Source organism: Salvia splendens, chromosome 1 (genome assembly GCF_004379255.2).
Source record: "Salvia splendens isolate huo1 chromosome 1, SspV2, whole genome shotgun sequence".
In the NCBI taxonomy this organism is placed as follows: domain Eukaryota; kingdom Viridiplantae; phylum Streptophyta; class Magnoliopsida; order Lamiales; family Lamiaceae; genus Salvia; species Salvia splendens.
This window is the reverse complement of record NC_056032.1, coordinates 25,835,255-25,906,766: the sequence shown is the minus strand read 5'-3', so window position 1 is coordinate 25,906,766 and position 71,512 is coordinate 25,835,255. Positions and strand designations below refer to the sequence as shown.

General features: G+C 38.6%; 5 protein-coding genes and 1 long non-coding RNA gene across 9 annotated transcripts; 3 read left to right on the top strand and 3 right to left on the bottom strand.

Annotated features, from left to right (window-relative positions):
• Positions 1-21,012: 21,012 nt before the first annotated feature.
• LOC121745808 (pumilio homolog 2-like) lies at positions 21,013-27,563 on the bottom strand. 3 transcript variants are annotated; one of them, XM_042139760.1, is made up of 10 exons: positions 27,415-27,563; positions 26,393-27,050; positions 24,202-25,712; positions 23,985-24,126; positions 23,771-23,878; positions 23,338-23,550; positions 23,134-23,244; positions 22,424-22,618; positions 21,673-21,847; positions 21,013-21,470 (listed from the first exon to the last, which is right to left on the bottom strand). In XM_042139760.1, the coding sequence occupies exons 2-10, from the start codon at positions 26,987-26,989 to the stop codon at positions 21,421-21,423; spliced, it is 3,102 nt and encodes a 1,033-aa protein (XP_041995694.1). In that variant the 5' UTR covers positions 26,990-27,050; positions 27,415-27,563; the 3' UTR covers positions 21,013-21,420. The 3 variants fall into 3 exon arrangements, with proteins under 3 accessions (XP_041995694.1, XP_041995697.1, XP_041995701.1); XM_042139763.1 differs by having other exon boundaries at positions 27,289-27,426; XM_042139767.1 differs by lacking the exons at positions 21,013-21,470; positions 21,673-21,847 and having other exon boundaries at positions 22,435-22,618; positions 23,066-23,244.
• Positions 27,564-29,076: 1,513 nt separating this feature from the next.
• LOC121759874 lies at positions 29,077-30,130 on the top strand. The gene is made up of 2 exons (XM_042155486.1): positions 29,077-29,269; positions 29,418-30,130. The coding sequence occupies exons 1-2, from the start codon at positions 29,077-29,079 to the stop codon at positions 30,128-30,130; spliced, it is 906 nt and encodes a 301-aa protein (XP_042011420.1).
• A 9,506-nt stretch (positions 30,131-39,636) lies between these two features.
• On the top strand, positions 39,637-44,150 carry LOC121745796 (U-box domain-containing protein 33-like). 2 transcript variants are annotated; one of them, XM_042139751.1, is made up of 8 exons: positions 39,637-39,954; positions 40,051-40,169; positions 40,846-40,952; positions 41,562-41,772; positions 41,851-42,111; positions 42,341-42,892; positions 42,994-43,713; positions 43,808-44,150. In XM_042139751.1, the coding sequence occupies exons 1-8, from the start codon at positions 39,744-39,746 to the stop codon at positions 44,003-44,005; spliced, it is 2,379 nt and encodes a 792-aa protein (XP_041995685.1). In that variant the 5' UTR covers positions 39,637-39,743; the 3' UTR covers positions 44,006-44,150. The 2 variants fall into 2 exon arrangements, with proteins under 2 accessions (XP_041995685.1, XP_041995690.1); XM_042139756.1 differs by having other exon boundaries at positions 42,994-43,654; positions 43,808-43,943.
• A 7,013-nt stretch (positions 44,151-51,163) lies between these two features.
• LOC121745786 (heterogeneous nuclear ribonucleoprotein 1-like) lies at positions 51,164-53,344 on the top strand. The gene is made up of 6 exons (XM_042139742.1): positions 51,164-51,345; positions 51,428-51,468; positions 51,546-51,709; positions 51,946-52,045; positions 52,151-52,320; positions 52,587-53,344. Exons 1-6 carry the CDS (start codon positions 51,302-51,304, stop codon positions 53,097-53,099), a joined length of 1,032 nt encoding a protein of 343 aa, XP_041995676.1. The 5' UTR covers positions 51,164-51,301; the 3' UTR covers positions 53,100-53,344.
• An 8,778-nt stretch (positions 53,345-62,122) lies between these two features.
• LOC121797541 (pentatricopeptide repeat-containing protein At1g07590, mitochondrial-like) lies at positions 62,123-64,203 on the bottom strand. The gene is made up of 2 exons (XM_042196249.1): positions 63,844-64,203; positions 62,123-63,472 (listed from the first exon to the last, which is right to left on the bottom strand). Exons 1-2 carry the CDS (start codon positions 64,156-64,158, stop codon positions 62,222-62,224), a joined length of 1,566 nt encoding a protein of 521 aa, XP_042052183.1. The 5' UTR covers positions 64,159-64,203; the 3' UTR covers positions 62,123-62,221.
• A 5,286-nt stretch (positions 64,204-69,489) lies between these two features.
• Positions 69,490-70,326, bottom strand: LOC121803604. The gene is made up of 2 exons (XR_006051083.1): positions 69,855-70,326; positions 69,490-69,615 (listed from the first exon to the last, which is right to left on the bottom strand). It is a non-coding gene; the product is annotated as an uncharacterized LOC121803604 (long non-coding RNA).
• Between the last annotated feature and the right edge of the window lie 1,186 nt (positions 70,327-71,512).

Here is a 71,512-nt window from a genome sequence, read left to right as displayed (position 1 = left end):
AAAAAGTTAAAAAACTTAACCTTAATTAATAGATGGAAAAAGATCAATTATAAAATGCTAATAATATAACTTATATAAAATAAACAATCGGGTAATTATCAGCACTAACGCGTATACCCGCTCGGGTATCGGGTATATACCCGATACCCGCAAAATCCAAAATATGAATACACGATCTCATCCCATTTCCCGTTTCGGTCGGGTATCAGGTCGGGTAGGAAATTACCCGATACCCGCTATCCGTTTTGACACCCCTAATAGGGGCATTTTAGAAAATTCAAAAATTAACACCCGCCAACTTGAATAAAGATCGCTCATTCAATTCAATTCAACTCCCAATTTCTGCAAATATTCACCGGTTCATCTTCAAATCCTCATAAATGTAGTTGGCGACTTCATCTCACAATTCTTTTGGAAAGCCGCGATTGAATTTATTTCACTGCTTCATAGCTCTCTCTGCAGCCATAAATGCACAGATTCGTAGAATTAATCTACACTCGCCTATCAAGTTGAAAAGGTTAAAATCTGCGGCAACTAAAAAAAGCTCTCTGTGAAAGCTTCTATGAAAATCGTGTCCAATATATTCCCTTCCTATTGATGCACTTTTCACTAGCTTTAAAACAACTTAAGTATAGAAGGTAGGAATAGTGTTGCCAAAAGGTAAGCACATGGTATCCACATGAGGAAAATCATATACTATTTGGAAAAACGGTTCCATGACAACGACCTCAGGGTTACTAGGGCGTGTCACCTAAGTACCCAATTACTATCGTTGACTAGACAATGTTGAATACTAACTTTAAGGTTGTCAATCTTAGTTGAAACTCCAACAATACTAATTAGACCTTTAAAAGAATCTCTCACTCTTAGGTTTACCTTTTTTGGGATATTAACAATAGTTTTATTAATTCTAATCTAATACGGTCTGGTACTTCCCCAAGATCCACGACACGAATTTGTTCACCCTCTGCGATGTCCACCCAGCACCTAGCCAAAAGCACCGACTCCTCGAGGGTGTAGTTCTTGCTAGTGGAGAGTAGAGGTTAGCGCAGCAGAAGAGTACAGAAAACAAATAGACCCTTAATGATCTATTTAGGTGATTATGTGATTAAATCCAATTTTCACGCAATTTATATAGATCCATGATAAACACATCATAAATACATAAAACATGCTTATTTGATGTAAATTCGATTGTTACCTTTTGATCCATCAAAGGATTGACGTGTCTAGCACCTTGTACAGGTGTATGATCTTGTCTCAACCGCGACTAACCTATTTTCAATCTTGTGATTATCCATTCGCGCTGGCGAATCATCAGAAATTTCTTTTTTTTGTTTTAGGCCACAATTATCATTCCATAAAAGGGCGTTTTTTTTACTTCCCAGAAAGTGAGCGGCGCGTGTACATCATGCTTCGCTATTAATGAAACGCATGACAAATATGCTTTTTACACTAATACACATGTAACTTATGCGTCGACTCAACGACGCATGACACTCATGCGTTTAAAGGGAAACGCATGTGAGTCATGTATCTATATAATGAATAAAATTGTAGAGACATAATACAGAAGGCAGAACAGAAGCTCACCGCTCTGTTTGTGCGCTTTCACGCGATTTTCAGGCGATTTCACGAGAATTTCATGCAAATTTTCCGATTTCCCATTATATTTTGGTAAGTTTCTTCCATATTTTTGTATTCTTCACTTATTCATTATTTATTGCATATTTTATGTAATTTTTCCCCGATTTTGTAAGCTAAGGTTTATGGAAAAAATGTTCATTTTTTTGTCTAATTATTGTGTCTAATATTTTATGCATAAATTATGCAAGTGTTTATGAGTTTGTATTGAGGTGGGAAAATAGTTCAACTTCTACACTTGAGCATTGGTTATGATCCACCTCGTGCAAGAGATGGTATTATATTTGATTCATGTGTTTCATATTCTGAATTAGTTGTAAGTATGGATGTCAATCGAGCCAGTCCAGCGGGCTTCGGGCCAGCCCTATTTGGATTACAGATTAATCGGTTACGTGCTAATTAGGTTGAGATTTTGTCGGGTTATAGATTTCCTACACTAACCCTATTCATTCAGGTTTCGGGCTCGCCCATCGGGTTAATCGAGTAAAAATACAAATAATATAAATTAATATGTCAATCTTTTAATCTTCATCATCTTCTATTTATGATGAAATAGTATATACTCCCCATGTCCCATTCAAGATGACCCACTTTCATTTTTGGATTGTCCCAACCTATAGACTGATAAGCTCGGATTTTGCACTGTTTTAAGGCCTTTATTTGGTCTATTTTTAATGTCAAAATCACAATTCATGTCCATATTTTACATATTTTCTCTATTTTGGTATTTTGACGGGTTTTGTAAGATTTGTGCATATTTGAGCCTTAAAAGACAGGAAAAAGTCGAAGTTGGAAATATGGAGCATTCGAGATGCCCAGCGGTCCGCTACAACATGCACAGCGACCGCTGGGGCCCAACGACCACTGAGCCAGTAGCGGTCCGCTCCGGAGAAAGTTGTGCTGAAACAAAGAACACGTCCAACGACCGTTGGGGAGTGTGCAACGACCGCTCGAAGAGTTTCCGAAGCTACTGGAATATTCACAACGACCGCTGCAACATAGTGTAGCGACCGCTATCCAAGAGGCAGAGGCTACGGATCATTGTGCAGTGACCGCTAGCCAAACTTAGCCACTTTTTGCCTTATTTGATGGAGCTCGATTTTCCCTGAATATATAGCCCCTCAAACCTCTTCATTATAATCTTCTTTTGGCCATATAATTCTAGAGCATAAAATTGAGAGAGTTCTTCATTGTGCAAGAGGTTGAAGAAGGAATCAAGATAAGATTAAGGCTATAATGATTCAACCTTTGGGTTTTATTACTTTAGTTCTAATGTTCATTTTGTTTTCCCTTCATTCTATGTTTTTAGTTTATTCGATTATGTGTAACTAAATTCATAGGATTCTAGGGATGTATTAGTAACGACTTTGGTTATACAATTCCGTTTTGCTATTTAATATCCATTTTGTTTTTCTTCGTTTCTTCCCTAAGTTGTTCCATAATACTTCACGTTTGAGTGACACATTCGGTGATGATTTTAGATAACTTGCTACATAATCGTGAGAGGAGGTTGGTGAGTTAGATCCACTTAGTAGAAACTACAATTAGCTTCCTTTAAAACGACACTGTTAATTGAGAGTGATGACTTTATAAGGGTCTTAGGAGCTTTTAGGAGTTACGGATCTAGGATTGACAACTATAGTGTTAGTAATCTACGCTTGTACCACATGGGCAAAACTTATATTACTCGTTCTATCGAAGTATAAATTGTGCTAGGGTATTGTAGTTGGAATTTGTATAACCATAACTGTGAACGCCCTAGAATTCTCTTATTTCTTATACTTTTACCTCTTTAATTATTTGCAATTAGTTGTTTTATTGCTTTTAGGTTGTTCTTGTTTTCAAAATTCTCTAAAACTTTCGGTTTTCCAAATAGTGAACGAAGCTTAGTAGAAGGTAGCCAGTCTGTGACTTTATTCCACGTGTTCGATATCTGGTACTGACCTTTAGCTATACTATATATACTCTGTATACTTGCAGGTTTATTTAGTGCTAATAAAAAGTGCATCAAGTTTTTGGCGCCGTTGCCAGGGAATACATTCACTTTGTGATTGATATCTTCAAACGGACGAATTTGCTAATTTGGATTTTAATTGCTTTCTATTTTTAATTTTTTTTAGTTTAATTTTTGTTTTGTCTTTTTCAGGTAGTGTATGCGAACGCGTTCTGGGAAGGACATCTTAGAGCCGCTCGATCTCGAACTTGAAAGGACACGTATGAAAATAAGAAGTGATCGAACCGCAATGGAGGGCGAGACTAGAGTTGAGTTGGAAAGGCTGCAAGCCCAAGTAAAGCAGTTGCTGGACGATAAGATTGCCCGAGAGGCCCAAGAAAAGAAAAACAGGGAGATAGTTCCTGTTATGCAAATGTTTAATCACGGGAACATGATCACCTTTCCCGAAGGTCCTCGTGTAGATGCTAATAATTTTGAGCTGTGAATACCCCTTATACAAAGGGTTGAGCAGCATCCTTTTGTAGGTAGGGCTACAGAGGATTCAAACCGCCACCTCTAGAAGTTCGTGGAGATTGCAAACACGCTGAAATTGAAAGGTGTCGACGACGACGCCATTAGGGTAAGACTCTTTCCCTTTTCATTAACAGATTCTGCTAAATAGTGGTTTGAGTGTTTACCTACAGAGCAAGTCTCCACGTGGAAGGATATAGTGGCAGCATTCCTCGATAAGTACTATCCGCCAGCCACCATTCTGAAATTGAAGAACAAAATATTCCAGTTCATTCAACGCCCCGATGAGCCTCTCTACGAGGCCGGTTCTCGTTTCAAAGGCCTCATCCGCAAATGCTCCAACCACGGTTTCACCGTGGACCATCAGGTAGGCATACTTTACAATGGTTTGAATGAACAAATCTGTGCTATGTTGGATTCAGGGGCCAAAGGAGGATTTCTCCGAAAGAGTGGACCGGAAGCCATGGCGGTGATTGAGGAGTTTGCCACTAATTGCAGAGGGTGGTCGAAGAAGACACATAGCTCGCGAAGGATAGCCACCATTAACGCAGCCGAAGAGAATCCTCTTGCTAAAGAGTTGGCCGAGCTTAGAGTGCGGGTCGACCAAATGGACACATCAAGAAGAGAGGATCCGGTTCCACCGACCTCCGTCATAGCGGTGACCAAACCTGACGCTCCTCCCGCCACGCCCGAGGAAGTCAACTATGTGCAAGAAGGAGGCGTTACCAATAGGCCTTATAACAACAACAATTATCGCCCTGGCCAGGGAGACGGTAATTTTAATAATTATAATGGGAACCGTCCTCATTCCAACCTTTTATATTCTAACAATAACTTCTTCCCCTGCAGGATTTAATGTGAGCAAAGGTGGGGTAGTTGAGCCCGTGAAGAAAGGAGAGAAGTATGACCAAGGTGTCATGAAGATCTTGGAGGAGCTAATACAAGATAGAAAGACCAATGACACCAAGATTGGGGTCGTTGAAGCAAGGTTGAACAACCTCGAGGCCGGAATCAACACCATTGCCACCGTCGTCACCAACATCAAGAACCAAATGGACCAAGTCCAACAAAAGAGAGAGGAGGACAAGGCAAAGGCAGCAGCACGAGTGGTCGATATTAACAAAAAATGGGTTGCAAAGCCAAAAACAGGCGAGGTAAGCAACTCCAGGGTGAATTCTGGGGTCTACCCGACGCCCAGTGGGCCACTGCAAGCATCGCAGCAGACCGCTACCGAGCCGACATAAGCAGCCGCGACGGACGGACTCGTGCGGCACAATGGGATCGTACTCCCTTTCCAGCCAAAGAGGAAGTTTAAGCTTGAAGAGCAGTTCAAGCACTTTTTGAACATGTTTTGTAAGTTCCATACTAATATTCCTCTTGTCGAATTGTTGCAGGAAATACCTACGTATGCAAAGCTACTAAGGGAGGCCGTGCTAAAAATAAGAAGCTTACAAAAGCTGACCTTAAGTTACCTCATCACTACAACGAAATCATACAAAGGGAGAAGGACGTGAAGTAAAGGGATCCCGATCAATTCATCATTAGGTGCTCAATTGGGCAAGGAAAGGTGGACAAAGCTCTCTGCGATCTTGGAGCGAGCATAAACATCATGCCATTGAAGTACTATGAAAAGCTCAACATCGGACCACTCAAAACTTCGGATGTGATCATAAGGTTGGCCGATAACTCTACAATCAATGCGGTAGGCATGATCGATGATGTGTTGGTAAAGGTAGATGATTTTATTTTCCCTGCCGATTTCATTGTGCTTGATATGAAAGTACATAAGAATGTACCTCTAATCCTAGGCAGAATTTTTCTAGCCACGAGCAAAGCTCTTATTAATGTAGGTAGGGGAGAGATCACGCTTAGCGACAATGTTAGCAAGTCCACCTACAACATAGAGAGCGCGATGCTCAAGTATGAAGAGACGCATATAGCAAAAATGGAGTAATAATGCATGGTAGTTATGATGACCGACACAACAAAGCCTATGGGACCACAAAAAGGGGAAGATCTTTCTAACCCTTCTATTTTTGTTGTTAACGCTTTGCCTCAAGCGCCTAAAAAGGGCAAGCCTAGTCCTCCTAAGGTTCCGTCGCAGGAAAAATCAAAAAAGAGAAAAAAGAAGAAAACTCAACCACAAGTCGACCCCGAAATCTATGTGATCAAAACCGCGAAAGGGAAATACAAATGGTGGAAAATGTTGGGCACTAAATTGGTCTAATTCACGGTTTTCAGTACAAGGGCCGTCGATTCGCCAACCTAGTTGGGTCACTTCAAGTTGAGCCAACGACTTAAAATAAAGGCGCTTGTTGGGAGGTAACCCAACCATTTATTACAATTTTTGCTTAAGTTTTTAAGTACTTTTGGTTTAATTTTCGTTTTTGTGTTGTTGAAAATATTCGCCGATTTTTGGACTCTCGCCAGCGACCGCTGCAGTGCCCGCAGCGACCCGCTAGGCACTTTCTAGAAATGCTCTGATCCGTCGCAGCGACCGCTGGAGGGCACCCATCGACCGCTGCCGAAATGCAGTTTCAAGCGCGATTTTTTCAAATTTTTCAAATTTTCACCCCGTCTAGCCGCTACGCCAAATTTTCAAGGTACGTTTTCATTTTAGTTGTTTACTCACGTCCCTACCGACTCTCCAAACTTATTTTACACTTTATTGTAAATAATTTTGGGGTGATGAAGTGGTGGACCGTTAGTTTAGGTTTTTGTTTTTAGGGGTTTAGACCAAGTTTTTGTTATAAAATCCATAAGGTGAATCCATGTCATGAACTTAGCATGAAGAACATAGAAACATGCATGCTTAGGGACACATTAGACCGAGTTGCCGATGATATTTAATTCCATCCATGTTTAAGTATGGGTTGGAGTCTTGATTTGATGATTTGGTGAAAATGTGCATAATTAGTGAATTGCTTGTTCGCCGTGAATCATGCTTATACCTTGTGAGATTTGTGCCTAATTTCTTTCTTGTGTGATTTATGTGCATTCATGTATATGTTTCTAGAACTTGCTCCTAGTCTGCCTAAGTTGATTTAGGAGGATGTTAGGCCATCTTTTCTTAGCTACTTTTATACCCAAAATTTTCGACCCTCTCAAAATTTTCCCTTTGTAGTAAATTTTGAGCCTTTAAGCCTATTCTTTGAAAGCCAAAATAAATGGGGACAATTCCTTGGGTTAATATAGTTTTTATTTTCTTTTGTAAAGGAATTGGAGAGATAAGGAGGAAAGTATAAAAAAGTAGTGTGCTTAAATATAGAAAAGTGCAAGTTGTTAAATAGAAAATTTCAAAATATGCGCTTGGTTTAGAAAGGATGCTTATGAAAAGAAAAGGAAAAGAAAAAGAAAGAAAGGTTGAGAAAAGAAAAGAAAAGAAAATATCAAAGGGTTGGAAGTGAGTTGAAGGAGAAAAATAAGTGTTAAAACTATTTTGGGTTTTTAGAAAAGTGGAGTCATTTTAACTCTACTTGGGATATATTTATTTTGAGTCACTTTTTAGCCAAATATTCCTCACCTACCAAAGAGCCTACATTACAACAAAAAATAAAGACCTTTCGGAATTTTGATGCATAATCACATCTAGTAGAGGAGGGATTAAACTTTGAGCAAACCTATGGTAAACGTTGCATGATGCATGATTTGGGTGCTTATACACTTAACCTTTATACACTTTGAGAGTGAGAGAAAAAATCACTTCCCATCTTTTCAAGTTTGCCACATGTGAGTGCATAAATTCAAGGTGTTCCACGAGTTAGTAATGAAAGTGCACTAATAAGCCTTACTTGATTTGATTGCGTTAATACATGCTTGATCCTTTTATTACATACTTTGAGGCAATTACGACGTCTAGTCCTTGTGCATTCCGTGCGTCTATTTTGTGTCTTTATTATTTTGTTCGAGGACAAACAAAAATGTAAGTTTGGGGGAGTTGATACGCTCGGATTTTGCACTGTTTTAAGGCCTTTATTTGGTCTATTTTTAATTTCAAAATCACAATTCATGTCCATATTTTACATATTTTCTTCATTTTGGTATTTTGACGTGTATTGTGAGATTTGTGCATATTTGAGCCTTAAAAGACAGGAAAAAGTCGAAGTTGAAAATCTGGAGCATTCGAGATGCCCAACGGTCCGCTGCAACATGCACATCTACCGCTGGGGCCCAACGACCGCTGAGCCAGTAGCGGTCCGCTCTAGAGAAAGTTGTGCTGAAACAAAGAACACGTCCAGCGACCGCTGAGGAGTGCGCAGCGACCGCTCGAAGAGTTTCCGAAGCTACTGGAATATTCACAGCGACCGTTGCAACATAGTGTAGCGACCACTATCCAAGAGGCAGAGGCTACGGATCATTGTGCAGCGACCGCTGGCCAAGGTGCAGTGGCCCGCTGCGAAAATGTGGCGCACGAAATTGACCTACTTTCTCCCCAAGATTTACCAAACTTAGCCACTTTTTGCCTTATTTGATGGAGCTCGATTTTCCCTCTATATATAGCCCCTCAAACCTCTTCATTATAATCTTCTTTTGGCCATATAATTCTAGAGCAAAAAATTGAGAGAGTTCTTCATTGTGCAAGAGGTTGAAGAAGGAATCAAGAGAAGATTAAGGCTATAAGGTTTCAACCATTGTTTTCCCTTCATTCTATGTTTTTAGTTTATTCGATTATGTGTAACTAAATTCATAGGATTCTAGGGATGTGTTAGTAACGACTTTGGTTATACAATTCCGTTTTGCTATTTAATATCCGTTTTGTTTTTACTTCGTTTCTTCCCTAAGTTGTTCCATAATATTTCACGTTTCAGTGACATATTCGGTAATGATTTAATATAACTTGCTACATAATCTTGAGAGGAGGTTGGCGAGTTAGATCCACTTAGTAGACACTACAATTAGCTTCCTTTAAAACGACACTATTAATTGAGAGTGATGACTTTATATGGGTCTTAGGAGCTTTTAGGAGTTACGGATCTAGGATTGACAACTATAGTGTTAATAATCTACGCTTGTACCGCATGGCAAAACTTATATAACTCGTTCTATCGAAGTATAAACTGTGCTAGGGTATTGTAGTTGGAATTTGTATAACCATAACTATGAACGCACATCCTTGGAATTCTCTTATCTCTCATACTTTTACCTCTTTAATTATTTGTAATTAGTTGTTTTATTTCTTTCAGGTTGTTCTTGTTTTCAAAATTCTCCAAAACTTTCGGTTTTTCAAATAGTGAACGAAGCTTAGTAGAAGGTAGCCAGTCTGTGACTTTATTCCCCGTGTTCGATATCCGGTACTGGCCTTTAGCTATACTATATATACTTTGTATACTTGCAGGTTTATTTAGTGCTAATAAAAAGTGCATCATAGACCCTTTACTAAAATTGAAAACACCTTTTATCTCTACTTTATTCCATCTCTCTTACTTTACTCTATCCACTTAACACATAAAATAAAGCTACATAATATCTCGCGCCGCCCAAGGTAGGACTCATCTTCCTTTGGACGGAGGGAGTACAAAAAAATAAATTATATAAATCAAAAGTAAAATCTAAAATAGATATTTATTTATAAATTATTTTTAATCACCAAGAATCTCTCTTTCTTCACTATTATTAATATCAGTAGTTAGGATAACAATTTTATTTTTATTTAGTATAAACTAACAATTAGAAATGAAAATATATGATTCATAATTTATTGTTAAAGTAAAAAAATTGGTAATATATCAAAATCCTCATGTGTATTTAGACAGAAATTGCTAAAATAATTCGTGTTGCTGCCTATATATAAATAATCAACCAATCTTTAAACTAGCACTATTTAAAATGATACTTGGAGTTCGGGGAGGGATAATATATTATGTGATACTATGAGAATAGTTTATCTTAACTTATTTGAATTGAGTTTAAACTTGAATTAAATTTCACTATTAAAAGTCAAATAAATTAATGTAAACATATAATAATGTGGCGTTAGTGAATGAATTAAATGATATAATCATAAATATATCATCCATTAATTTAATGAAGCAAAGATAAACAAAAATAAATAATACTAACATTATTGAATAAAGAACATTAAAAAAATAAAATGTTTGCCTGCACATATTGAAACATAACACAAAAAACAGAAAATAAATAAAATTGTAATTTATTGTAACCCAGCGGGGTGACCCGCTAGCCTGAATGGGCTTGCCCGTTTAGCCCGACTTACTATCGGGTTCTAGATTTTCAGCCTTAACCTTATAAAATTAGCAAGTTCTTCGGGCCAACCCATCGGGTTCGAGCTAAATTGACATCCCTAGTTGAAAGTATATGTGCTTCAACGGAAATTGATATGAAGTCCAGAGCCTTTGTCCTAGCGGCAAGGAGCTTAGACATTATTGCATGAGGTGCCAATTCGAGCCCTCACAACATTAGTTGTAATTTCCTCCTATCTATAGTATAAGAGTTTATTTGTAATTTTCTTCCTTATATAGGAGTTAATTTTTAAAAAATGAAAATTGATATGAACCAACACACGATTGAATTATCATGGAGGCATTGTCTAAACTTTAGTTCATGGCACAATTATATATGTACTAGATTCACAGTGATCAAAGCGTGATGTATATGTTTAACTAAGCACAAAATTCTATTGGTCATATTGAATTAATTGTTGAATATGCACCTATGAGAATTTCAGAAAGGCCACTTATTGTTGATTCTTGTGTAGTTGTGTCGTTTGCGCGAGTTGAACATATGAGTGTTGATTGTGGTATTACTGAGCAAACAGATGTTGCACATGTTGTTGATGTTGGAATGAATAATCAAGAAGATGTGGTAGATGATAATGATATCCCTAACCGTTACCATCCTGATGTTTCGTTTGCATCGTTAGAAGGCAGTTTTAGTGATGAACCTGCTGGTGGTGATGTTTTATCTGATTATGAGATAATATATAAACCTGTCGTGTAAGGTGAACAACCACTTCCACAGTACGACCATACGGGGTTAACATTTTTTCTCAATTTACCACGTGGAGGTGGTTCTTTTAGGGTATCTAACTTGACGATAATAAAGACAACAATAGGTATTGGGATAAGAAAAAACCGACTCAGGTTTTATTAGGAATGAAATTTAATAGTATGTTGCATGTGAAGACTGATGTAACTTTGTGGCATGTGAGGCGTCATCGATATTTCAAGGTCATTGAGAGCAAACTAAGAAGGTGGCATGCTGTATGCAAAAAACCATTCAGAACAGATGTAGACAGTAGTGATGAAGATAATCTCACGGAAGCCCAACGAGCGAGTAAATATACTTTGGGGGTTACAGTTACACAAAAGAAGCATGATGATATGTGGGAAATTAGGAAGTGGGTGGAACGGCATACTTGTGAAGGCCACCGTAATAACAGAGGACACGCAACCTTTCATCGTTGATGATTGCTTTGATGTGACGATTACTTACAAGAAGGCATTGTATGCATGAAGGAAGGCTATAGAGTTTGTATTTGGTAGATGGGATGAGTCATTTAGACAATTTCCAAGCTACATGGCTAAACTGCTTTCACGAAATCCGGGCACAATTGTTGAGTACAATAGACGAGACTCACCTACGAGGACGACTTAGAGGTAAGTTGGTTGTTGCTTGTGGCTTTGTTTGTTTTTTTTTAATCAAATGCAGCCGGTGTGGAAAGGGGGTTTAGGTAGAACCCCAATCCGTAAATAAAATCAAAATATATCTTTCTAAAATATGATCGAAGCCTAAAAGTGACTTCGATCCAAAAACAGAACAAGAACTAATAAACTGGAAGCCCCACAAGTCGGGTACGACCATGCTATCAAAACTAAGATCAAACTAAGATTAACAGGTGGAAATACAAAAAAAAATATCAAAAACTAAAATAAGTACAAGATCGATCCACATCTCTATGTTGGAAGCGGAAGTTAGGATACCCAAGTTGGTCCATCCTAATAAGCGTCTTCAGATATCAAGGCGCAGAGACTGAATCATAGAAGGACAAGGCAAGGGTATGGGGCCCCTCCCTACCAGGAAGTCGGCAGCGCGATTTTCCTCTCTATAGATCTGTGAGAATCGAACATGCCCCTGAGAAATCAAGCTGCGAATCTGAGCCTTGTAATGTCTGAGATCCGCAGACCCAAGTTGTCCAGATGACAGTAAGGTAACAAGAGCCGCTGATCCAGCTCAATCCAAATGTGAGTTGAGAACTCCATAGCCATCGAAAAACCGTGAAAAAAGCTCCGCCTCGAAGCTCGACAACAACACGAGAGCAGAAGGCCCTCAGAAGACCTCCATCAGAACCACGAACTAAACATCCACCTCTGGTCTCCAGTGTCGATGTAGAGAAGGATCTATCAATGTTCAGCTTCACCCAAGGGGCATCAGGGGCATCAGGGAATGAACCATAAGCGAACGCAGAACATGTTGTCTGGGAGATGAAGGCATGAAATCAACTGACGGCGAGCATCCCCTCCTGTGAATTGGGGTGAGCTTACCGTCCAGCACATAGGTGCGCAGATGGTGAGTAACATGCGAAATAACATGAGAGTGACGGAAAGGAAAACCGATGTACCTGCGGACATTCCTCTCTGTCCAAAGGAACCAAACAATCAAGCAGAGAACCATAAAACTAATATGCATGGTGGGAGCCCTAGTGAAGGATTGCCGCCAGTGACCTAGTCTAAGTGCAATTTCAGTGCTTGTGTGAATCGGTGTGTGAGAGGAAGAATTGTTTGTTGGTCGCATATGTTGTTATTGATGAAGAAACTAGCAACAGATGGGGGTGGTTTTTGGATCTTGTTAGAATTCATGTGGTGCAATACCATATAGAGGTATGCATCATATCGGGTAGGCATAAAGGAATCTTAAACGCCATGTGTTCTCGTGAATTGCAAAAGGAACCGAAATGTCACCAAAAATGTTTTCTGATTCACGTGAGGAAAAATGTCTTGATGAAGTACAAGGGTGTAAAAGTGAAAAGCAAGGTCTGAAAATTCGGTGTGACAACTCAGGAACATATATTTGAAAGAAGGGAGCTTGCATTACAATATGAAAGTGTTGGTGATATGAGAATGCTAAATCGCATTGGAAAAGATAATTGGTCTCTTAGTTATGATGATGGACTTAGATGGGAGGAGATCTCAACAAACATGTCGGAGAGTTAAAACAAAGTGTTGAGAGTTGTAAGGGGGAGTTGCCAATTAGAGCTTTGATTGTTTTGACATTTTGGAGAGAGCAGTGGGGTTGTGGGTTTATAGGAATACAGAAATACAACATACGAAGGCCGATTAACCCCATGGGCGAGGGATATACTTGATGATCATGATGCAAAGGGGTAAAAACATTATATTCGAACACTTGACCTACGAGTAGCACATTACTAAATTCAAAGTCGGTCACGATTACTGGGAAAGGGAAATGACAAACAAAAGGTCGAGTATATGAATTCTAAATGCAGTTGTGGGAAGTGGCAAATGTGGAAGGTTCTTTTTACTTTCTTGTGCAGTTGCTAGAGATAGGTGCGACAATATGTTTGAAATCATTCACAAAGTGTACCACAATCTACACGGGAAGCACAGTATTCTGGTGTGTTTGATGCACCAAGACATGAAGATTATTGGGTTGAACCTGATTAGAATTTGTTTATCATCCAGAGCAGTTGCTTCTTCAAAGGCGTGGTCGAGGTAGAAGAAGGAGGATAGACATTTATTTTATTTTTTTTTTGAATAATTGGGATAAACGTTGTAGACATTTGTTATGTTTTTTTTTATATTTGGGATGAATGTTGTAGATCTTAATAGATCTAGATGAAGTTTCGAAGACAATAACCCTAATTGTGTCACGAAAAACACGAAGAATTAGATCTGGATCACGAGTTGAGCTAGAAAAAATTCTTCTTTCTTCTACACTAGGGGGTGCCGATTTCTAGGGCTAGAGGAGGCTAGGACACAAAATTGATGAATGCCTCTTATCTTCTTTTCATCTCTATTTATAAAGCATTCTTTGGGTTAGGTTAGGGATCCATGCAAGAATTGGATTGGGCTATCCCAATGAATATTTACTAATTAAATCAATTAACCTATGACTTAACATATATTCAATGGAATATTATTTTATTCCACTATTTAAATAATATTGATCTCCCATCCAATTCCTAAATTACAAAGACTTGTGTTCCATTTTGATTTACGAAATTTTGTGTTCTAAGATTCTCTTTATCCATTAATTTAATTCTTTTGTCTGCTATGAGACTTGAATTAAATTAATATCTTTTTCAAAGAGTTTTTCTAGTTTGGAACTTTATTTATTATTTATGGAAAAAATTCCAAGTGACCAATTTTCCTGAATAATAAAATCCTTTTTCAAATACTTTTTGGGGATAAAATCATACTACCATTGGCACGCAAATTCAATGCAATAATATTCTTGATATATTCTAGCCATTTAATTATTTCCACTTAAGATATCATGCTTTCAGTTACGAAAAACCTCGCATATTGATAAGTCAAAGTTACGATAATCAAATGAACATATATACAATATTCTTACAAAGAATAAGAAATACTACTAAACTTCTAAGATCGGATCAGTAGATAGCAATAAAGAATACTCTCTCTTGTTACATCTGTTCATTGTTATATCATACCAATGTAGTTAGCCTTTCCTAGGGAGAAAAGAGCTATTGTACATACGCTGCAACCTTTCCAATAGGTAGTCAAAGCCTATCGAGGATGTGAAATATTTTTCTTCTTGCAAGATCAAGTTCCCTACTGTGAACCCCTCAGATTCACTACCTGACCTACAATGAAAAAAGTCGTAGACTCATTTATTTAATGCATCAAGGTCATTAAATAAACTATTATATTAATACTCACTCTATCCCATAAAAACATGGACATTTAAAATGACACGGGGATTAATGCACAATTGGTAAAGTAAGAGAGATGAGGAGAAGGGTAGTTAAAGTTGGTAAAGTAAGAGAGAGGAGGAAAATGGTAGTTAAAGTAGTATTAGTGGATAACGAGATCTACATTATTATTAGTGTTTAGTGAGTTGTAATGGTGGGCCATAGTGGTATAAGTTGTAAATAAATTGATGTATATGGGTAATGAGTTACGGAAAACTTTTCATAAATGAAAATGCCATATTTTATGGGACAGATGAAAATGGAAAGTGCGCGTATTTTTATAGGATGGAGGGAGTATATTTATTCTCTATATAGAGGTTCGAAGTGGATGTGGTCGAATACGTGCATGAGTAACTATACAAGGACATGTACGCTCAAAGCAACTATTAGTATACAAACCCCAACACCTTACCCTTTGAACGCTCCTGGGGAGCCAGGTCCGGTTTGGAGTTTGGCGGTGACTGCTCTATGTCTGAAGAACTCGTACTCATCGGTGTTGAAGTTTGGGTCAGTGGAGCCGTGTGTTCCCGGGGTACCCTCATCTTGGGTATATTCGTGCCTGGCCGATACAGTTTTTCGCCATAGTCGGGGGTCAATACCCTGGCATTGACAAAATTTGTAGAATGCGACTTGTAGAGTCGGAGTCATGGGTCTGCCACTGGGCAACATTGGGGGACTACAAGGGGTAGAATCGCCAGGGAACATCGGAGTTCCGGCGAGATTTGTTGGTTTAAGAAATCGCTGGATTCATTTTTTGCTTTCTAGAGAAAGATAAATGAGATTATAACATATTGTAGTGAAGGAGTGGTGAAATAAGGTGAAAAATGGGTATTTATAGAATAAAAATAGTGGAAATAACAAAAAAATTCTAACGGCAGATTCCTCGGGCGGAACGCCTTGCAAGAGCGCCAATTGGCATGCCCTGTCTCAAGGGCGAGCTTGTTGGCAGTTTAATCATCCAAATGACATGCAATAGCGCTGATAAACCTGTCGCCTAGGGCGGGTATATCGGTTCTATTGTGAGTGCCCTTAAATACACTGCACTTAGGGCATTACGTACATCGTACTTAGGGCATTGCATATACTAAACTTAGAGCATTAAATACAACTGCTTATAGATTTAACATATTTAAACATTACAATTTGTTTGGCATTATGTACATTGAACTTAGGGCATCACATACTTTGGGCATTCCATATAAATGCTTGCAAATTAAAAAACATACTTAAACAACATTACAATTTTTTCAGCATTATGTACATAGAACCTAGGTTATTGTGTACATTGACTTATGGCATCGTAGCAATGCAATGAAGAGCATTAATTTGTAAGTCGCTATAGAGTTATATAAATTATAATTTCGAGCAATATTTTTCGACGAAACGTATGTAATTGAGATTTAGTTGGAATCCTCGTAAAATTACATTTATTTGATGCTCACTCTGTCTCATAATAAATGTCACACTTGTGTAATGCTACAAGATTTTAAGAGATGGTGTTTTATGTATTAAGTGGAGAGAGAAAATCACACCCCCTCCTTCCCTGAGAGTATGAACTATTTCCTTATTAGTCTGTCCCTGAAAAATATGAATTTTCTAATTTTGGAATAGTTACGCATTACCCCTACACATTATTTATTTGGATCTTATACCATTACACTACACTATTAATGATGTGGAGCCCACTCTCTACTAATACTACTTACACTACCCTTTATCTCTATCTCTTACTTTACCAATTATACGTTAAAACTCGTACCGAACCAAATGTTTATATGAGACAGAGAGAGTATATTTATATTAATGTAAGAGAGATTTTTTTTAAAAAAATGAAATGTGACATCGTTTGGGGGACAAACTAAAAAGGATATTGTAACATCTATTATACGATGATGGGAATATATTAAATCGATAATGTTATACTCCCTCCATCCACGAAAAATAGACAAGATTGTGAATGGCACGGGTTTTAATGTATAATTGCTAAAGTAAGAGAGGGATAGAAAAAGTAAGAGAGAGAGAGGGAGGGAAAAGGTAGTAAAATGAGTGTTAGTGGACTGTGGGTCCACATTTAGAATGATGTGTGGGGTTAGCATTTTGTTGAAAACTATCATTTTTGAACTTAGTCTATTTTTTGTAGACGGACCAAAATGGCAAAATTTGTCTATTTTTCATGGATGGAGGGAGCATAAAATTTATGTTTTATTTCTTTTAACGATTTTTAAGGATTGACTTTTATTTCCCTAATTTAAACAAACTACATAAAATATAGCATATAAATAAGAATCAGCTGATCATCCTAATCTAATGGTTCTAGTTTAATATTAGTTTGAAAATAAGAATGAGTTTTGATATGATCCATTATATATATAGTGATGGTGTGTCAGATATATATAGAGAGAGCCACGAGCTGACGAGCCCTTGCTCGTGTCAGATGTGCTGCTGCTAATTTGCTCAAATTGAGTGCTCTAAGTCCACTAGAGTTGGAGTATGAATAAATCATCGTTGCAAGCTCTAACCTTAACAAATTCTTTTAGGCTAGGCTCCGTTTGATACACGGAATTGGAATTGGAATTGGAATTGGAATTGGAATTGGAATTGGAATTGGAATTGGAATGGTAGTAATTGAATTATAATTCAATTTCAAATCCTATGTTTAGTAAAATGAAGTAATTGATATAAAATTGAATTTGAAGATTTGTGCACACACTATATACACAAAATACACACTAACACACACTTTACACAAAATACAAATACTATACACACATATGCACAAAATACACACACTTCACACAATCTACACGCTTTATACTCAAAATACACACATTCCACATAATGCACAAATAATGCACAAATAATGCACAAAATGCACACAATATACATACATTACACACATTTTATAGAAAATACACACATTGTACACAATGTACACACTACACACATTATACACAAAATACACACACTACACACACTATACATAAAATACACACTTGTGAGGCTCATTTCATGCATGATGTGTCTAAAACTACACTCAAATCTGTGGTCTAACATCTAATTTTGAGCCAGATGTATGTGAAAATCCGTCATATTCAGAAAACGAACTAATCAGTTGGGTGGATGAACGGATCAAGAAATGAAGTCAAAAACTGCATTGCCGAGTTGATCAAGTCAGAATCAAACGGAGCCAGCAGGAGTTCTTCGTATAGAAGATAGAGCTAAAGACCCCACCACAAAAGTGAAGGTCATGAATGACATTTTTGAGAGGACGATACCCTAGGGATTAGAGCCCTACGCCTCTATATATAGAAAGCCCAACGCGAGTTTAGAGGGGTCTCACATGCGCATTTAGAAACATCTTTAGGAATTCAGCTCTCTTCTAGGGCTGAAATGGAAGCTCATTTCACTTCATTTTCATGATTTTCGTTGCACACACACTTGGTTCCTGTTCTAGTTTAGTTTAGTGGTCTTTTGTTGTTGGTTTTATCACTTAAATCGTTTTGGTTCTGTAATTCCGCTTCGAGAAGGAGCGATGAAACAATTTCTGTTTTCGATTGTCTATTTTCAGTTTACACTAGATGTTGTAGACTATGCATGTTTTTGATTCAGTAAATTTAGTATTATGATTTCGATCTTTGTTGAGATGTTTGTTTACCATGCATGAATGCTCTTATCTACTTCCGGTTTCAGTTTTATGATGCATATCTTAGCTCAAGTGTTTTGTTACGTTTTGGTTTGGTCAGGTCTGAGTTTTAAACTTATGTTTTGTCCAGTTGCGAAGGAAATTTTGGATGGAGTGTTTTAGGATGTTTAGATCTGATAAATGAGTTGTTATTTCTGCATGATTATGGGTTAGTTTCTTATTTATGTAGGTGTAGTTTAGTTCTTAGGGGTAGATCAAAATTTATAAGTTGTTATAATAGTTTCGTTGTTCGTAATTGTTCAGATCTGATTATGCTTTGATTTTCAAGTTGATTCTGTGAAGAAGATGAAATTGTTAGAAAAATTTTGCTTTATCGTACGTTTTGCTAGAGACTGACAGTCGTCCACTTTATTCTGTTTATCCATTTTAGGAAATTAAATGATGAGTTGATCAAGTAGATTTTTGTAAAGTTTTAGTATGAGTTGATCAGTTTATTTAGTTTAGTCTCTCAAGTCAAGTAGTTTAACTTAACCTACACCTGGAAAGCGTAGCCGCAGCCATTCCCATTCGTGTCCACAACAAATGTAAAACACATCATCTCTGTGGGATCAATCCTTACTTCCATATACTAGTTAATAGTATTGTGGGTTAAGGTTTTGAAAACGCTCTCAAGTCCTTCCATTCACCTCACTCGAGTAGGATTAAGTCAAGTTGATCAGTCTGAGTCTCCACTGGATCCACTCACCGGCAATTGCAGGTTGAAGACATACCCTTAGCCAGCTGGATCAGTTTGACAATCTAACTTGAGCGAGCCACAACGATAAAAAGATGAGGAAGGAGAAGACAGAAAAGAGCAAGCGTTTCACACACATTGAACACAATATACACACACTAAACAAAAATCACACTCCACACATTGCATATTCTACACACACGTTATACACAAAAAAACACACTTCATACACTACACAAAATACACATACTACATACATTACACACAAAATACACACACTATACAAACTTGACACAAAATACACACTATTCACAAACTAAAATTTTAAATTGGATTCAGTTTTTCAATTTTTTGGTTTGGCTCAGTTTAAACTTTTGGCAAATTTCACTATTTAAGTTTTCCGATTCGATTCGGATCAGAAAAAATTCTAAAAACTGAAAAATAATCCAAAAGTCAGATTCTTGAAATGTGTGAAATATGTGCGATGTGTAATATATGAAATGTGTATAGTGTGTAGTGTGTGACATGTGTGCGATATGTGTGTAGTGTGTGAAGTGTGTGAAGTGTGTATGGTATGTGTATTGTGTGTAAAATGTGTGTAGTGTGTGTAATTTGTGAAGTGCATGTAGTGTGTGAAATGAGTGAAGTGTGTCTAGTGTGTGCTAAATGTATGTAGTGTGTGTGAAGTGTGTAGTATGTTTAATGTGTGAAGTGTGTTTGGAATATAATTTCCATATAAATTATGTGATATCACAATTAATTTAAAAATAGAATAACATATTTACATTCCTTCCTAGTTTATTTATAAAGCATAGATATATAATGAGGGGAGCATTAGGGTGCATCCTTAATCAGAGTGCTAACGTACATCCAATCATGTGTTGTCACTTGGTATGAAAAATGCAATATTTTCTGTAGATTGCATTTTAGTTATAGACAAATTGCATTTTATATTATTGAGTTTTGCATGTTAACTTAAATCGTCTACAATGCAAAATAAATTATATATAAATGCAATCCGTCTATATATAAAATGCAATTAAACAAACTATATCTAAAATGCAAAACTCAACAATAAAAAATGCAATCTGCATATAACAAAAGTGCAATCTTCCGAAATTCATCTATAGCTTCTACAATAACACAAACTTATCCTACATGGGGCGCCAGATGAGTGACTTGGCAAATGACAAATTTAGGGTTCTATTCGAATAGTGGAATTAATGCTATTTTTATGCTGAATTCGATTTGTGGAATTCAATTTGTATTTTATATCAATTTGTATGCTGAATTCGATTTGTATATTTTTATTTGTTTGTGATAAGTCCAGGGTCAAAGATTGCAAAGATATAAGAGAAACAATCAAAATTAATGGAGCTTTACCAAGTCACGCCTCCGGCACGCCACATAGGATAAGTAGTAGGATAAGTAATTGTGTCGAAAATCTATCGGGTCGAGTAAGATGGGAAATTTACACAGTTCTATAAAGTTCACGACTTTTCATGCAACATTTAAAGTTCACGGGAAAACCGAACTATGTTGAAAGTGGCAATTTGCCCTTTTTAAAATACTAAGTACTGAGATCCAAAATATGGTAGAAACTTAGCAACAAAAAATAAGAGCAACATCAGGATTTATTCAAGAACCGAAAATATACAAAAACCCTTGTAGGCATTTTCTTAGATTAGCATACATAAGCAGAAATCACAGCCTATCAAATGTACAGTCATAACTTAACATTGGAAATTTACCTCTATATTACAACCTCAGCATTTTCTAGTCATTTTTATCGCCTCATGGACGGGCAACCCATCCCCTGCGCCTCTTAGCTATAAACTACGCTCTCTATGTATAAACTTTAGCACCACACAATGTACATATTTTCCAGTACAGCTAACTTCTTTATTTGCAATCAAGTTCATACCCGAAAGAAAGATTTGTATGAGCAAACATGATTAGGGTGACGAGAAACCACGACTAGCCAAACTACGCTGAATTAGCTGTACAACTTTCCTACAGCACGTCTACACAGCATTTGAGGTCTGAGCAGCGGCAGCAGCAGCGATTCTCCTCTCTGCCAAGACAGCAGAATATATATCATTTTGCCAGAATCAGAGTTTTCGAATGGACCAGTTTCAAGAATCATGTTATCTGAATTTATGCAAACAACAAACAAACACAGTACTACACGTTTTTGGAGGCAAGTAGTGAGCAGTCTGAGACACCGGAATATTTATAATTTCCAAATACAAGTGGAATGGTTATGATATGCATACCACCAGTGGCAACAAGTTTCTCTACGCGAGCTACTATATGCTTCCCATATGTGTATTTCTTCAGTGCATTCAGATGGACCTTAATTCTACCCATGATCAGTTCACGCTCCTGATCGCTACATATCTCCAGCACTTTCTGTACGACATAGTTTGCAAACTGGTCTTTCATCATAGCCTGGTAGCAGAGACTGATTAGAAGAATAACAGAAAGTAAATTTGATAAAAATAAATACCAAAATTAGATGTTTCATTCATTACTATAGTACTATTATACAAAGCAAGAAACTCCATTATTGAGATATTAAATAGCAGATGCCCAACTCAAACAATTCATGGAACATAGAAAATGATGCATAGTAATAGAGTAAGACTCAACATTGGATGCATGCATCCATTACCGATGCTTAATTGAAAAAGGTAAACATAACCACAACAGTTATGAATCTTGATCCTAATATTGACCAAACCAGAGTTCCTCGGAGCATTTATTTCTAACTCTAGACAACCATTTCCCATGACAAAGGCAGGGGAGATATCTGAAGACTTGACAATGCAGTGTGGTATTTTTCTGTTATTGGTGGAAGGATTTAAATTCCCATCAAATTTTCAAGGTAAATCGATTTATTTAGTGTTCCATTCCAGAAGTAGCATGGGGACAAAAGCAAATATAAAACCTGTGATTGTTGATAGCAAATAAGTAATTAAATGTAAATTGCTCAACTCCATTATTGGAAATCAAAAGGACTATAACCTGAAGTGGTTCATTTTCATCAGTTGTACCAAGCATCTCAGTCACCAGGAACTGACGTTCGCTTGGGTCACCAAAAGTCAAGCATTTCTCAACAACATTTGATGCAAATTTCTGCTGGCTCATCTGAACTATCTTTCCAGATAATTCCTGAATTATGGTTGTGCGTTCATGTGGCTTCCCATACTCGAGTACATGCTACAATATCAATATGAAAATTATTAAAAGAAAAGTTCCTTCACCAACTATACCAGTTTGAAGAAAGAAACAATATGTCAGTGGACATGTATCGAGACTGCAAGAGCGTAATTAAAGCACTTTAACAAGAGAATCACCACAGCACAGCAAATAATACTGTGGAACTTTGAAAATGTGGCACAGATGTAATATTTGTATTACAAACTCCTACCTATCTGTGTACCTGTGCACTTTTGAGGAAGCAGAGAGAAAAGGGTACAATTTGCATTTACTGAAAGATACATAAATTATTCTGGGTAAGAGGATTGTAAATTAGCATAGACGGGTTTCAGGAATACTGTTACTATGGAACCTAGGTGTGTAAACCTATTCTTCAGGTAAAACTTTAAATCGAAACTTAAATTTTAAAGCATGCATGCAACAAGCTCTCTTGCATCCATATAGTACCTCAACAGCATCTCCACCATACGTAAGGCAACAAGTATGGTATGACTCAACAGTGCAACATTACAAACCTGCACTACATAATTCCCATACTGATCCTGTGCTAGCATGCTTACGGACCCCATAATCTCTTCCATCACTTTCATCTGGGTGTTTTCATCCTTACAGTGCTCAAGAACTCTCTGGAGATACAAAAGCATCTCACGATGTAAAGTGATATTTCAGCATGACTCAAGGTCAATAAAGGACAGAAAGGCCATAAACTTTTCCCTAACCTGGATCACACGACAGCCATATGGATGAGTGGAGAGGGTGACAACTTGATCAAAAAATGTTGACACAACAAATTGAATATGCTCCTCAGGAACGCACTCAATGCACTTCTGAATGACATGATTTCCATTTTGATCACGAACACATCGCATGACATGCCCATCCAGCTCTTCAACCATTTTGATTTTCTGATCAACATCAATAACTTCTATTGCCTGCATAATTGCATGACATTACCCACTTTAACAAGAACAAAAAGAGCATTTTTCGGAAGAGTAAGTGCCACAAGCTAAATTAAAAGTAACATATTTCATATAAATTTGCACTTTTATGTCTTAAATGGGGACTTTATACATTCTACAGCAAGCAAGAAATTTATCAAGTAGGATTTGAGATGCATATCTTATGTTTAGTTCACAAAATGATAAATGCTACCTTTTGTATCACTCGGCAACCATACATCTGGAGGCTTAGTGTCAGTACATGTCCAAAAAGCTCACTGGCTAATTCTCTTCTTTGTGATGGCAGGCCATGTTCAAAAAACTGGCAAGAGAAATGATCAGCTCAGAAGAACTAAAAAGGTCTAGAAATAGAAGACCCAATTAAGTAAAATAGGTTAACTTAATGACCGGCCAAGTATTTTTGGTACCTTTTGGACTACATAATTACCAAACACATCAGTAATTAGTACAAGAGCTTGAGGAAAAATTTCATCGAAAACCATGCACTTCTCTTCTGTTGTGGCAGTTTCAAGCTTTTGTTGAATGAATCGGCTCCCGTATTGATCAGCGCTAGATGTTAAATTGAAAATAAATCAGACATAAATCTTCTCTATTAGACCATCACAATTTCAAAATATTATATACCTGAACTCAACAACATGGCCAGTGATCTCTGAAAGCTCGAAGCATCTAGCTTTATTGCTCTTGAACTCTTCCAGCAGAGAAGAACTAATGCTAGGGTCCAAGTGCCAGGGTCCAATGATACTCCCAGTTGCATTTCTCAGCTCGCCATGGTATCTATTGAAGTCACCGTGTCTGATGGGGCTACCAGGTCCTCCAACTGAATGAGGAATTGCTGGGCTTGCTAAGGGACTGCCAGGATAAGACATTCCAAGTCCAAAAGCAGGATTTCCGTAGTAACCATGAGGACTAGATACACCAGTTTTTTCACCGAATGGAACACCATACTCTGAATTCGGAGAAGGCAACAAATTTCCAAGATAAGCCTTCTGAAGCAGGTCCATGTATGAATCACCCATGTAATTCCTGTCAAAAGATTGATTATTAAGAGCTGCAACTTGTGCTGCAGAGTATTCAGTAGTCCTCAAGTACTGAAAATACAAAGGGTCAACAAAAGGTGCCTTCAGCACACTCCCATTCATCTGGTTACTTATCCTGCTCAGATTCAGCTCAGGAATGTTATTTGATCCTCGCAACATTCTGGAATCCATTCCAGATGCAGCCATAGCAGATGCAGCAGCAGCATTCTCAAAGAGGGGAGGCAAATTGGGGCTCCCAAGTTGACCAGATATTGGACTCATAGGATAGGCACTTCGATGATTTGAAAATGATGAATTGGGAGTACCCAAAAGTTGATACTGAGGAACTATGCCACCTCCGCCATTCACTGCAGCACTAGAAGATCCTTTTCTGTAGATGTTACTCGAAGGAACACCGTTTTCTTGAAGCTCACCTTGTAGATATGCATTATTACTGAGATGTGACACATAACCGTTGCTTAGAACAGAATCAGAGGTGCTTGTGTTTGCTGGTTGAGGTGCAGAAGACATATTTGACTGCCCAAGTTCTTGATTTTTCTTATATGTGTGTTGTCTAACGTTATTTTCGCTTCCTTGCATAGACAAAAGATAATTTTTATGACAGTCCGCATTAGGCTCATTATGAGAGGATAAATGATGCTCCTCATCCATGATGCCATTCGAGAGGTTCACTCCCGATAAGGCAGCAACGAGATCGGCAGTATCCTTTGAGTGAGAAGATACTCCTCCAAAGGAGCTGCCATGATTAATGCTTCTTTTTTCTGTATTCCCAGCCCTTCCTCCACCAATAGGAGTTGGGCAACGGCCGGGAGCTCTTGCAATTCGTTGAGGATCGGGTGTTGAGCTTCTTGACAAGGATGCACCCAAAGCAGCAGCATAAGAATATGAAGAAGGTCCTCCACAATGCTGAACACCTGTTGAACTGTGCATATTTGAAGACGAGAGTAATGGGTCTGAGGATGTAAAATCTCCATAAAGATGAGCCAAATCAGCTTCTGCTGATGAGCTCAAAGCATTGACATTCTCATCAAAAGCACTTCTGCTGGACGGTCTTGAAGGGTTTGTAGAATTCGGAGTAGCACAGCTAAAGTCATCCTGCATAAACAGAAAGAAAAAATAAGACACTAGAGCAGTATACAATACAACCTACTGCAAAATATCATGATGGTTTGAGATGGACGAAACTTCAAAGGGGAAAAGAAAGAAATTCGTAACTTTATTCCCAAAGATAAATAACAAGAGAAACCTAGAAAATCCGGTTGCAGAAACAGAAAAATATAACTCTAAGGACATATAAGTGGAGAAAACCATTATCTTGACATTCAATGATTCAATTGAAAAAGGAAACGAGAGAATAATCCAAGCTGCAAGGATATTGGAAATTAAAAAGGACATACATTTCTACCATAACTATGATAACCAGATCAAGCAAATCAAGTCGTGCTAGTATCTCTGAATACTGCGTCACCTACTACTACTAAAGTGGAGTATGATTTATTGAGCAGTTTAAAAAAGGAGCCATTTCAACAAAGTAGTTTCCTTTTCAAAATGAAGCCTGTAAGAGCCTGTTACAATGGATTGATAAAAAAGGAGATTGTATAAATGCAAAAGTGGAACACCGAACGAGTGATTACAACATTTAAAACCCTACAATCGTAACATAAGAAAGCTGGAAAATCCCAGTACCACAAGCCAAGTATCGAGAAGAAAGAAACGTCTGATTTAAGAAAAAAGGGACAGCATGACCAGAAAGAGCCACGTAGCAGTATACTAACCTTAAATATCTCTACAAGACTCTTTTGCTCGCTACCTAGTCCTAATCCAGGCAATCCAATTAGTCCGTCACCGCCCCACTCCACATGACCCTGCAGTCTGTCCATGTCCTCACTCTCCTGCTTGTTCGAGTTGAAACTATGTGGCGATGGAAACATGGATCTCATTCCATTGCCACTATCATCTCTATTGACCTTCCTCCTATCACCAATGGAAGAACTCCCTCCTTGAAACCTCTGAGCAAACCGCCAATCCTCCCTCGAGATAAGAGGTGGTGGCAGCCTCGGGTTCAAATTGACATTTGAGTGATAATAAGATAAATATGCGGGATCAGACCTAAGCTCCTCTTCTGACATGAACCCATTGCCACTGCTTTGCGTGAAATCTGCAAAAGCCGGAGCACTTGCACCAGCACCGTGGTTGAACAATCCACCAACTGCACTCCGCGAACCATCCACAGTAGGTGGAGCCGATCCACTCCTGTACAAATTTAGCTCCTTTTCAAGATCATCAGAATCTTGCTTCCGCTGTTCACGGAGCCCGAAAACCATTTCCTTATCAAACACATCTCCAAACAACTTTTTATTATTCCCAATCATTGGCCTTCTACCCAATTCAGAGAAAGTGTTTCTTCACAAGCTCAATATCCCCATATAAAAACTGTTCATTCCGCAAACAAATAAAAGCTCAAATTAACACCAGAAACGTAGAAATATAAACAAATACATCAAGAACGAAACATGAACTACAAAAACAGTTAGCCAAAATTGAATATTACAGCTCCAAAACTCATAAAAATCGGAACTTTGACAATCAGTTATACGGAAAAATCAGTTCTTGAAGATTAATAAAATCACCCAACAACTCGTTCACAATAACACACAGACAAAAAACTCACTTTCAACGTAGGTTGAGTAACCGTAAATCAAATAAGTTATACCCATTGTCCTTCATTGAATCTCAAATAAATGTTCAATATTACACGTGATTAAAAAAGAAAATGACAAAAATCCAAGGTGCCTGCCTTCGAGAGAGTGGACGGGTGTTGGATTAGAGTTAAGGAAGAAGATCAATCTACTGGCGGCGAATTGAACCCCATTTAGGGTTTTGTTTCTAAGCTAAAGAGAGACTGAGGTCTCTAAGAATGGCATGGCTCGAACTACACTACACTTGGTAATAATCCCGAAACTGTCACATTTTTTTTCTTTTTTGCTTATCCCACAAATTTTGTCATATAAGTACTATTATTTTTTTATTATTGTCACTCACATTTTATTATAAAATTAATACATAAAAAAAAGACATACTCCATCCGTCCCACAAATAGGGGTGCTTAACGGTTCCTCGATTCTCGGTTAATCAATTTTTATGAAGGAATGACACCCGAGAGCAAGGATTTGATGAATTTCTCAAGCGGTGGTGATTTCTCTGAGTTGAAGGTGAGTGAAGCGAAAAGGGTGTTTGATAGGCTGGTTAACGCCAAGAAGGCCTATGACTCCCTTAGAGCCTTGATAATGAGACGAGTGACAACAAATACAACTACAAAAACAACTAAAGATAAGATGGAAGCCCGGATGGACAGGTTGGAGAAGGTGATACTGACTGCCATGGAGAAAAACAATTCATCTGCTCCCTTGGAGAAAGTGAAGTCTGCATCGGTTCAAGAAGAAAATTATTCTGGTTATGGACCTCCAGGAGAGCAGGATTTTCAAGCACGGGTGAATGTTGTTGGGAACTGGAATCAGAATAGTAACTGGAATCCTTGGAAGATTAAGGATGCCCCATGGAGGGATCATCCCAATTTCAGGTGGGCAGAGCCGAACACAGCTCCACCACCACCACCAGCTATCACCTACCAACAGCCACCAGGGCTGAGGTATCAACAGCTGCCATCTATCAGTTATCCACCACAATCTGAAGGGCCAACCCTGTGGCAAAACAGTAACCATGATGGGTAGAACAAGTGGAACAACAACAGGGGACAAGGAAACCAACCGAATTAGCTGAACCAGAATCAAAATAATCATATGGTTTCTTACGTTCCACCTCATCAGAGAGGATATCAGAATAACAATCAGAACGTCTAGTCACAACAACACGGTAATCAAGGGCCACATGGGAGTTTCCATCATGGACAGGGGTCTACGTCCAATAATCCACCGGGAGTTAATCCGAACCAGTCAAATTCCAAATTGCCTAAGCACATAGATGACTTAGTGGGGGATTTGATGAATTCTCAACAGCACATCCAGGGGAATATGCAAGCCAATAACTATCTGGTGCATCGGATACAGGATGCCCAACAAGAGCAGAGGCGGCTATGGATATGTTTACTAAAAAGCTCTCTCAGATGGCCACAACGTTAAATGAGTTACGTGGACATGATGGTCGGATCCCTGCTACTGTCAAAATGCCTAATAGAGCCAATATTAGCAAAATCACTTTGCGATCAGGGAAAGTTTATGTCGAGCCCTTAGGAAGGGCATAAAGAGGAAGCGAAGAGTTAATCCTGGAAGGTAATAGAAGAGATAATCATGAAGAGAATCCTCTGAATGAGACGGGAAAACCACTACCTTAGTTAGTTGACCCACTACCGATTGATCAAGAAGAGGATAAGCCAATTCAAGAAACAAAAAGGTGTGAGGGTGAAACCTCCAACGAAGGATCAAGCAATACAGTCAAGCTCATGAAGCCTTATCCATACAAGAGAGAGCCCAAGAGGCAGAAAAAGGATCCGACCGATTTCATGGAGATTTTTGCCAAGCTTGAGGTCAACTTGTCTTTCCTGCAAGCACTGAAGCTACCTTCGTTCAGCAGGTTTATCAAAGATTTCTTAGCTGGAAAAGCAAAGGCCGATGGGAAGATCGTGATTGGAGAAAGTGTATCGGCGGTAATCCAGAAGAAGAGACTTCCTTCCAAGAGAACTGATCCTGGGATGTTCACTCTACCCATCATCACCGGAGATGTTAAAAATTGAGCATGCTATGTGTGATCTCTGAGCTTCTATTAACGTGCTGTCTTTCTCAGTTTATAAGAGACTGACTGGAGTCAGACTAGTGGATACAAAGGTGGTCATCCAGCTCGCAAATAAGTCATGTATCAGTCCCGAAGGGGTATTGGAGAATGTGTTAGTGAGGGTACAAGATTTCCTTTACCCTGCAGATTTTCATGTGATTCGTATGACAGAGTCTGAAGCCGGTAAGTCAAGTGGAGTATTATTGGGGAGGCCATTCTTGCAGACTGCAAAAACTATAATTGATGTAAGCGATAGTACAATTTGCTTGGACTATCATGGGGAGAAATTCACTTTCAATATTGATGAAGCTATGAAGAAACCATTGTATATTGAAAAACTGCATTCTTTAGATGTGATTTACCCATTAGTCCAAGAATTTCTTGAGACTGAACTTTTGCAGGAGCAACGTGCAGCTGCTGAACTGAACAACTCAATTGAAGGGGAAGTCGCTGAGTGGTGCGAGACACTTATGACACAGAACTTGACTGATGAGGAGATAAATAATGCAATAATGGGGTTTTGTCAGAAGTCAAATTCTACTAGATCAAGTGACCTCGCCCAACTGAGCAGTATGGAGAAATTACTAGATTCTGGAGAACTTGCAGCAAAGAACATGGAAAAGAACCCACTACCTCAAGACGCGATCTCACCTAAGAAGGAGCTGAACACATTGCCTCCAGATTTGAAGTATGTTTATCTGGAGAAGAAGAGACGTTTCCAGTAATCATCAACAGCCGGTTGACCGAGAAACAAGAAGGGGAATTGCTGGAAGTGTTGAGAAAAAAATCAGAAGGCTATAGGGTGGACTTTGTCGGACCTAATGGGCATCAGTCCTGATCTCTGCATGCACCACATCCATCTTGAAGAGGATGCCAAGGCCCACCATGAGCAACATAGGAAGTTAAATCCTAATATGAGGGAGGAAGTTTTAAAGGAGGTTCTTAAACTGCTAGCTTTGGGAATCATCTACTCTATCCAGTACACATGGTACCCAAAAAGTCTGGAATACAAGTAGTGAAGAATGACAAGAATTAGTTGGTGCCAACGAGGTTGGTCACAGGTTGGAGAATATGCATTGATTATCGGAAATTGAACGAAGCTACTCGAAAGGATCATTTTCCATTACCTTTCATTGACCAGATGCTCGAGAGATTAATAGGTAAGCAGTATTTTTGCTTCCTAGATGGCTATAGTGGGTATTTACAGATATATGTGGATCCAGAAGATCAGGAGAAGACAACTTTCACATGCCCCTTTGGAACATATGCTTACAGAAGAATGTCGTTTGACCTATGCAATGCACCAGGAACTTTTCAAAGGTGTATGATGAGTATTTTCTCTGATTTGTTGGAAAAATGCATCGAAATTTTCATGGACGACTTCACCGTCTATGGAACTTCTTTTGAATCTTGTCTTGGAAATCTGGACTTGGTGTTGCAAAGATGGCAGGAGAAGAATTTGGTATTAAATTTCGAGAACTTTATGGTCCCCGAAGGGATTGTCTTGGGCCATGTTGTCTCAGAGAAGGGTATACAAGTCGACAAGGTTAAGGTGGAGGTGATTAACAAACTGTCATTTCCCACTAATCAAAAAGAGATACATGCGTTTCTGGGACATGCTGGGTTTTATAGGAGGTTTATCAAAGATTTTGCAAAAATTGCTCATCCGTTAACACATCTCCTCAAAAATGATGTGGAGTTCGTATTCGAAGAAGCATGCCAAAAAGCGTTCCAACTACTGAAAGATTGACTTGTTTCAACCCCAATCATTAGAGCTCTTGATTGGAATCACCCATTTGAGGTGATGTGTGATGCCAGTGATTTCGAAGTGGGAGCAGTTTTGGGTCAGAGAATCGATAAGAAGAGTTACGTTATTTTCTATGCTTCAAAAACTTTAAACCAAGCCCGGAAGAACTACGATACAACAGAGAAGGAAACGCTGGCCATTGTGTACTCCTTTGAAAATTTTTACCTTTATCTACTTAGTTCCAAGATTATTGTGTATACTGATCATGCATCAATCAAGTACTTGTTGGCGAAAAAACAGTCAAAACCCAGACTGATCTGTTGGGTACTACCGTTGCAAGAGTTCCACTGGGAGGCGAAAGATAAGGCAGGAACAAAGAATAAGGTTGTTGATCATTTGAGTAGAATAATTCAGGGGGGGATAAGGAGGATATTCTCGATGCTTTTTCGGAAGAACATCTGTACTATGCCAAGGGATCGACTATCTTGATCAATCTGAAAGATGTGCTCGACTCAACTGATCCAGAGGCATTTTTGAATGAAGTAAGCAAGAAGCAAGCTGAGCCGTGGTTCGCTGATTTGGGGAATTATTTGGTAACTGGAGAATTGCCCTCTACACCAGAGGTGACTAGAGCTCAGAGGCTGAAGATCAAGAGCGAAGCCAAGTACTCCCTTCGTCCCTCTGCAGTAGAGGAGTTTCATTTTGAGCACTCGTTTTGAAAAATGATAATAAATAGTTAAAGTAGGGATAAAGCAAACTAAGAGAAATAATAATATAGAGAAAACTCTTATCTATATTATTTACTCTCTTACTTTACTCATTCTCCATTTTAACTATTTATTATCATTTTTCCAAAACGAGTGCTCAAAATGAAACGCCTCTACTACAGAGGGACAAAGGGAGTACTACTTTTGGGATGACCTGTACTTGGTGAAAATGGGAGTTGATCAAGTCATTAGGAGGTGCATCCCTGAGTGGGACCAGGAAGGCATATTGGTTAATTGTCACTCTCTCGCCTGCGGCGATGATTTTGGTCCAAAGAAGACAACCAGGAAGGTTCTAGACAACGGCTTCTATTGCCCGAATCTGCACAAGGATGCCTATGAGTTCTGCAGGAGATGTAGCCGATGTCAGTTAACTGGGGGAATTTTGCTAAAGATGAAATGCCACAAGTGCCTATTGTGGTTTGTGAGATCTTCGATGTCTGGGGGATGGATTTTATGGGCCCCTTTTTCCTTCATCTTATGGGAATTCTTACATTCTGGTTGCAGTAGATTATGTGTCCAAATAGGTGGAGGCTAAGGCAACTGTAACCTGCGAGGCTAAAGAGGTCGTAAGGGTTTTGAAATCAACTATTTTCAGCAAGTATGGAATTCCCAGAGCCATAATCTCAGACCAAGGTACTCATTTTTGCAATCGCATAATTGAAGCTCTAATGAAGAAGTACGGGGTTAACCACCGTTTGTCCACCCCGTATCATCCGCAAAGCAATGGTCAAGCAGAGATTTTGATCAGAGAAATCAAGAGTATCCTAGAGAAAACAGTAAGCCCTTCGAGGAAAGACTGGAGCAAGAGGTTGGACGATGCCTTGTGGGCCCATCGTACCGCTTACAAAACTTTGATCAGCATGTCACCATACAGACAGGTTTTTGGAAAAATGTGTCATCTTCCTGTGGGTATTGAACATAAAGCTTACTGGGCAGTCAAGGAAGTGAACATACAGCCTCAAGTTTGTGCCGAGGAAAGGAAACTCCAACTGCAAGAGTTGGAAGAACTTAGACTAGAATCATACGATGCAGCCATATGGTATAAGGAAAAAACTAAGATGTGGCATGACAAGAACCTGCGGGTGAAGGAGCTGCAAGTCGGGCAGAGAATTTTGTTGTTCCAGTCGAGACTTAAATTGATGTCTGGGAAGCTGAAATCCAAGTGGACAGGACCTTACACCATCGTCGCTCTAAGAAAGAATGGGGCAGTGGAACTTCAGGGAAGTGACCCAAACTCTGCTCCTTTTATGGTTAATGGTCACCGTGTGAAACCTTTTAGGGAAAACTCAGAGGTGCGCACAGTGGAAGAAATTCCACTGTGCATACCCGACGTCTTCGCCTAAATTGATCAGTTAGTAAATGTTCTAGGTGATCCACTTGATCAACTGAACGAAGCATGTCGAATCATGAATCGATCAAGTGAATATCTAGAATGTTTACAGACTTGTAAATAGTTAGTGTCTTTATAAGTTTCAAAATGAAAATTCGAACAAAGTGAAAATTCTATAAAATAGAAAAAAATATTTTTGGGAATTTAGACTGAGTGGATCAAGCTATACAACGTGGCCAATTACAAGACTTTAATTCTTACTTGATTCAGTTGTCTGGATTCCCAAGTTTCTAGATAAGTTCTTTTAAGTTTCAGAAAGGGGTGACCGGCACGTGTAGAGAAAAAAGGGGGAAAAGTGGAGTTTTTGGAGGGAAATCGAAAGGTCGCGAATAGAATAGTATTATTTGAAACCTCCATACTCCACACTTCCAGCTACTCCCCAAAGTTCTCACCATGATTTTTCTCTACAGATTCTGGTGAAAGCAAACCCTAGCTCCTAAATCCACCATAATCCACTGAAGAAGATGGAAGGAAAGTCACAGAACGCTTCAGGAAATGCCTCCGCACAAATAAATCACCCCAAGTCACCAGGAAGTTGAAAGGTCGGGAGCGGTTCCCACAAATAAATCACCCCAAGTCGTCGAAAGTAGCCGGTAATCCACCTTCACACTATCTGTGGAAAATTTGGAGAGGTTGATCCTGTCGCTGAAACCCGATGTGAATCATACCTTCTCCACCATCGACCGGCGATGCCGAAGTCCCGGACCCTCGTAGTGAGGGAACACTGGAGTTAAACGATGCTGACAGACAAGGGATGATGAGATTGTTGAGGTAGTAGAACAAGGAGAAGAAGTTGAGCAGGAGTTGCACAATTTTGGCCCAATGGAAGAAATGGCCGAGGAGATGGCGATTCCTACTGGTGGAGAGGTGGAGGATGTTGAGGTGAACGCTGAGAAACATGGAGTTAAGGTGATTGTTACTTTGGAAGCAGAACAACCATTACTTACCGCGGAGGAGGTAGAGAGAAATCTGGCTTTAACTATGTCTGATGCCGAAAGAATGGAATTGGATGTTGGTGCACAAGAGTTTGAGATAGGTACGACGATGAATGAAAAGGAGAACCCTACTGAGAGGGTGGAAACAAGCCCTGCTGAGGGTATTGCAACAAGCACAACAACATCGGATCGTAGAGAGGTGGTGATTGTGACGGATGAGGAGGACGAGACTGAAAAGGTGCCTCACAGCAATGAGGCTATTCAACCAGAGGCTGCTGTCATCCGTACTTATCAACGGAGGCCAGCTATAGAAGAGAGCTCAGGAAAGAGGTCTGAAGAGGAACAACCGAGGGAAGCCCCTAGACAGAGAGCAGGGAAGAATGTGGATAGTCCATCAAGAAGTGCGGTTGGAGCCTCACATCGTAGAAGGAGAGTCCTGATTGATGAGGAACCGGAAGAGGAAGATGATGTCATCTTCACACCTATGGACGCACAACCTAGTTTTGGGCAGCCAGACCTGCCTGCTGAAGTAGAAGACAGTGAAAAAGAAAAGAGAGAGCGGAAGCGAAAGAGGAAAGCCATCGCTACCTAAGTGAAAAAGAGGCCAAGGCAGGCCTCAACAACACATGGATGATTGGCGAGCTAGGATGGAAGGGTTTTTGGAGAGAATAGCCCTAAACACTGATGAGCAAATGAAGATGTTGTCTACCCACACGCAGCTGCTGATGGCCTAGACAGAAATGCAAGTAAACCAACAAAGGGATATGAGGGTGGCAGTAGGCGCCCTGCAGCAGATGGTGGCCATGATGAGCAGAGCATTCCATCTGCAGAGACAAGGCGCACCCTCATCCTCAGCACAAGGAGCAGGCAGCAGAAGACCGACAGCAAGGGATGAACAAGACCCCAGGGCAGCTGATTCCAGGAGGGATCAGCCAAGGAAGTGACTACAACCCCCCAAGACCAAGTAATTTTAGTTTTTGTTTATAGTTTCTGTATATATGTGTGTCTGTTTTATCTTCATCACACTTAGCCTGGTGCCCAGTCTAAGTGTGAGAAGTTTATTGCCTTGTTTAGCCCGATGATCGGTCTAAGTGTGAGATTTTTTTATTTGATAATAGGGTTTTCATGTTTTTTAGAGTGTTTGATGTTGCAGCACTTACTCCTCTTTTCCACTTTATCATGCTAGCTTGAGGGCAAGCTAAGATAAAGTGAGAGGGGGGAGTAGTGTGGAGTATTTGGAAAAAAGCATGACTTGACTTATTTATGAGTACCTTTTGAACCTATTAATCATCTGAATCAATTAAGCAAAGCATGTCGAACCATAACGTGATTAGTTGATAGGTCAGTTGGTAGGATAGTGAGTCAATTGAACGAAGCACTTGAATCAGTCTCTATGTGTTTGTCCAAATTGTGTTAGGAAAACATGAATGAACTGACAATAACAGAAGGCATAAAACCCTTGGTGAGAGTGAATGAAGAAAAAAGTGCATGTTGAATTGTGAGTCCCCTCTTTCTAAAAGTAAGTTGAAGTCAGTCTAAATGAAGTGAGAACGATGGAAGAGCCCATACTCTTAGCCAATTGTGAAGCCCTCTAAATGTGAGTTAGAAGCCAGAGTAGAACACTTTCTACTGAAGAAAAAAAAGAGAGAGTGTCTGCCACTTGATGCTGAGAGGAAAATGATAGAGGCTAGTAAGGACTAAAGGCAATAGGAAATAACTAGTTGGGCCTTTTTCTTTCGAATCAGATGAACCTGCATCATTGTAAAGGCACCCCCTAGTGACCCAATATTGAGCCTACATTTGAATGCTTCTTTCTTTTGAAACCATAAGCCTCCATGCCATGTGAGTGAGGGGATAGAATGGAGCAGCTAACCGACCTGGGGTAGAAGGGACCGAAAGAAAGAGTTATAGCCAAGCTGGTAGGAAAAAAAGGAGAGAGAAAAAGGGCAGGGAATTATAACCTGACCCAGAAACAAAAAGAGAGAGAGAAATAAGTAAATATAAGGTAGGAGAAAATTTACCTGACCCTAAAAAAAGAGAAGAGACATCGTAGGAAATGATGAATAATGCCAAAATGACTAAGGGATATTGTCTTTATGTGGGGATTTTTTAAGATGTAATAGGGAGGTTGTTCCAATTTTGTTTCCAAGTTCACATGTCCTTCGTTGTTTTCAAGATTTATCTGAACTTAGAACCCATAGGATCCTTACCTATTTACATCATAACCCCTGGCCCCATTATAACCTTAAGAAAGACCTTGAGGAACTAATCTGTGCCAAAAGAACTCAAGCATCAGTGGTGGGGCAAAATGAATGAGTGAATGGTCCTAACATATCTGGTGAGGAATGAGTGACCGAGTGAATCCAACAGTTGTCTAGAGTAGGGGCTATCTTGACGAACTAATATGCTGATTAGACTGAACAAAGAGGAGGGGGGAATTTGAGACTGCAAAGTATTTGGAATGACCTTAAGCTTGTGGGGAATATTGCCAGAAGTTGAGCTAGTTTCAAACATGGAGATGTAAATATTTGTTTAAGTGTTGCTTGTGTGTGTTGATATCGGTTGAGTGAGTTTAGTTCGTTTTTTATTTTCTAGGAGTCGTTCAGGGACTCATGCATGTAACTTGCCCTTTTCTTGTTGTTTTTTCATACTTGAGGACAAGCATGGTTTAAGTGTGAGCAGTTTGATGGGGCTCGTTACAAGCATGGTTTTATAGGGGTTTATTATACTAACCGGGTTGATAATGTGCGAAAAAGTGGTGAATTTAAGTGTGCATGAGCTAAAAATGTTGAAACGGCAGAGTGTAGGAACAACTTTATCAACTCGGAAAGTAGCAAAAAATGGCCAAAGCCGAAGACAAGTTGATCAGTTGGGGACAAGCAATGGAGCCTGGCTAACCAGTAAATTGATCAAGAGGGATCTCGCCATAGGAAGACATGAGATGATGAGTCATAGGAGAGAGAAGAAAGATGTTATCTCAAGGGCATTAATGTCAAATCAGGATGAACTTACCCTAGGGATTTGTGTCCAAGGTCATCCTATATATAGTGGAGAGAATGCACACAAGAGGAGTTTTTTAGAGAGTCCACCATCATCATCCTCAGTCACTACACACTTAAGTTCATAACATGGAGAAATGAAGCTAGGAGCCACTAGAGTCGACGTTCTACCACTATATCCCTCTATTCTTCCTCATCAAGGGAGGAGGGAGCTAGATCTGCCAAGAGCCTTTTCATCGTTTGTGTTTCCTTACACCCCGAGGGGTCAAAACATTGTTACTTTGTTTTTCCTAGTTTATCTTTCCAACTCTTAGTTATTTTGATGTTTTGCTTTTAAGTTAACTCTAGTTACTTTTCGTTTGTTGATCGATCTATGCATCTGAGTTCAGAATTATGTTTTTGTTTAAGTTATGGAAGATCGTTTATGAAATGGAGTTTTTAACGCAAGTTGATTTGGATCTGATGTTCTCTGATTTCGTTTCTTTTGCTTAGTTTTAGTGTTGTTCTGAGTTGAAGTTAGATTTGCATTATTCAGTTGTTTAAGTTTAGATCTGAGTTTGATATGGAGTTTGCGATGCATGCTGGTTGGGAGTTGATGATTTCTGAGTTAGATTCTGTTTTGATTACTGTTCGTCGTTCTGTTTCCGATTTCTCGTAGTTAGATCTGAGTTTTAGTTCGTCAACTTGCATGAGATTAGGATAGATGTTATAGATCTGCTTTGTTTCTGTTCGATTCACATGGATCTGTGTTTAATTTGTCTGTTTCCTGTTTTCATGTTAGCTGCTCTGTTTAGATTTACCGTAGTTGCTTTCATTTAGTTGCTTAGCGGAGAAGAAGGTCGTAATTAGTTAGAGTAGCAGTCTCTGTCATCTTTTCATTGTTTTCAGCTTTTAGTAATTCATTAGTTTTGCCAGTGGTCACGATTTACTTTTTACAGGAGTACCTTTCCATCCTTAGTTAGTTGATTAATCTAACATGTTACTTAGTTTCGAGTACGTCTAGTCTAGTTGATCAGTTTAGATTAGTGAGTTGATCAGTTTAGGCGTTGTGTGTGGCCGCTTGAGAGAGAGTCGGATGCATATGATTCGAAACCTTGTGGATGCGAGAAGGGTGTGGGAGGGAATCCTCAAGGATGGTGTGGTTGAGGGGTTCTTTAATACTTCCATGCAATTTAATGAGTGGTTAGTGCATCACGCTAGCTCCAAGATTAGAATGAAAAATGGGGTGCGATGGTGCACGGTCTTTGGAATTGGATGTTGGCATATTTGAAAGAGAAGATGTGGTTTTGTCTTGAATGGGGAATGACTGGAGTCGGTAAGTGTCAGCTCTCTAGCCATTATCATGGCGAAAAATATTGATGATGCACGACTTGCTACCATAGTAGATGAGAAAGTTCCTAGAGGGCCGATATTAGTTTCCTGGAAGCTCCCTTCGCCGAGTATATTGAAACTAAATATTGACGCATCTTTGGAGAGTGAATCGAGACAAGCGTTTTTGTGGTGGCGTGATTCGGGATGATACGGGGCAATGGAGACATGGATTTGTCATGAATATATCAGGGTATTTTCTATTCTTTTGGCTTAAATTTGGTGTATTTTCCATAGATTGGAGCTTGCGAAGACACTTGGAATAAGAGTGTTGATGATAACTTTGTAGCAGTTGCTATGATACTGGGAAAGTTCGAGGTGCCTGTTAGTTGCAAGGCTGTAGTGGGAAGGATTTGTAAATTAATCTTAGAGTTTGACTCCGCAGTGGTGCGCCATGTGCATCGTGGGGGGAATTTTGCGGCGTACTCGCTTTGCTCGGGGGTACATGCTTTGGATCAACCACCATCATGTCTTAATATTTGGCTCCTTCATGATAGATTAGGCATTTCATATTGTTGTTAGTTTATTTTGAACTCAGGCTTAGCTGTTTTCTTTACCAAAAAAAATATAAGTGAAATGAGTTAATGGAATATGAGATCCCTTTGACTAAAATAGCAAAAGTTAAATAAGATACTTCATCCGTCCTATAATAATTGTCACTCTTTTCTATTTCGGTCCGTCCAATAATAATTGTCACACTTCATTTTTATCATAAATGGTAAGTATGTCTCATATTCCACTAACCCAATTCAATCACATTTTATTATAAAACTAATATAAAAAAGTGTGTCCAACATTTCACTAACTTTTTCAATAATTATTCTTTATATTTCTTAAAGCTTATATCTATACTAAGAGTGACAATTATTGTGGGAGTATTTATTAGCAAAGGAGACGCGTGACTCCAATGAAAAAAAGGACGATATTTCAACAATTTTGCTTAATAATTTAATTAGTTAATGTTAGTCGTCCGAATTAGAACTAAAAAGTCAATACTTTTGACTCGAAGAAAAAAGCAATGTCAATTTCATTGAAAAAATTGAGATCATCCCCAGAAACCGACTTCAGTCGGTCTCACAATCTCCCCAAAGAAAACAGTAATTCACTCACATTTTATCTTCGGTGATCAACGATGGCGGCGCTTCTGACCCAGCCACCACGCCCGACTGAAGATTTTTATTCCGGCTTCTCCTCACCTGTGATTTCTGACACCGTGTATGTGGCGGTTGGGAAGTCGGTGGAGAAGACAGCGGCTTTGCTTCAGTGGACTTTCAGCATGTTTCCGGGGCGGGAAATTTGTTTGATTCATGTGCATCGACCTTCTCCTCTCATCCCAACTCTGTGTAACCAATTATTTTATTACTAGTATTGTTTTTTGTGTGTGCTCAAACAATTATTTGAAGTTATGGTGATGTTGCTTCATCTTTAATTTCTTGCAGTGGGTAAACTACCAGCTGCTCGAGCAAGTCCTGAAATCGTAGCAGCATTTAGAAATGAGGAGAGAGAGGAGATGGACAAACTCTTATCTACTTACTTAATGACTTGCACCAGATCAAGGGTATATTTCTTGGGCGCCACGGATTTGATTTTATGCAGCTTTATTTTGTATGTTGAGTAGAGAGAGTAAAGTAAGAGAGAATATAAAGTAGAGATAAAATGTTTTTCCAATTTTAGTAATGAGTCATTTTGTTTGGGACAAACCAAAAAGGAAAGTGGGTCATCTTCAATCAGATGGGAGGGAGTATAAATTTACGACCCTGGAATCAAATGTTAATAAGATATGACTCTTAAAGTCTGCTTGCTTATATAGCAAATGCTTTTGTCATCTTTGAGGCTCATGATTACTGATGATTAATTTTATATTTATGTTCAATTGCGTTTTTCTCAAAATCTTGGCTCGTGACAATGTATCTTGGCCCGCCTCCATAGTGACAAGATTAGACTGTATCTCATACTCTCATGATTAATCATCTCACCATCACCCCCGTGACTAATTTAATCCTAGACAAATGTTATTGTAGCTTATCCCATATTGTTTCTCGCTGTTATCTTGTTTAACTAACCGAACGCCACATCTAGATACCAAGTCATACAGCACTCTCTAACAAATTGAATTGGAAACCTCAAACTCTCATCGGATTAGGCTGTGCTTCAGCTTTCAGTTTCAGTACACCTTAATTGCATTCGCACAAGTTACAATGACCTCATTTGAATTGAATTCCATTTTTGTGTAGGTTAAAGCAGGCTTTATTATTGCTGAAGCTGGCGAAGTTCAGAAGGGAATCCTGAATTTAGTAAATCTGCACAACATAACGAAACTAGTTGTTGGAGCAATCCCAGAGTATGTTTGTCTTTCTTCATTGTTCAAGTGGTATTCATCGATTGTTGACTTCTTGAAATCATTTTCTGCGTTTTTGAAGATTGAGAAGGGGTCATCGAACCTTGGTCAAGAATTTTATGTGTCACTGATCACTTCCGATGTCTGCCTTCATTTTGTATTTGTTGATCTCACAAAATCATATATGACATTTTATCAGTCTATTTTGGATACTATCAACTGCCAATATTCCTTTAGTTATGGTCTTGTGTGTGTGTGCTCTAGTAATATGGGAAAAAGAATTTTGATCACCTTCTACTCCTTTGTTTCGAAAAGATGTTCTATACCCATTGCAAAACAGAAAAACCATTTTGTACTCAACTTGCACACCACCATTTCTGTATTGGCCTAATTAGTTTGGGAAAATGACTCAACCGCTTGTTGTGATGACTTAATATGGAGTCCTGCAACTTGAGTCATAATGATTCAATATTTTTCTCATCCTGATGGTTTGTAGAGTAAAGAAAACCTATATTTTGAAAAGCTAGGTACAGCTCATGGACTTGGATAGGTAAAACTTCCATGCTTTCAAAATTCTTTTTTGCTTATACTTATGCCTAATATTTGATCTAGTTTCATGAAAGGGAAAAAAAGCTCCTGCAAGGCCTGTCATGTCTCAAAACATGCTCCTTCTTTCTGTGAGATGTGGTTTGTTGACAAAGGAAAGCTGATCTGGACTAAACAAGCTTTGACAAGCGTACGCATTCATCCACCCAACTGTCAGTTAGCTACATCCTTTACCGAGAATTTTAGATCTTGCTCCTTAGACTCCGTCCAGAATGAGGTTATATTTTGTCATAAAGTCTCTTCAGTTCTGGTTCAGATAGGATATTATGCTGACATGGGGAGGAATCATGTACAGGCAGAATGTGTTAAAAGTTCATTTGATGTGCTGCATAGCCATAGCATGTCATCATCAATGAGCCTAAATTCCTGCATGGGAAGCACTACTTTGACAGGACCAAGTGGATCTAGTACTTTGAGAGCAAAGTCTGAGGAAGAGAAATTGTGTATTCAGGTTGCAGAATTACATGGTGAAGTCGATGAATCAAAAGATGAAGCAAATCAAGAGCTCCTGGAGCAAAAAACGGTGGAAGATGAGGCTCTAAAAGCAATTAACAAGGTCTTACTAAAGTTGCTAAACTTCATTCTCACAGTGTCTTCCTATCATAATAGCAACTATTGTAATATGTGCTACCGCAGACTCTTCATGGCGAGTGTGATAGTTCTTATATTTTTTGCCACCTCACAGAGTATTGATACCTTGAAACTGAATCGTTACAGCCCTATTAGAGTTTTGATGTATCTTGGTTCTGTATATGATACCTGAACATCTTTCTCTGATCTCTTAGGTTAAAGCCTTGGAAAGTGCTTACTCTAATGAAATGAAACTTCGAATAGATGCTGAAGATGAACTTACAATTGCAATTCAAGAACAAGAAATGCTACTTAAAGAAAGAGAGAGAATATCTCAAGAGTTACAGAGGACCATGCGGAATATAGCTGTCCTGGATAGTCGTGCACATGAAGCAAACCGCAGACGTGAAGAAGTTGCTGCTGAGTTGAAGCTCATTCAGGCTTCCATTGCTACTTTGCGGAAAGAGAGGCAGAAACTTCAGATTCAGAAGACTGAAGCTATGAGATGGCTTCATAGATGGAAAAGCCATGAACAATGTGAAGATGAAAATGAGAACAAACTTTTTTGTTCAGTAGAAGATGTTTATGAAATGCCGGAATTTTCATTGTCGGATCTGGAGGCTGCTACATGCTGTTTCTCAGAGACTTTCAGCATTGGCCAAGGAGGGTACGGCATTGTGTACAAGGGGGAAATTTTAAATAAGACTGTTGCCATCAAGAAGCTCCATTTGTACAATACGCAGAGGCAACTAGAGTTCCACAGAGAGGTAGTTCCTTGTGCCTCTGATACCCTTCCCCTCTCTCTCTCTCTCTCTCTCTCTCTCTCTCTCTCTCTCACTCACTAACCCTCAATCCTTAAAATATGAAGGTTCTATGTCTCGGAAGACTGCATCATCCTAATATCGTGGATTTAATTGGAGTATGCCGAGAGTCATGGTTGCTCGTTTATGAGTATTTGCCCGGTGGTAGCCTTCGAGAACACCTGTTGGAAAACAACATTAATGCCCTCCTCACCTGGAAGGTCAGAGCACAAATTGTGGCCGATATTGCAAGTGGCATTTTGTTCCTGCATTCTTTCAAACCTAAAAAGATAATCCATGGAAACTTGAAACCCGAGAATATCCTCCTGGCTCCTCAAAACAGATGCAAAATAAGTGATTACATGGATCATATGCTTACGGCTGGCCAAGCTGCTCGGTGCCCTAGTTTTCGGGGTTGTTCTGGATCCAGTGGTTGTTTATATACCGATCCTGAAACTCATCGAACCGGAACACTGACCCATAAGTCTGACATATATTCATTTGGAATAATCACACTTCAGCTAGTTACAGGCAAAACTCATGGAGGTTTAGTTGGCGAGGTACGCAGGACATTATCACGAGGCAAAGTCGAATCTCTCTTGGATTTTTCTGCAGGAGAGTGGTCAACATATGTGGCTCGAAGGCTGGTAGAGTTGGGGTTGCAATGCTGTGAATTGAACAGTAGGGAAAGACCGGAGCTTACTTTATCGCTCGTTAAAGAGCTGCAGTGTATGCCTTTCTTGGAAGAGCTGACAGCACCATCTTTTTTCTTGTGCCCGATTCTTCGTGTAATTAGTGTTCTTTAAAGACCAAATAAAATCCAGAAAACTTGTGTTATTGCCTTCTTTCTTGTATGCTCACATTAAACCGGTCTGGTTTCAGGATATAATGCATGACCCTCAGGTGGCAGCAGATGGGTTCACCTACGAGGGAGAGGCGATACGTGAATGGCTAGGAAACGGGCACGAAACTTCACCAATGACGAACGCAAAGTTAAGTGATGTAAACCTAACACCCAATCATTCTCTAAGGCTTGTTATTCAAGATTGGATTGCAAATCTCAAAATCAGCTCAGGATAAATGTTAAAAGGTTCCATGTTACTCAGGATGTGCATAATGTATAGACAATCAAGAGTTGCTGTGATTATTAACAGAGTATCACAAAAGCTAGCTAATTTACTTCTAAGATGCTGAAAGCCTTTGCTTTAGTGTCTGAATTCTCTAACCCGTTGCTGCTAATTATTTAATTATAGGCATCATCACATAAAGCAATAAATTTGAAATGGAATCTTGGTAGTTGCATAGAAATATATAGCTCCTTGGCTTTTATTGATTCATCAGAGTCATATAGAATGATGATACCAGTGATCAATTTGATTTACCAGAAGTAAAGTGTGCATAAACTCAACAGTTTATAATATGCATAGAAACCTGATGAATCAGTGAAATCTATCAGCAGTGATCCCATATGATCTCAAACAGAGTAAGCAGTCTTCCTTCCAGCTGATATAGTCTTTCAGTTCCTTGTGAAGAATAGTCTTTGTTGGAGCCAGATTCTGTTTAGAATCAACTATAGGGCTTGAATACCCGGGCATAGTAGGTATAAGAGTACAACACATTTCACTTTATATTTTTATGGTTTTTAATGAAATAATTTGTTATTTATTATGTTATTTATAAAGTGGATGATAATTAGAAAAATGAAAAATCAAGATTAAAATTGAGGGGAATAATAATGTGCAAATTAGATGTATAACAAGTGGTACTCTTGTGGATGACCTAACATAAATGTCTCATATTTACTATTCTTACACTTAATTATTACATCAAAAATTAAAAATTAATAATATTTTATTGTGAAACTATAATGTTCCCTTATTTAGGACAAAATTTATTTGTAAATATAACACACTTAGGAGATACATGGAGTAAATAATAAGTGAGGCTTTCTATTTCGATGACTTTATAGAAGAAGTTGCAATTATGGTAATGAGTGCTCAGACTCGAAGGAGTAGTTATGAATTAAAGCATCTCATATCTTAATTAACATGATTGTTAGTACTATCTGAGAAGAACAAATTATTGAGGAGCATTTACAATGTGTTCCCAAAAATCAGCTTCAATATAATCTAATTTTTCAGTTGTCATGTCTATTTTATTCATTTTAGCCACAACACTTGCAATACAGTCGGACTTAATTTTAGCTCCATTTTTAGCCCCAACTCAATTTCACATCACATTTAAAAAAGAAAAACTACTTCATATTACTTGAAAATAGGAAAACTAAAATTAAAAGAACTACATTTAAAAACTAAAAAAACCACAATTTAAAAACAACTGACTAAAAAGGAAAAAATTGGGACACTTCCCGGATTTTTGTATGGACACTTCCCGGATGGACGAGGATGAAGTATTGTTAATGGAGAATGGGTCTCACCTCATTAGAGAGAAAAAAGTTTTCAAAATTAGAAAGTGCATATTCTTGTGGGACAGACTAAAAAGGAAAGAATGCATAATATATACACATAAAACAATAATATTTTTATGTGTACTCTTCATCTCTTGGCGTCAATCAAAAAATTAGTTATACAATAACACTTTGTTATAAATATTTGAAATTTTATGGGTATAACTTTTTTTCTTATTTATTTATGTATATAAATATATATTAAAGTAAAAAAATATAGAGAAATAAAATGCATGATCATGATTTAATTTTTATTAGCATATTAATTAATTTATCTTTCTTGGTAGCATGTCAAAAAATCAAGAAAATTTTAAAATAAGAAAATTAAAATCAAGTAATTCATTTTGTATTCTTTTAATTTTAAATTTAATGTAAGATTATTAATTTATTAATCCATACATTTAAAAATTGATATTTGGATATTATCCATTTAGTTATATTATAATTAACATTCACATACAATAATATTAATACACGCAATCTTCTAAGTGACCTTAGCTACACACACTTTTACTAGTCTAATTTTATTATTGCATACAATAAGTGGCGGACGCAGAATTTTAATATTGGATGGCCCAAATTAATATTAACCGTTAGTTATATATTTTTAATGTCAACAATGCCAAAAACACTTTAGACATGAACATTATGGAACCATGATAGAAAGATAAATAATGAGAGACAAATAATTTGAGAATTAGCAATATAAGTTAAAAAATACGAAATAGTTAAAGAACTGATAAATATAAAAAATAAAAAGCATAAATTTAAAATTAAACCTCATCAAAATAATTAAAGCATAGATTTTATAAATAAAGAACATAATTTTAAAATTAAATGTACTAATACTATGATAGTTATGGACTAAAGAATTACTACTTTTATTTCTTAGATTACAGACCACAAATTACTAATTTAAGAAAACATTAAAATACCATAATGAATTGATTAACTAGACAGGCTAGAAAATCCACTAAAAACACAAAAAAGTAAAACTCTCTCTGTCCGTGAATAGGAGTTCTTGTTCACTTTTATCATAAATAGTAATAGGGTCCCAACTTCCACTAACTCATTCAACTCACATTTCATTTAAAACTAATATAACCTATATTCCACTAACTTTTTTTCACTCACTTTTCTTAAAACTCGTGCCGCCCATAAATGAGACTCCTAACTCATTCAACTCACATTTCATTTAAAACTAATATAACATCTATTACACTAACTTTTTTTCACCCCATAAATGAGACTCCTAATGGTACACATAAGTTAAATCAACAGCATGGTGCAGCACCAGGTTTCGAACACTGGCTTCTAGGTGGTAGACGGATTTGCCAACCAAGTGAGTAGGGATGTCAATGTAGCCCGTAACCCGTGGGCTGGTCCGAATAGCCTGCCAAATTTATAGGGTTAGGGCTGGAAATTTATAGCCCGATAAAATCAAAACTCGATTAGCCCGCACCCGATTAACCCGCAACCCGTTAGGGCCAGACCCGAAAACCCGATGGGTTGGCTAGAAAACCCGATAAAATTTATATTATTCTATTTTTTTTACTCCTAATTCGACACTTCATTAATTAATTTAAACTAAAAAAATAAATTTTAATTTTATATTAAATATACAAATTATATATTGAATTTTTATTAATATACTAATTGATAAATAAATTAAAAAGTTCAAATTCACTAAAAAAATATTAAAATTTCTAAAACATGCATTAAATTCCACGAAATATCTCAATTATTAGTATTTGATCATGTTTATGATTGAGTTTAAGCATATATCTCAAGTATATCATAATTAAATATTTTACATTGTATGAATATTAGTAATTTTAATCATTATTTATTTGATTGATCGCATGTTAATATTATCGGTAGCCACCTGATCAACCCGTTGGGCTAGCCCGAAACCTGAGCTTTTAGGGCTAGGGTTGAACTTTTATAACCAGAAAGGAATCACAACTCGATTAGCCCCCACCCGATTGACCCGCAACCCGAGTAGGGTTGGCCCGAAACCCGACGGGTTGGCCTGATTGACATCCCTACAAGTGAGCTAAACAATGACATGTTAAGTTCATGTAATATATAATATAAGGTTAAATCACAAATGGATAGGGGTTCCAATGCATCCCCATGACTATGCCTGTTTAATCGGTTCTCCGGTTCTTGGGTACCCGAAATCGAAACCGGAACCGACCGGGTAATTGAGGACCGGGAGCTGGTTTACCGGTTATTGTTCCGATACCGGTTTACCGGTTACGGTTCCAATACCAGTTTCGATACAGGTTCTAATGTTCTAAAATATTTCGGTTCCGGTTCTACCCGGAACCGACCGGTTCTTACCCGGAACCGAATAATAAATCAATTTTAGATTTTATAAGATATTAATTAGTATCCAATTATCTTATAGGGGCTGTGTGTGTATATGCCGCGTGTGTGTGTGTGTTTAAGGTGTTGTGTGTGTGTATGGTGTTGCATGTGTTTAGGTGTATAATTGTTACTCCCTCCGTCCACAAATAGGAGTCCCGTTTTGCCATTTTAGTCCGTCCGCGAATAGGAGTCCCGGTTCACTTTTACCATAAATGGTAATAGGGTCTCACCTTCCACTAACTCATTTCACTCACATTTCATTTAAAACTAATATATACAAGTGAGATTCTTATTCCACTAACTTTTTTCCACCTACTTTTCTTAACATTTCTTAAAACCCATGCCGCCAAGAAATGAGACTCCTAGTAACGGACAGAGGGAGTAGTATTTTGTTGTGTGTTTATTTAAATTTTAGGTGTTATACTTTTTAGGTATTTATTGAATTATTGTTTTTAAGTATTGCAGTATTGGATGATGAATATTGTTATCTTGTTGATTTGTATTTTTGTGTGTTTCTTTAAATTTGTAGGTATAAATTGCTATATTTTTAGATGTTGAATTATTCAAAAAAAATAAAATTAAAACTACAAATCGGATCCGGTTCGTAACCGGAATCGACCGGGTAAGAACCGGTCGGTTCCGAACCGGAACCGGTCCCGATTCCAAAATTCATGAAAATTTGTAACCGGGTACTGAAGGGGTTTGGCAGCGGAATCGTGCGCTCTGACGGATCACATGAAATTCTGATCTATTTAGCAGATTATTTAGACAAAATCTATTCGCGTAATTTTCACATGTATCATGCTCATAATTTGAATTTAAACATGCTTTAGCACAAACAATCCCTAAAACATGCTTGCTGCGGAGTTAGCCAATTTACCTCGTTGATTCACTGAAGAATCGAAGATGGCTCACGTCTTCTCCACGTGAAGATCTTGAGTACTAAACCACGGATCTTCTGACTGGTTCCCGGACTGTAATCTGATATCAGCGTGGGCTGATCTCGCCAGAGAACTAGGACTTAAATAAAGAAGACAGAAATCCTATCTCCCAGAGGAGAGGGAAATCGTCCCCTGTGTGAATAGGGAGGGGGACGAAAATTTTGGAAGAAAATACAAGTGTATTTTCTGTCTCCTTTATTCTCCTGTTTATATTTAGTCACATTTTGGGCTCTGTCAGGGATCTATGGATGAATTTGGATATGACATCCCCCAATTAGTTTTTTACTATATAAATTGAACCCACAATTTAATATAAACTTATATTGGAATATTACGAGCAGCCACTACAGAAGTAATATTGAACTGCCCATCCAATTCCGAAATTACAAGTATTCCGGGTTTCCATTTGTTTGTCATCAATTTCCCGCGCTTAAGATAGAAACGTCAATTAATTAATCAATGTTTGCTATGGACTTAATTAATTAACATATTATTATCTCCAAGAGTTGACTTAGCAAGAAACGCTTATATATTATTCATAGAGTAATCAAACTCCAACTAGCTAGGTTCCGAATAATAAAACCTTGTTTCGAACTCCTCTTGTGGACGTTATCAAACGAGACTCACCTCGCGCACGATTTAATATAATAGCAATCCTAGCACCGCTAGATATTAATCACCACTACCCAATATAGCAGGATTCTTAGGGTGCGAAAAACCCGCACCTTTTGGTAAGTCAAAGTAGTGCATAATCAATACCGTATGCTCAATGCTAACGTACATTGATTAAGAAATTAATTATCAAGACCTCGTCTTTCAGTAGATAGCATAAAGGTTCGTTTTGCTGTTAAATCCAATTCAGTGCTATACCACATCAATGTCATCTTATTTCAGTAAGGCTTAGAAATATGCGGACTGACATTGTAACCTTTCACGATAGGTAGTATAGGCCTATCTAGGTTGTGAAATTCTTATTTTTCTTTGTTCATAACTGACCGTGTTACCTTAAAGTGGACGACGCCCACAACCGGTCTACTAAACAAAGACTTAGACTTTGTTACGTTGCTTATACATTTAAATATGCAATAAACATCCATTAAATGTAAAACATAACAACATTATGACAAAAAATAATCTGTTTCATTCCTTTGGAAAATAACATATAGAGTTTTACCGTATTCAATCACTCGAAAGATGATTTCTAGTATACAAACTCTAACTAGTACCCGGTCAAACTGGACCGGATAGAACCGGAACCGGCCAGTTAAGCAGGCCTACCCATGACCCCAAGTAGGTCTGCCAGACCGCCACTGCATACAATGATTAATGTAAAGATAGTAACCACAAAATTAGTATGTACATATATATTAAATGTAAGAGTCCAAATACAGTTAGGTAATTTCCATATATAAATATCTATTAAGCAATTTACCGTAAATTGTGGTTGTCTAGTTGGATGTGAATTTTCCATTTGTCAAAGGATTATTAGTTGGATACACCAAATCATAATGTCAGTTGGTATGGAAGGACTAGTGAATATTTTCTCATAAATATTTTTTAAGAATTTTTCGATGTGACTATGTAAAGTACTAGTCCATTAGTCTAGATATATAAACGGATTAAAGATATAAATTATTTAACCTGTGATAAATATAGATTAGATTATTTAACCTATATTATTGACCATTTGGTAGCATAGATTATTTATTTCTAAAGCATATGATTAAGGACGGGCCGATATAATAAACTCTCATATTATAGATAAATTATCCCATGGTCTGATTATTTATCTCCATCATTTTTGAAACTTGACAAATCTATGTTTTTACACAAATACCCTCATATTAACGTTTTTTTTACACAAATATCCTTTGTTTTTATTTCTTTTCATCCGTTCAACTAAAAAAAAAACGATCTCAACTCCACGACGAAGAATGTGCAGATTGGCAAAAAAAGTATATGAATCTGCAATGAAACAATCGCAATTCTCAATTCCGTCATCCTACGGCAGTGATTTTGAGAATCTTTTTCTACTGATCAATTCCGTCATAAATCACGCCAACACCATGCCTTGGCACAATTCTGCTTTATGAATTAGGTTTTGCGCTCAATTGAGAGAGTGGAGCAATAGAGATGGAGGCTGGAGTAAGAGAGATGGAGGCTAGGGCACACATTTTTCTCTAGTTTTAAAAGTAACCCTAATTATTATGAAAGTTAATTAAAAAGGATAATGTTGTCATTACTTATTTTAATCTATTATTTGAAAACCCTATCAAACAACGTAAAAATAAAATGAATATTTTCTATAGTCTACCAAACGTGTAGAACAAACTAGTAATCACATTAATTAAGATATTTATAGGGATGATAATTTTATAAACCTACCAAACTATGCGTATATGACTGGTAAATGAAATAAGTAAATGTAAAGAAAGAATATTTACCTTCCAGTCCAGAAACTTCTTATACGCCGCCTGTGTATGAGTTTGAATCTCATCATTTTACCAAATTTCATTTTCCCTTGACCGTCGAAAACCCCCCAAACCCTAGCTCCTCTCCTCTCCTCTCCTCTCCTCTCTCAGATCTTTAAATTTCATGGGTTCCAAGCGCTCCGATTTCGGGGATGGTGCGAGCCCTGGGTTCGTATTTCTCTCTCTTTATCTATTCTCTCTCTATATACGCGTCCGTGTAGCTAAATGCTTTTCCGTTTTGTTTCGACAGAAAGATTTTCATCGGGGGATTGGCTAAAGATACTACTCTAGGTTGGTATTCCTGTTGATAATGCATATATTCAAAGCTTACTACTATTTTATTTAATTGAGTTGTATTCAATTCTCAGATACCTTTGTGAATTATTTCGGGAAATATGGAGAGATAACTGACTCGGTGATTATGAAAGACCGGCACACAGGGCGGCCTAGGGGTTTTGGTTTCATAACCTACGCTGATCCTTCCGTTGTGGACACTGTTATCGCTGAAACCCATATCATCAATGACAAACAAGTGAGGAAATGTTTTTTGAAGCGTTTGGCCTTTGATATAGTTAGTTAGATGGCATTAGTATGACTGTTGGTGTTAGATGGATATCCTTTATTTGTTACATAGTAAAAAACAAAAACTCCTTCATTGGTTGATAAAATTGAGGATAAATGCTATTGATGTATTATGTGAATGATGCATGCTTGCTAGTTGCTAGCACTCACTGATTGTTTCTCAACTCACTAATATTTTTTGGCCAGGTTGAGATTAAGAGAACTATTCCAAAAGGATCTGGCGATTCTAAGGATTTTAAAACAAAAAAGATATTTGTTGGTGGGATCCCCACTTCTGTCAATGAAGGTGAAGTTTTTCTTGCATTAGCTGCGTTTCCAACACTCTCATATTTGTAATGCTCTTTCAAATTGTCCTTTGAATTTATCCTCCACTTCAAATTGTTGTATACAGATGACTTCAAGAGTTTCTTCTCAAAATATGGAAAGGTGGTTGAGCATGAGATTATTCGAGATCATGTGACAAAGAGGTCTCGTGGCTTTGGATTTATTGTGTTTGACCATGAACAAGTGGTTGATAATATTTTAACTGATGGAAATATGATTGATATGTCAGGCACCCAGGTGAGTTTCTCATCTCTTTAGTTTGGAAGTATGAAACTGTGTTGAACCTGTATGGGATAACTCCCTTCAATTGCTATAGCCATCAGACCCTAGCACTATTTTAGCTGCCCATTATATACTTTTAGCTAGTCTAGCAACCATTGGGTAAATTCTACTCCCATTATAGAATCAGGATATGGGTGTCCTGATGCAAAATTGTAATTTTTAGTCTTATCTGGCACTGTTTGCAGGAGGAAATTCTAGGTTAACATGCTTCTTTGTTGTAGGTTGAGATCAAGAAAGCTGAACCAAAGAAACCCTCAAACCCTCCTCCTGCTCCTGCATATGGTAGTGATTCTAGGGGACGTGGCTATGGTGATAGTTATGGTGGTTTCAGCAGCTCATATAGCAGTTTTGGCAGTGGTGGTTTTGGCCCTACCTCTTATAGGTCAATGGGATCGGGATTTGGTAGTAGATTTGGTGATTATGGTGGATATGGTAGTGGGAGTGAGTTTGGCGGCCGTTATGGAGATTACCCTAGTAGTGAATTTGGTTATCGAGAAGCGCCACTTAGCTACTCTGGCCGATTTGGTTCTTATGGCGGAGGCTTTGGTGGGGGGTATGGCAGTGGGCTGGGTGCCTATGGCCGTGGAGGGGGTTATGGAGGTTATGGTGGAGCTGGGGCAAGTGGTGGATATGACTCAGGCCCTGGTGCTAGTTATGGTGGAGCAGGAGGGGGAATTTATGGAGGTAGAGCAGGTTATAGTGGCAGTAGTCGATATCATCCTTATTCAAGATAGATGTCCTTTAAGCATCTTGTAGGAGTTCTCACATTTCTCTTGGCTATTGCTTCTCGCCACTTGGAGTTGACTAGATTTTCAAAGTACTAGCAGGAGATGATCTGTAGAAGACTGGAGAACCTTAGTATTTTGTTGTTTCTTATTCACTGGATTCTAAGTTTTAAGAATCTCATTCAGACACTGTTAAGCTTTCTAAGCTAGACATCTTATCCTGTATGAAATGTATTTTGTTCTATTTTTAGTTAGAATCGCCTTCTGCTTTTTTAGGTTTTATCTGCTAGAATTTAATGTTTATCTAGAATTGAGTGTACATGCTCAAGTGATCTGTGAGATGATGCCTCACCAGACATAGCTCCTCTAGCTGATTTGTGTCCAAGCTTTCTTGTGTGTTCTTTGGAAGTTCTGGCTGGATGTGTTATAGCTTCTAGTTCAGGTAGAATCTCTTTAATGTTTCAATTACATTGATTTTAGGTGAGTGTTGGTAGAGAAAGCTATGAAATACAAACCTAGTAGTTTGGGTAGCAACCTTATCAAATTTTCAGGGATTAATCCATTGACTTAGTATGTTAAATGCTCATTCTAGCTACAGGTATTACGATATCTCATGACCTTGTATTTGCATTGCAAATGCATATTTGTTGCTTCACTATTCTTCATTGCAGGAGACCTGGGAATCTTGCTGCTTGCTATTTAATTAGTTTTCCATATATTGTCATTTGTAATGACTGCTGAAATTATAACTCTTTACAGATATATGAGTTTATTAAGAAATATGTTATGGTTTCAATCTTTTTTGTCAAGTATGTTCCGAAGTTAATATATTGTGTAGTCTAAACCATAATTTTCCGTGTGTTTTTTTATGAGCTTTTGGTAAAGTGTAACATTTTATATTTTTTATATATTTGTTGGTTTCTGGAGTTAAAAGTTTTGGAACAAAGGCATCTTGAAGTACGAAATCATGCAAATATACAATTTATTACTATCATGAATCGTATTGATTAATACTGAAGCTCGCTGTGGTATGTTTTATTTTGATACTGGTATTTTTGAAATGCTTGGGCCATTACAAATCTACAGTACTTCCTCCAGTCCCCATGAAATGTCCTATATTTTCGTATTTTGACAGTTTCAATAAATGTCTCATTTCACTTTATCATTTTTGATAATGGACCCTATATTCCATTAATTCATTTTCCTTTACAATTTATTATAAAACTAATACATAAAAGTAGGATTCTCATTCCATTTTTTCCACTCACTATTACTAACAAACTATTACTAACAAAGTCAAATAATTTCTTAAAATATGCACTGGTCAAATGAGACATTTAATGGGACTCGGTGGGAGTACAATTTATTTTGTATTTATTATGTTGTTGCTTAAAACATCCACCATCATGCTTGTCAAATTAACAACTTGTCGCTTACTATTTTCTTAAAATCAACGACTACGACACTTCAAATTATTCAACGGACCCCAATATATGCACCCTTCGTTCCATAAGAGGAGTCATATTTGGTGTGGACATGAGTTTTAGAGATGTAAAAGATAGTGAGTTAAAAAGTTTTTTTTTTTTTTTTTTATATCAAGAACGCCCTTTGTGGGCGGGAGGTTTAGGCAGACCTCCAACCCGTAAATAATATCAAGATAAAATGTTCTAACAACATGATCTTAGTCCAAAAGTGACTAGGATCTAAACAAGAACATAAAGAAGCCAAGTAGAGGTTCCACAAGTCGAGATCCCCCGTACTATCAAGTGGAAAAAAAACTGACTATATATATACGAGGGAGAAATGAAAAATTATTAAAACTAGCCACCAAAGAAGCTGGATCAACCCACATCTCTACGTCGGAACGGAAGTTAGGATATCCCAGCTGGTCCATCCTAACCAGCGCCTTCAGATACCGAGGCGCAGAGATTGGATTATAGTAAGTAAGGGCAGGGGTCTGAACCCCCTACCTGCAAGAAAGTCAACAGCTCGGTTCCCTTCTCTATAGATGTGTGAGAACCGAACATGTCGCTGAGAAGTCATACTCCAGATCAAAGTCATGTGATGTCTGAAATCTGCAGCGCCAAGCTGTCTAGATGACAACAAGGTAACCAGAGCCGCTGAGTCAAGCTCAATCCAGATGTGTGTCGAAAGCTCCATAGCCATCTCGAACCCCCGAATTAGAGCCAACAGCTCCGCCTCAAAGCTCGATGATGCGGGCTATTGGAGCACAGAAGGCACTCAAAAGTCCTCCATCAGAGCCTCGAACCAATCCTCCCTCCCCCGCCTCCATTGTTGATGTAGAGAAGGCACCGTCAGTGTTTAGGTTTAGTGCAATATCAGTGCTCGTGTGAATCGGTGTGTGCGAGGAAGGAAACCAGGCATCAAAATACTCTCATGCAGAAAAAGCCGACTGACTCAAGAAAAAGACATGACTAAGAGACTCGACTGAAGGAGACCGACAACACTGACATCTAGACGTTAACTCAATCCCCCTCCTCTGCAACTTCTCATCCATCGGCAACTGTTAGGTTTAGTATACTGAAAAGCATGTTTCGAGCAAATTCGCACGAATAGGAATCTTGCTTGTATACGGAAAAACTCTACAATCCACTTTTAACCCGATTCAGTATTATTCGAGCAGTTTGCACGAATAGAATCAGTATATTATTACATTGTGTTTACTTGTGCGTTTATAAGATGTTTTATAAACATTTAAATGCATAAGAAGTAAACAAAGCCTAAGTCTTTTGCTTAGTAGACTGGTCGTGGGCTGCGCTCACTTTAAGGTACTACAGTCGGTTCTAAGCAATGCTTTGCAAAAGAAAAAGAAGAATTTCACAACCTAGATAGGCTTTGGCTACCTATCGTGAATGGTTGCAATGTCAGTCCGATTATTTCTAAGCCTTATTGAAATAAGATGACGTTGGTGTGGTATAGCACTTAATGGATCTAACAGCAAGACGTGTCTTTATGCTATCTACTGAAAGACGAGGTCTTGATAAATATCTATTTCTTAATCAATGTACGTTAGCATTGAGCATACGATATTGAGTATCTACTACTCTGACTTACCAAAGGTGCGGGTTTTTCGTCACCCAACGATCCAGGTATATTGGGTAGTGGTGATCATTATCTGACGGTGCTAGGATTGCTATTATGTTGAATCGTGCGTGAGGTGAGTCTCGTTTGATAATGTCATCAAGAGGAGCTTGAACAAGGTTTTATTATTCGGAAACTGGCCAATTGGAGTTTTATTACTCTATGAATAATAAATAAGTGTTTCTTGCTAAGTCCACTCTTGGAATTAATAAGATGTTAATTAATTAAGTCCATAGCAGACTTTAATTAATTAATAGACATTTATATCTTAAGCGCGAGAAATAAATAATAAACAAAATGGAAACCCAGATTACTTGTAATTTCGGATTTGGATGGGGAGTTCAATATTACGTCTGTAGTGGCTGCTCGTAATATTCCAATATAAGCTTGTATTAAATTGTGGGTTCAATTTAATTAGTAAAAAGCTAATTGGGGGAGCCCATATCCAAAGCCTTCCATAGATCCCTGACTGGGCCCAATATGTAACTATTATAAATAGGATAATAAAGGAGACAGAAAATACAATTTAGTGTAGAAAATTTTTGCCCACTCTAATTATTAAAAGATGGATGATTTTTTCAGTGAATTTCTCCTCCGTGAGATTTTCAGCTCCTCCTCCGTGAGAAAGTTCTGTCTTCTTTATTCGAGTTCTAGTGTTTCGATAAGATCAGCCCACACTGATTTCGGAATACAGTTCGGGACACCAGTCAGAAGATCCGTGGTCTAGTAATGAAGATCATCGTGGAGAAGGCGCGAGCAATCGACGATTCTTTGGAGAATCAAATCGGTAACTCTAAACCGTAGAATTCATGTTTAGGATTTATATTCTATGAGCATGAATTATTTGCCTTCTAGCATGCAATTCTGTGTTAACATGTGAATTGATTAATCTCATAATCTGTCAAATAGATCCTACGTCTGATTTATTTATTTTGTACAAGTCTTCCGCTGTGCAAGTGGCTCCAAACCCCAACAGCAACCTACCAAATAACAACCTCCAAATGAACACCGAGATGGTAGGGGTCAACCCTTAGTTCCAAATAAGCCCAAAAGTCTCCCTCTTCGGCAATCTAGTCCGGATGCTTTCCCAAGGTCACAGAGAACTCGCCATGGCTAGTCAGACTCCACTGCCTCACATCCTTCGCCCCCAACTCGATCGGCGTGGCTCTGATCTGGTCTATCACATCTGTAGGTACGCCAAACCTAAAAGATAAACTATGCAGCATATCCTCATCCCATGCATAATCATGCCAATATGATGCAACGGCCTGAGATTGAGGAGGATCATTTCCCGGGACGCACAGACTCCGGATGGGGCTAGCCCCAAGTTAGACATCATCCCAGAAGCTGATCTTCCCCTCACCCAAGGACCAACGGATATACTCATGCATGTATGACCAAATACGACGCAAACGACGCCAAGTAGGACTATCATGCGACCCACAAGGAGATGTATACAAATGACAAGGAAGTATACTGTACTTCTGAGTCATGAACTTGGCCCAAAGAGAATCCTGAGCTAGCAGTCTCCACCACAGCTTGAACCCAAAAGCCACTGACACTTCCCTGAAGCGGCGAATACCCAAGCCACCCTCATCAAAAAGCAAGCAAATCTGTCTCCAAGAAATCCAGTGTAGCTTCCTCAACTGTACCCCAAAAATATCTAGCCAGAATTTGCTCCAACTCGTCCAGAAGCCAAGCAGAGGATTCATGACCTGTAAGATGTGAAGCGGGATGGCGGCGAGGGTGCTCTTAATCAAAGCAAGCTGACCCCCAAAAGCAAGATGTCGATGGGACCAACTGTGGATTCTGTCCATGAGCTTCTGTCTGAGGGGCAAAAGATGATCTGCCTTCCTTGCTCCTCTGAAGATCGGGACCCCAAGGTATGTGAAAGGCATCACCCCTCTCTGAAAGCCTCCAACCTCCTCAACAATGCTAGCAAACTCCATGTGCTCAGTTGCCAAAAAGAAATGTGTCTTCCCATTATTCACCTTCTGCCTAGACACAGCAATGTAGTGATCCAGGCATCCAACCAACCTTTCCACTGCCTCTCTATGTGCCCTCGAGAATATGATTATATCATCCACGTAGGAGATATGAGTGATAATGGGGGCCTTTTTTCGGCATCTGTATATCATCTCTCTATCCCCCTTGATCAGCCTATCCAGACATCTTGAAAGGTAATCTGCCGCTAACACAAAGAGGGAGGGCGATAAGGGATCCCCTTGTCTTAGCCCCCTTGAGGACTGAAAGAAACCCGCCGGACCCCCGTTCACCAGGACTGAGAACCAGCAAGACGAGATGCATCTACTAATCATACTCACCCAGGTTGTTGAGAATCCCATCGTTTCTAAGACCTTGAGCAAAAACGGCCACTGGACTCTATCATACGCCTTTGCCATATCCAGCTTGAGTGCCAGATTGGGCGATCTCCCTCTACTCGAAAGCTCCTTCCCCAGGTCATGTATCAACTCTTGGGCCAGAAGAGCATTGTCACTAAGCAGACGACCCTTGATGAACCCACTCTGATTCGGTGCAATGACAAGGGGGAGTGAACGTGCAAGTCTTGAAGCAATGATCTTTGTGATGATCTTGTTCGTAACATTGCAGAGGCTGATCAGTCTATAGCCCCCCCACGTGACTGGGTTATGCTTCTTCGGAATGAGGACGATCATGGTAGCCGTGAAGCTTCGGGGCATAAACGCCCCACTGAAAAAGTCTGCCACAACTGCAATCACATCCCTCCCCAAAGTGTCCCAGCAGTGCTGAAAAAACAAAGAAGTGAACCCATCCGGTCCGGACACACTATCACCACTGATCCCAAAAACTGCATCCCTAACCTCCTTCTCCTGCGGTGGCGCACACATGGCCTCCTGGTCAACTGAATCTGGAAGTGTATGGATGAGAGATAAGTCAGGCTCTGCAAGGTCCCCAACGTCCGATGTCAGAAGCTGCTGAAAGAAGGCTGCCGCTGACTCCCTGATCTCTGTCTCCTCTGTCAGTGCCTGCCCCCCAAACTCGACCGTGTGTATCCGCGACTTAACTCTCTTCCGTCTGACCCAACTATGAAAGAATTTGGAGTTCCTTTCTCCATCAGCAGCCCATCTAATCGCCGCCTTTTGCCTCCAGAATTCTTCCCGTGATGATGTGCTCTGCAGACACTCGACTGAATTCAGCTCTATGTGCTGGTGTCGGGTCACTATCATATAAAATCTGTGCCTCAAGCACTGCCTGCTCTGCATCCTTTAGGTTTTGGATGATGTTGCCAAAAACTTCTCTGTTCTAAACCTTTAGGAGCTTCTTGGTCCTGATGAGCTTGAGTTGAAATATGGGGTTCGCTTTTTATATTGGTTTTACAATAGAATGTGAGTGGAGTGAGTTAGTGGAATATCAGAATATGTGATCTATTTACTATTTATGGTTAAAGTGAAATGTGACTCTTATTGTGAAATGGACTAAAATAGAAAAACGTGACTCTTATTCTAGGATGGAGGGAGTATTATTTATTTATCTTTATATTTATAATTTATTTTAAAAATATGTGCTGAAAATCTCAAAGGTGCTATAAAAGTAAACATTTAAATTGAACATTTAGCATTTGATAAAAATATGAATTTATATGGAAAGAAAAAAGAAAAGGTAAAAAGGAACAATGAAAAAAGATGAAAGCGAGACTATCTACATTGTTCTCGCTTTTACGTTACTATTTATCCACTTTAACTATTTATTGCAATTTTTCAAAATGAGTGCAAAAAAGAAGTGAGTCAAATATCTTGGGATGGAGGGAGTATTGAATTTTCGATAAAGTATGCGGTATGGTGATTTCGCTAAAAGATATTGCCCCAACTTACACCTAGGGATGAATCTTACGCCTTGTACAATGAGAGTTGGATAGTTTTTGTCGGATTGAACATGAAATAGAAAAATAATACTTGCCCCGCCCACGAAAAATAGTCCCATTGTTCCATTTGGGTTGTCACGAAATATAATTTCATTCTGAAAATAGAAAGTTTCTCTCTTATACTTTATTCCTATTTTTTCTCCTTCTCTTTCTTACTCTATCAATTTCTTAAAACTTGTGTGGTTCATCTATGAGTCTAGTGGGCCTATCTTAAGGGAGTAAACCCTAAAGATAAAAAAAATTAGAATGAAGATGTTTTTTTATAAACGAGAGCAACTCATTTCTTCAAAAATATCGTCACACGTCTTTTTAACTCTACAGTATCTTGACATGTCGTTTAGCCCTTAAGGACTAAAATGATAATACAATTATCTCTACTTTTCTCTCTCTTCATTAACTCACAAAACAGCAGTACATAAGATCCAATGCCAAAAAGTAAAAGTTTCATATTTAATGGGACGAAGGGAGTAATTATCATTGAGACCAGTGGCTCAGGATTTTGATGGTGGGGTCTAAGCTAGTGTTCCTAGTACTACGACATTTTTTTTGTGTTGACGAATTAGAGAATCAATTACAAAAGATAGAGATATGTGTAAGGTGATTGTTGATAGATGCAACGCCAACGTAAAAAAACAAACTTGTCAAAAAAGAGAGTTTTAAAAAATAAAAAAAATAAAACATAAATTATTGAAAGAAAATAAGACTTGAATTGAATTCTAAATTGTAGCAATGTTAAAATTTAAAATAAAAGTGATACTATAAATAAGAACACATAAAATAGAAAATAGAGAAATCAATGTAAAATGTGAGAAAAAATTTAGTAATTGCTCTTATAGTGAGAAACATAAAGCAAAGTAAATAAGAAAAATAAGGGAAAGTAAAGATGTAGGAAGAATCAGTAAAAAAGGGATAAACCTTTAAAATCAGGGGGTTTGTCTTGCTGCGAATCGATCTCTCGCCAATAAAATGTCATGGCTGGAAGCCAACTATGCTATAGGGTCATTTAGCACCATTGTTAATATAGATTATATATAGTCATTTATAAAATAGTTGGGGGTTCCATGGGTCCCCATGACCCTCTTTTGGTCCGCCACTGATTGAGACCTCATCTTTCAATAATAGCAAGAAAAAATTATCTAATTATTAGATCGATTCAATATTATACGACACTAGTGTCATTAGTTTTCTTAGTTAAGAAAATTTTCGGATTAACACTGCAGTTATTATCTCATTGCCCTGATATGTCCCACAGGGGCGAACACCTAAATAATCATTAGTAGGGGCTATTTTTTCTAAATTGTATTTAAAATATAATAATGTGTAAATTAGTTCGAGGCTTTTGTATAATAGCCTACATAAAATTGATATTAAATTAAAAACTCTCCAAATGAAAAATAAAAAAAAAGGTTATTAGGAGGCTAAGCCCCTAGAGCTCTTCATGTGTGTCTGCCCATAGTGCTCCATGCTCCATTGCCCCATAATATTATCTCATTGTTCTGGTGTGCCCCACGCTCCAACAACACTAAGCCAAAGTTGAGTAGAAACCCTACCCACCGTCCGCCGAGCTGAAACAGCCACCGGATCAGCCTTACACTGACGAGCCTAGCTGCCGCTGGTGACCGTTAACGTAAACACCATTAACACTTTCATTTTAGAGTAAAACTAACCATCATCTTCCACCTCTTGTACTCGTGTTAACCATAGCCAGTTTAAAATTAATATAGAGTACTATATTAGTTTAGTGAAATAGTGAAATGAATATAGAGTAGTACTATATTCAATGACAGGTCCTCTCTCCCACCTCATTTTATTCTTGTACTCGTCGTGTTAACCATAGCCAGTTTGAGTATTGATCAACAGCTGAAAAATGGTGTATTACAGTTTTGAGTATCGATCAATAAAATCTTTTCCTTTAGGAACCTACAGTCTTGTGGAACAAGACACTTAGTAACTTCCCCACCAAAATTATATAGGAGTTAGGACACAGTCTACACGTTCTGTTTTCCGTTTGCTGATTTCTTTCAGGAAATGAAGTAACAAATTCACTCTTTAAATAAAATAGTCCTTGTACACATTGGCTGAGTCAGACCATGAAATAGAAGAGGAAAAATCATTTCAGAATCTGTAATCACAGCCGGAACTGCTCTATGAGCCTCATGAGGCTATACGTCTCAGCATCCGGCCTACATCCTCCCAAAATCATCCTTCTAAGAAGATTAGGCTCGTATACCTTCGCCTTCACATATGCCTTAATCAACGTATTATACACGAAGCTATACCTACTGTAGTTCACACTCTTCAACTCTTCAAACAACTTCTCCACATTCTCCACATCCCCATCTTCTGCAAAAACCCCCATTATCGAATGCGTAGTTTCCAGCCACGGACTCGATCTCCTGATCCTAGCGCTTGCCACAAACTCTGAACCTAATTCAAGAGTTCTTATAGCTTCCTTCAGTAGCCCTGCTCTCGAGCAACCAAGTGCAAGATGCCGAAACGTTATTGCATTTGCCTTGCACCCACTCCTCTCCATGTCTTTATACAGCCCCGTGGCTTTTGTGATCAATCCGTTTCTGCAATACACACCGATCATCGAGTTGAACTGCTCACTCGACTTCAAGCCTTTCTCGGTGACCATCTCGTGCCACAGCTCCTCTGCACGCCCAAGATTTCCAATCCTACCAAAGGCTTCAATTGCCAACAAGAAACTCTTGCCCCGGACGTAAGGAAGGGCTTGAACCTTCGACCACATTTGTTCCACCTCCTTCTCACTCCCCAAATATCCATACAGTATCACAAGAATGTCGAGTGTAGACCAGTTATCCCCCGTCATAGACTTCTTGATGATCTCCACATAAGCCTCACAAGCGGTATACAGCCTGGCTACAGCATGAGAGACAGCCAAAATGCAGTAAGATATTTCGTTTGGTTCCACCATCATCTGCTTCATGTCGCCAAAGACTCTCACCAGGCCTTCAATGTTGTGGTCATTGGCTTCAATCTTCATCAAGATATTGTAAGTTGAGACGTGGCGGACCACTTTATCGGCTTTCATCTGAATCATGATCTTCCGAATTGCTTTTCTCCGGCTGGGGGAGGAATGCAGTATGATCAGGCGGTTGAAAGCTAAGTACGATATGGGATGGCCTAACTCCCTCATCTTCTTCATGTATGCCAACGAGAGACGTATCAAACCTTTGTCCAGGCATCCGAGCACGAGATTGTTGTAAAGCAGCTCGTTTTGAAACTCGGATGGGATTCGAGTGAAGAGGGCCTCGCCTTGTGCCACCCCATGAAACTTAATGGTGAATTCTAGCAAGTAGGAGTAGTCTAGCTCTGTTGGCTTGTAAGGCCTCTCCCTTATCACCCACTCCATCACCTGATATAAATTATAATTCCCATAAATGCAACTACTTTGTTAACTAATACTCGGATCGGATGTCCCACTCTAAATGACACATTTCCAAAAATAGAAACACTACTCTTTCTACATTTTCCCCTCTCTTACTTTATTCTCACCATTTAGCTCACAAAACAAACGCTAGAAAAAATCCCGTGCCGGGATAGAAATGCTCCACTTAGAGTGGGACGGAGTAGTAACCATAAAAGATCATAAAGATACAATTTTTAATAAGAATAAAGGATCACGAGAAGAGGATGAACAAATTGAAGGAAAAAATAAGCTGCTAAAAATGTTCAGTTAGGCATTTCGTCAAACAGTTGGGGCGCACAAAATCACAGAACACTGACCTCTAGAGCGCGTTTATTGGATTGAAGCCTCCGCAAACGGTTGATCATATGGAAAATATCGCCTCTGTGAATGGGTAGGCCATCGCCCATCCAGCGGCAAAAGGCGGAGGTGACCGAATCCCCTTTCAACAATTTCTCGATTCTCCAACTTAAACTCTTGGCTTCGCCATCTTTGGGTTCGTTTTCAGTTGCCAGTGGAGTTCCGGCCAGTGGTCCTTGAGTGCAGAAACTGAGAATGTTGGGGTAAAGATAGGGGACGTTAATTGTTCGACGAATGGTGCTCTGCTGGTGAAGAACAAAGGCGATGACTCTCATGCTTCACTACGCAACTCTCATTACTTGATACTCCTAGTTTGTTTTCATCATTTTTTACTACTATATATTCCATCCGTTCTACAATAGAAATTACATTTAGTGTGAGTACTGGTTTTAATAGATGCAAAGAATAATGAGTAAGAAAAGTTGGTGCAATATGATGTCCACTTTTTTATATTGGTTTTAGAGTATCCGCATCGAGATGCTCTTTCGGACGGCGGAGCCTGTGCCATCGCCATGGCGAGCGACATGCTCACCGCTGTACTGGTCCCTTCGGCACTGACGAGCTCGACGCCAAGAGCTACGTCCTTGGGGACAAACGGACACGTGGCGGCTTCTGGTTGAGCATCACCCACTAGCCATTGTAATTTTTATAAAATTCGAAAAATCTGAAAAATAAAAAATATAAAAATTATTTTCCTACTTCCCAATAAAATATATCCATTTTTTCTCTACTATTAATTATTTTTTCATTTTTTACCCCAAAATTCACATTTTCATCTATAAATACCATCTGTTTCATCCCGAAAAAAATCACACCACACCCAACAACTCTCTCAAATTCTCACTCTCTTTCTCTTGCAAACATGTCCGACGAATACCCCCTCCGGCTCTGGCGGATGGTACATACCCTCCAAGTGCAATTGGGTATGATCCCCAACCCCAACCAACCGCAGCTGTCAAACTAGTATTCTTCAAAACCCAAAATGTGTATATTTAAAAATTTTTCAAATTTAAATTATGTAACTTAAATTTCCACGGATGTAAATTTAATTTTTAGGATTTTAATTATGTACTCCATTTGTTCCATAGTAATAGAGTCATTTTGCCATTTTGGTACGTTCCATAGTAATACAGTCATTTTCAGTGTTACTATTTTGGAGCAGCCACCTGGTGAGACCTTAAACCTTTTAATTTGACCCTTTGTGTTTTCAGACATACTTATTGACAAGCTCTTTGTTTTAATGAGTACTCTCATCTTCTGAATTCAAATATGACAGTTGTCTCTTGATTTGAGCTTTTCTGCAAGCTCCATGTTAAAGATGGCACATTGCTTCTCCCTTGGCTAGTTTCCTCTTGTTGCCCTCTTTATTAGTTAGTTTCCTTGAGCTACGCATAAACTTTAAAATAAATAAATAAATAAATAAATAAAAGCATGACATGGTCTTCTATCAAAGTATTGTTGAGCAAATGACAATTGTCTGTTTCCTATTCTTTTCAAATCCATCTGTGACCAACCATCTCAGGTCTTACTGTTATCATCTAGGGATACTTGAAACTATTCTATTTCACAGTTCATTTTGATTATATTATTGGAAACCTATTATTGACATCTACATTCTATTCATCATACCCTCACTTTCGCAATTTATTCCATCTGGCAAGCTCTTCCCACAATAAAATTCTCAAGTTCTATGGGTATAGCTCAAGCCCTTTGAAGTTGTATCTTTTCTTTTCTGGGAGTGAGCATAATGAACGCAATTGAGCCTAGTCTTTGCACTTCATGAAAACCTTTGTTGCAAGCTACTGGTGAGAGTTTGTGGTGAACCAAACACTCACGTAATTGAAATAATTATAATCGTTTTGTTTTCATGGTTACCTTGGAGCCTACACAAAGCAAGAATGATTCGAATATTTCTCTTGGAATCCCAAATTCAGTTCCTATCAAAGTTAAAAGGGTTAGATCAACTCTATATTTCCTCGCGTGAGATCTCATGGGAGGCAAGGCATTGACCACTGCAGAAAACGCAAAAAAAAAAACAAGAAGATGAAGAAGTAAATAATCTAAAGTGGACATCCATAAAAATAATGCGCCGACCAAAAGTGTCAAGACTAGAACGACAAGTCGTTATATTTATGCTATGACTAAACACTGCATGCGACGAGTTGCAAGGGGATCGAACGTTTAGTACTTAGTACAATTTTGAGAAAAGAGTGATAACAATAGTCATTGAAAATTCTATTCGACCCTATTAGTCCCTTCGTAGTGTGCGAGATCTCTATGTATACAGTTGGGTGATCAATCAATACGATTAAGGCTAAGTTAAGTCGAGAAGTAAACTAATTAATATCTATACTACAATTATGACTAAGAAATAAAAGTGTGAGTACCCTAATTACTTTCAACCTAATGACAAGATGACATTAAAGAAGATTTGATAACCAAGAACAAATGAGAAAGGACCTAGAAATGAGGAAGGAACTAGCAAAGATTTGCGATAGAACTTTGAAATTAGAGTAGCAATGTCAAAAGAGATATCAGTGTCAACTGCGATACAAACACCTCTACGAATTAGGAGGCAGAGTACTCTTAATTAGACAAGAAAACATCCTGCTTGTTATTTTAAGAACAACCGAGTGCACAATGGAGTCTGCACGGCTGGGAGCAACGACAAATGCATATGTTATAAAGGTAGACATTGTGCGAGGAAGTGCCCTACGAGAATACCAAAGGTAAATGCAAAAGAAAATAAAAAAAATAAATAAATACGATGGGTCATAGTTGGGAGAATATCTCTACCTCAAAAATGAGATGTCCACCTATCTTAAGATGAAAGAAGAATGTGAGCAACCACTGTGGAGGATCACGCAAGAAAATATTTTAAAGCTATAACTCACTCATAATCCCAAACAAAATTCAAAGTTGATTTGGATTAGTAGGTTACTCCCCAAGACTCATTAAAAGATTCTCTAAATACAAGACCGAAGAATGTAAATGGCACCAAATGTGTGTGGACCCTAGATTGGAATGGGAGTTTTAGATGCTAAAGGAAAAAGGTGACAACAACATCGTGTTAGCAGTACTAGAACCAAGGGCATCTTCTGAAGCCTACACATACGCACTAAAGAATGGACTTGGATGAGTTTGATACTAAAAGGGAAAGTAATCGTTTATGCATCTCGAAACTTAGGCCCTACTAGCTGAAATACTAACGCACGATCAAGAATTGACAACAATGATACATGCACTGAAATTTGGGGGTCACCACCTCTACAAAGTTCGATGCTATATTTTACTAATCATAAGAGTCGTAAATATTCATTTGAGAAAGGAATCTGAACACGTGGAAAAGAAGATGGCGAGCTGATAAAAGACTACGATTGCGGCTTTAACTACCACCCTAGGAAAGTTAATGCGTAACCGATTCTCTAAGTCAAAAATTTTAACAACTAATAATTCTAGTTACCTAAGAAAAAGAACTAATGCAAGAATTCGATAAGATGAACTTGGAGTTTGTAAAGCACCTTAAAATAGTGGAAACAAAAACCCCCACTTTAGTGATGGAACCCAATTTAAGACGTTAAATGGCAGACGCACGAAGACAAGATGAATGAAGTACTAAAATAAATACGAACGAACGTAAAAATGGGTGACCACGGAAGGCACTAGAAAGAGACAGAAAACATATCACTTTTGAAAGTAGATTATGCGACAAAGTATTAAAGATTATATATTCGAGTAAAAAGCACACAACGCCCATATATGAGGACGAGCATTACACTACTCGTTAAAAGATGCCAACCATAATAATAGGTCGAGGTATTGCACCAACGACCTTACGGGAAATTACAACCCTTGGAAATTCCCGAATGGAAATGGGAACACATCGCCATGGATTTCGTGATAGGCCTGCCCAGATCCAAGCGCGGAAATGCTGCCATTTGGGTAATCATTGATCGACTCACGAAAAGTGCTCATTTTATCCCTATTCCCATCATGTATGGATCCGAGAAACTAGCATAGTTATATGTACGGGAAATCGTGCGTCTGCATGGAGTGCTTGTGTCCATCACGTCAGACCGGGACTCGAAGTTTACATCCAGGTTCTGGCAAAGCATGCAAAAGGAATTGGGTACGAGATTAAATCTTAGCACCGCATTCCACCCTCAGACTGACGGACAATCCGAGAGGACAATTCAAACTCTAGAAGATATGTTGAGGGCCGTCGTACCTGATAGAGGAGAAAACTTGGAATCCATCTTGTACCTGATAGAGTTTGCCTATAATAATAGTTATCAAGACACCATCGACATGGTGCCTTACGAGGCACTATATGGAAGAAAATGTCGGTCTCCACTCTTTTGGGACGAAGTGGGGGAGAGAAGAGTATTAGGCCCAGAATCCGTGGTGGAGATGCTTGAGATCGTGAGACAAATCCGGAGTCGGATCAAGGAAGCGCAAGACCGGAAAAAATCCTACGCCGATGAGCGTCGAACCGAACTGAAATTTAACGCTAGGGAGAAGGTCTTCTTGAAAGTATCCCCTTCCAAAGGGATAACCAGATTTGGACTCAAGGGTAAGCTAAAACCACGATTCATTGGACCCTATGAAATTCTGGAGGAAGTGGGCCCAGTAGCATATCGCTTGGCATTACCACCCAACTTTGGGAACGTACACAACGTATTCCACGTCTCCCAACTTCGAAGATACGTGTTCGACCGAAAACATGTGATTCACCACGAAGAAATCGCTCTAGAGCCTGACCTGAGTTACGAAGAAAAGCCGGTGAGAATACTAGATCGAAAGGTGCAGCAACTTCGGAATAAATCGATTACTACAGTGAAGGTTTTGTTGAAAAACCACGGACAGGAAGAGACAACATGGGAGCTAGAAGACAAAATGAAGGAAAAATATCCCGAGCTCATTGACTAAATACATCCTAAATTTCAGGACGAAATTTCTTTTAAGGGGGATAGTATGTAACGACCCGCTAAGACGATGTTATTAGAAAATAATATTATTAGCCTGATTATCTATATAAGTGACTTTTATGCGATTAAATCCAAGATACGATAGATTGTTGTTGTTGTTTGTTTCGACGCTAGGCAAGTGAATAGAACACGTAAATATATTACACCTATATGAATATAATAAATAAATAAATAAATAAGATTCCAAAACCAAAATTTTGATATCCGATACATCCCACCAAAAATCCCAACAAAAGTTTAATTTATACATCAAATGTTTTAAGAAAGCGAATACATCATCGAAAGCCACGAGCTTGAACCACGTTCTTTTCTACACCAAATTAAACAATAAATACAAAAATAATATAATAAAATAAATTAAACATAAAGAAAAGGAGTAGACAGATCCTGAAAGGATCAGATTTTCGACAGCAACAATTAATGTTGCATTAAATAAGATGACAGGGTAGTCATCATTTTTGTCTGCCATAAGAATATTTGGATGATAATGTCAACCCACTTGTTGTACTAACATATATAGAGCAACCAGCCATCACTTTCACTACCCCACCTCCAACCAAACAACACACTCCTCCAAAATACTTCCAACAAAGCAGAAAAAGAAAGAGGACGTACACATCACAGTGGAAAATTGCAGTGAAGTCTTTTCCTTCACATATTAAAAGGTAAGTAACAACAACATAAGTTTTTCCTTTTTTTTTCTTTCGTTCTTTCCACATATGCATATAGGTAAGATTTTAGCCCCTGCCAAAAACTAGCAATTAATAACTATAGCAAAGAATATAGAAATAACAATTTCTAGCAAAGAACAGAGGCTTATCTTAGACAAAAATCTACTTCCTAAAAATCTGTTGCCTCATCACCAAAGTCTATACTTTCCAAATCTATGATGGCTAAAAACAAATTTATAAATAAAGGTTGGAACTTTAGAAGATGTAAAATGGAGTAGTAAACAAGAAGAATAATGAATATAATTTCTTTACTTCTCGGAAGTCGGCGAAATGGCGACGGTAGTGGCCTCAGATGAGGAGGCAGTAGCCGTGGAGCCGACGGGAAGCTGCTCCGGCGTGGTAAGAAGGAGGCCGAAGCCGCCGACTGTGCATGCACAATCGGTCGGCGGCGGCAGATCAGAGAGAGAGAGAAGAGAGAGGGGGGAGCCGAGAGAGAGGAATGGAGAGGAGAAGATGATGGAGGGAGGAGTCGACGACGGCGGATCCGCGACGGCAGATTCGTGGCAGAGGCGGCAGTGCGGTGAAGAGAGAGATGACATGGAGGAAAACACGCCGACTGCGGTGCGATGGTGGCGTCGGAGGGATGGCTGGTCGACGTCTCGAGGTGTGAATTTGGGTGAGGCGGCGAAAGTTCTGATTTGGGGGAAGTTTTGTGTGCAATTGAGGGAGAAGGTGAATAGTGATTAGGTGAGAGAGAGAGAGTAGATGATACATGTGGTGGAAGGGGGAGTATATGGACTAATTTAGTTAGTGAAATGGGCTGATCTCTTTTTCTAATTAGATGTTGGGCGTTCTTTTATTTATTTTTGGTGAAGGAAGAGTGGGCTAGGTTGTGGAAATTATTGTAGGCTGAAATAAGTTGAGAAGGGCCCAAATTTGAATTTCAATTAGTATGAGCCCAACAACAACAACAACAACAACAACAACAACAACAACAATAATAATAATAATAATAATAGGGACTAGGTGAAACTCCATCGAGCGACGATGTGTGTGCGTTCTAATGTTCTAGGTCGAGCTACTAACTCCAATGAATCCACTAGATCACTAGGTCTAGGAACTCAAGGGAATATAGAAGACTCAGTCGTTGGACACACAAAGCTCGTGTTTCAAAGATCCATCAACCCGTTATACTATAGACTAGTATAGAGAAGCAGGGGTCTATCCCACTAAGATGGACACGTAAGAAAGCATCTAAAGACTTTGGTTTAGAAAGCGGCTGCTGCCACGCAAATTGAGTTGAGGTTAACTACTATTAGACCTAGGCACAAAATCAAACACTAGACCTAGGAACTGTAAACATCACTCTGGCAACGAAGATCAAAATAACCAACTAACTCCCTAGACTGAGCAAACAACTTCCTAATATAACCAAACAGAAAGCGAGTAACAGTGGGGACCAAATTCCAGAAATAACAAGTACGGAAGAAAAAGCTGCAACTAACTAACTAAAGTTTTAACTAACAGCAACATGCACCTCATCAGCTGAACTAAACACGAACATGAAGAAAACAGATCACGAACCCAGATTCAAACAGAATGTAAAAATTCTGACGTCGGAAACTTGCGACTAGCCGAAAATAAAATAGATCTACATAAACTAGACGGAATGAAACAAAAACATGAAAGCTAGGCATCAACTCCGATCACCCTGTTTCAGATCCAACCGCCGGATGCTTAATCCACTCCGGATCCATGCATTCCGAACCCAACAACAAACAAAATCAACTCCATAACTTCTGATTCGAACGATCTGCTCCGATCAACACAAAAATCAAACATCCAATTCCGCAGCATCATCAAACTCAAAATAAATGGCATGCATGATCGAAATTAATCAACAACTCAAATACAGAAACATAAATTTCATAAACAACGGAAATGCAACAACAAACATGGCCGAGCTTCGA

Excerpts from the sequence above, each read along its gene's own strand:
- LOC121759874 (XM_042155486.1), top strand. The coding sequence starts at position 29,077 with ATGAAGCCTTATCCATACAAGAGAGAGCCCAAGAGGCAGAAAAAGGAT. Across the intron at positions 29,270-29,417 it reads GAAGATCGTGATTGGAGAAA|TTTATAAGAGACTGACTGGA; the intron begins GTGTATCGGCGG and ends TGTCTTTCTCAG.
- LOC121745786 (XM_042139742.1), top strand. The coding sequence starts at position 51,302 with ATGGGTTCCAAGCGCTCCGATTTCGGGGATGGTGCGAGCCCTGG. Across the intron at positions 51,710-51,945 it reads ATATCATCAATGACAAACAA|GTTGAGATTAAGAGAACTAT; the intron begins GTGAGGAAATGT and ends TTTTTTGGCCAG. Across the intron at positions 52,046-52,150 it reads CCCCACTTCTGTCAATGAAG|ATGACTTCAAGAGTTTCTTC; the intron begins GTGAAGTTTTTC and ends TGTTGTATACAG.
- LOC121745796 (XM_042139751.1), top strand. The coding sequence starts at position 39,744 with ATGGCGGCGCTTCTGACCCAGCCACCACGCCCGACTGAAGATTTTTAT. Across the intron at positions 40,953-41,561 it reads GTTGTTGGAGCAATCCCAGA|TTTCATGAAAGGGAAAAAAA; the intron begins GTATGTTTGTCT and ends TATTTGATCTAG. Across the intron at positions 41,773-41,850 it reads TAGACTCCGTCCAGAATGAG|GCAGAATGTGTTAAAAGTTC; the intron begins GTTATATTTTGT and ends AATCATGTACAG.
- LOC121797541 (XM_042196249.1), bottom strand. The coding sequence starts at position 64,158 with ATGAGAGTCATCGCCTTTGTTCTTCACCAGCAGAGCACCATTCGTCGA. Across the intron at positions 63,473-63,843 it reads CCAATAAACGCGCTCTAGAG|GTGATGGAGTGGGTGATAAG; the intron begins GTCAGTGTTCTG and ends AATTTATATCAG.
- LOC121745808 (XM_042139760.1), bottom strand. The coding sequence starts at position 26,989 with ATGATTGGGAATAATAAAAAGTTGTTTGGAGATGTGTTTGATAAGGAA. Across the intron at positions 23,245-23,337 it reads ATGGCTGTCGTGTGATCCAG|AGAGTTCTTGAGCACTGTAA; the intron begins GTTAGGGAAAAG and ends TTGTATCTCCAG. Across the intron at positions 21,848-22,423 it reads ATGAAAATGAACCACTTCAG|GCTATGATGAAAGACCAGTT; the intron begins GTTATAGTCCTT and ends CTCTGCTACCAG.